At 40.0% G+C, this 60948-nt stretch overlaps 1 protein-coding gene across 1 annotated transcript; it reads left to right on the plus strand.

Annotated features, from left to right (window-relative positions):
- Positions 1-33794: 33794 nt before the first annotated feature.
- Positions 33795-60634, plus strand: LOC104372947 (vasoactive intestinal polypeptide receptor 1). Its single transcript, XM_086614887.1, has 14 exons — positions 33795-33818; positions 37406-37417; positions 39757-39856; positions 43574-43681; positions 44532-44641; positions 47639-47736; positions 48804-48936; positions 49372-49525; positions 51452-51512; positions 52646-52715; positions 53602-53693; positions 55303-55432; positions 57254-57295; positions 60446-60634. The coding sequence occupies exons 1-14, from the start codon at positions 33795-33797 to the stop codon at positions 60632-60634; spliced, it is 1323 nt and encodes a 440-aa protein (XP_086471013.1).
- Positions 60635-60948: the final 314 nt, after the last annotated feature.

The raw sequence follows: 60948 nt of genomic DNA on the forward strand, positions 1-60948 counted from the left end.
CCCTTCCCTCCAGCGTGTCCACCACACCACCCAGCTTGGAGTCATCAGGAAACGTGCTGAGGGTGCACTCGATCATGTAGATTTCATTAGGTAGATGCAGACTTGCATACACACCTAATGTTTGGCTCCCACTGATTCCCAGAATGCTTAGGCACCTCAATCCTTTAGGTTTTGTAAAAATATCTTGCGTTGTTAAATGTGTGTCAGATTTGAACTGTGATTCTGTGCAGACCAGCAGATAAAGATTGGCGTTGACACAATCCAATTTTGCACCCTTGTGCGGATCACTCAAGACAGATCAATGCTTCAAACAAAAAAAAATCAGTATCTGATTATTAAAATGTTAAAATCCTGCAGATTTCAACACTAATGAAGCATAGGGAATAATTGCTTTGACTGCCTCAAGTGGAAACCACTGGAGAAGGGCAAAGAAGGAGTAAGCACTTGTTATAATTGTTTTTTAAGCACATTGTACATCACTCCACTGAACTCTCTTCATCTCCTTTCTCCCTCCTTCCATGCAACACGCCACAGATTAAGAACTCTGCCCATCATCTTGTTCGAATTTGTGTGCATCTTGTTTGTATTTGGACAAGGGTGAAAGCAGTCTGAAGGAACATTACCACAGAATAGTGAGCACTCAATTCTATTGCCATATTCATTGTTAATTATTATGTTTTCTGTCAACATTTGATTTCCAGTGTAGTAAAACAGCCCATCAAGCTACAAGTAGACGCAACAATTGTTTTCAACCTGTGGTCCCCATATCTGTGAAAATCTTAAAACTAAAGGCTGTGTGAGAAGCCAAGCATATTGTAAGCTAGCTCAAATTAGCTAATTAAAGTGAGTGCTAAGGGTCAGCAAATCAGAAGCAAACAGAAAAAAAAAAACTTGAACAGGGACTTGTAGCCCTTTCCCAAGCGGTTCACCATCTCAGAAGAGGAAACAAAATTATAGAATAAAACTCGGTTAAATAATAATAATGATAATAATAATCATAAAAAAAAACCCCAAACAACTCCACAAAAATATAAAGAAACAAAATAAACCCCAGATGAGCTGTTTAAGAGGCAAGCCACAAAGACTAGCAGGACAACTGAGGTCCTCACTTAGAGGCCAAATTAGAATGCAAGGAAAGTCATTTAATGTGCCAATGGGCAGGGAAATGTGCCTATGGTGCCAGCGAATTTAGTGCTAGCTCTATATCCTTATTAATTGGTCTCAGCTTCAGAAAAGCTTGCTTCAGGCTTGTTTTTCTCTACAGAAGCTGACAAGACAACGCAATTTGCTGAAAATAGCACATTGCTCATTCTTTCTTCTGTGTGTGCCCTATGACACTGGCTAGAACGCTTCATCTGGAATACTTTTCATTACCAACATTTGAGTCCTGCAGTTACCATCATTTTTATGACAGAAAAGTAAGTACTCTTCTCCAAGGGGAGAAAAAAATCTTGGATATGGTAACTTAACATCGTGCTGTGAACTTACCAGATACCTGGTCCAAGAAAAGTCCTTTAAGAGCAATGCCAAAGTTAAGTCAAAGCCCTAGACTGGTTCCTCTTACTTTTACATGGCCAAGCTCAGAGTCCTCTGTATCATTAGAGATCTTCCTGAGACTCACATAGGGTTTTGCCCTCATATTCAGTATTCATAATAGCAGATACTCCAGGGGGAGAAAGAAAAAAAAAAGAGCAGCAAACACCAAAAAGCCTGACTGCAGCAAATGTTTGCCTATAAACAAGTACTTCATATCTTTATGTTAGTCTTCAAGAAGTAAAGGGGGAAAATACAATAATTAATTCATTATTGTGTCTGCAATGTGCTAACTAGCTATGAACCATATCCAGATCTGGAAGGAAACTAGCTCAACCTCTGGCTAGGGCAGAATATCAAATTTTGAGATCAAAAGGAGAGCTGAAAGTGGAAGACTCCTGGGCCAGAAACACAAATACAACTTGTAACTGAGGGGAAAAAAAATCATAAAGATCTAGAAATGGAGCAAGTTAATAATAACATTAAACAAAAAAGAGCAGATATTAAATGTTATTAAGGTCCCCTGGACAGCAAAGACCACTAGATTGGCTAAATGAACTAGATAAGGAGATCATTATTATGACAATATGTAGCTGATGGGTCTTTCTTCTCTCCTCCCCATCATAAAACCCTCAGGGAAGATTTTGTATGTCAATAGCCATAATTAGAGCTGTCTCCTAACTCAGCGTGTGTCTCCTCTCCCTAAAATATTGAGTGCCTTAAACCAGTATGACCAAAAGCCTGGAGACAATTCACTAAATAGAGCAGATCCTGTAGCTGAGGAAGCTTTACTAAGAGAAGCCTAATGACCAGATAAATCACCCCTCTCTCCCCTCATAGCCAAAACTCCCATTGGCATCTGGGAGAGGATAGTCAGTAGGTGGCAAGAAGAATGGTGGAGTTAGAGAAATATTAATGGCAGAACACAGCAGGAGCAGGCTGGGATCTAAATGCCAGAGACGGATGTGGGAGGCTCAGATTTAGCACACAATGGAGTAGTGGACTTCTGCTTAAGTCTGTTTGTTTTGAAGCCATCTACTGAATTAAAGAGTCTCTGCATTGCAATGGTAGGGTGTAAATCATTACTTGTCCTTCCTCAGTCTCAGTAGGAGACAAGCACAAACTATCAGGCCTAACGATTGCTTAATATCATTATTTATATTCTAAAGCACTGTGGACATTAGTACCAAACACTTTTCCTGCCCTGACATACTGCAAGGAGCCTCAACCTGTCCTGGTAACCCTTTATTTCTCTCTTCAGTGGTTCCTCTATAGGATTCCTTATTGATTTTGTCTCAGAGACCGTTAGGCTCTAAAAGTAGTCACAAGTTGACCATGCTGTTTCTTTTCTTGTGTGTCCCTGACAGCTCCCAAGCAACCTGTGCTAGAGGGCTGGCTTTGCTAACACATCCCTGGACCCAGGGATTCAGAGTCCCATGGGCATCCTCTTACAGTGCCAGTAGGTTAACAGACTATTAGAAGTCATTAACAGTTTCTTTCATGCTGCTTTTTTGATCTCGAGGGAAACATTTAGCTTCTAGTATAAATTCAGCCAGTGACCCAGCTGAGACAGATCCATGTGGTTTTTTACACCTGCACCGAATGTAAATGAAGTGGTGCAGGACTATAGAGTCTTCTTGTAGCAGCTGCGTCCCTGATGGTTATTCCTCATTTTTTACTGCCCCTGGTTAGGTAGAAAGGATTATTCTTAAACAAGTTGATGGATTTAATCTGGGGAAAAAAACACATGACTAATCCTAGAAAGTTACCACAGCCCTCAGCAAAAGCCTACTCTCAGTGTTTGGAAGAAGAGAGGATGCCTTCAGCATAAGTGGATATTTTAGGCAAGTGAGGCAGAAGCCAGATAAACCTGGGAGAAAGCCAGCTAATCTGGGTCACCAGATGGGATACTGTAAAGCAAAAGGCACAGTAGCAGGAACTACACGAATGACAGTGAAACAAAAGGACACAGCCATTATCAGTAGCTCTAATGTTTTTTAACTAGTGGGGTTGGCAGCAGAAAAATCTGTAGTAGGCTTGTGTGTGCTTATAAAGCAACAGACGTTTAAGAGAACATTGTACAAAGCAGGAACAATGTAGGCTATTTATTATCAAGGCAACAGTTACAAGACCAGAATATTTATTTATTAGGAGTTGTAAGCCAAAATAAACAGCCTCTACTTTTTAAAGGATCTTGTAATTTCTCCTACGTGTCCCTTTTGACACTAAGGCCAAGCTGACATATGTCCACCTCTGCAACTCTGGGGGTAGTGAGCAAAATCCCCACTGTGGATTTCTGAGCAGGCACACAGCATGAGGACTCCAACAAATCTGAACATCTGTTCCGGTCCAAAATGTTCTTATTCAACTTTGTCTTCAAAATGAGGTTTTTTGAAGGCATACATTTAACCAATTCTGCTCTCATCTCATAAACAGATGATGGGCTTGGGACTTTCTGACGTCCTTCTAAGATGCTTCAAATTCATGCTCAGTCTGAGCTGTTGGAAGCCTGTCTGAGACTTTGGGAATAATGAGGAAGATCCCTCTGTGATAGCTACCAAGCAGTCACAGGATACACCCAGTTCTGATGTGTTGAGTTACTGGGCTTGGCTGGTGAAGTGTGCTTTCTGGGCTGGTGCAAGAGGAAATTAACACTCAGGTTTTACTGAATAGTTATATAGATTTGATACATATGGACCTCGCCATCCTCCAGCAACGACAGAACGACTGTTACATCAATCCTCTCCAGACACTTGTGCTTGGGTTTGACATAGCAATGAGAAGGATTTCAACGCCTAGTTGCAAAATTGAGATACGCAAATGTGTTTAGCATATGGTAGAATCGGAGTTTATTGGAAACACACTGGTCTAACTGGTTATCTTAGACATACGTGTGCTTTCAAGGATGCCTGGATTTGTCCTTCTGCATATATAGAGTAAGAAGTGCAAGGAGGACCTCAAGAACATAAATGTTCAGACCAAGTGTTCATTTTACACAGTAGCCTGTTCCCAATACTTAGAGAAAAATGCACAAGAATTAAACAAGATTCCTTCCAGCATTCAGTATCTGCAGCTGATACAGCTGGAAAAAATGGACAAGCTTCCATCTATCTTCCTCACAGCTGGGATAATAAATAAATATTACTACTTCTCCCTGAAGACCTTGCATCCAGATATTATCCTTCCTACAAAACTGTTATTGCTGTGTAAAACAAAAAGCTGAAATATGTCCTTCAATATTCCTCATTCATTCCATTCATGTGAGAGGATGACATTTATCCCTGGTGATTTTTGGATGGAAAACATCTATTTTTTCTCCATCTCTATTTTTAAAAAATAACATGTAAATGGAACAAAATCTTCCAAAAATATTTACAAAAGAGACATCGTTTTGGCCTGATTTACCCCACATTTGCCCAGTTTTACTGTGTGGGACATATCTGTGTTATTTTAATACCAAATTTGATGCAACTTTCTGTCTTTCTTTGACAGAATTCACATCTTGGTTTGGAAGAGTAGCTAAAAGCTGCTTGATGGTCACTTCACATGATGGACTCGAGGTCTGCTAACATCTGAATCATGTTCTGCTGAGATACAATAAGTGTTGACAATAGAGACAGCACGTATGGAAACAGCATCAAAGCACTGAGAAAGACAAATACACTGCCTGGGGCTAAGAAGAAGATGAACCCCCATGCCTGCCAGTAAGGGCTGCCATATATATTAATTCTGCTCTTCCATTCTACTACTCAAAATCCAAAAATGCGTAGGCTTGTTTTAGAAAAAAAGAAACAAATCCTCAATTATGGGCTGGTTGGATAGATTTAAGTTTCTTTGGCTTCAGTTCAGTGAGAAATAAAGATGTGAAAGACAATGTAGAAGACAAATCTGGACTCAGGATTCTCCTTTAAATGTCAATACGAACTTAAGGTCTGACAATATATAGGTAACACTTTGAAGGGGACTTTGCTAAGGAAGGAAATATCTGTGACAATCCATTTTTGAAGGTGTTGAGATATGACAGAAGGGCTTTTTTCCTTCTGTATCAACATATACAGTAAAAAATGTTACATCACCATAAAAATATTAACTTCCTGAAAACACAGGGCAGATGCGAAGGGAAAAAAGAATTAGCAAGATTGCAAAATTGCTTGCACTTAAAAAAATTAATGAGGATTATAAGGGATGAATAGAAACATTTCATAGCAAGTTCTACAAAATTAAAAAAGAAAAAAAAATCTGTCCTCAAAGCCTTGTTTTAATGAACAGTGCTAGTTTGTGGAGTTAGCTCATAAGCCTGATCTCTCTCTCTGTCCCTTCTTCTGCCAACCTGCCCTTAATCACTAGTAGGCTAGCTGAAAAAATAAATGATCTCTGAGAGATTTGCTTGCAAGCAAAATCAGTGCCTGCCACAGCATGGGATTCTTGTAATTAGGGCCTTAATTCCACTCCTTCTGCCTTCAGTGGTCATCCCAGATTAAAGCATAAATGACTTTATATTGCAAGGAAAGACTCTTAAAACAAGATATTTTCCTTATAAACCTTTAAAAGACAGTCAGTTTACACAGCACGCAGGGCAGAGTTATAAGAAACCAAGATGTTCCCTGATGCGTAACTTCTTTGATGGACTCTTCTCCCCAAAGCCTCTAGCATCCTTGTATTTTGAGCATATCTTGTGTAAGTTTGTTAAATCATTCTAATTAACTTGATAGCATGGACTCAAGTCAAGGTGGACTTACTGGTCAGAGTTGGATTTTGTTGTTTAATGTTCAGATGGTTACAATAAAAAAAAAACTGCTCACGGGGTAAAAAAGATCCCTGATGTTTAAGGAAGATCAAACAGTCTCCAAACGTTGGCCAAGCTCATTACATGAAAGGAATAGGTGAAACAAGAAAGAGAAACAACATTCCCATACACACAGACAGAGACACAAAATAAAACCTAAGGCTCTGCTCTCTGCTTAGACCCAAAAGGGCAGAAATTGGAGGCACAGGACCAGCCCTGCTGCAGGGAGGCAACACATTTCAGTAGCCCTTGCTATATCACCCCAGAAGCACCTTTTCTATTCTCCAGGAGCAACAGGAATACTAAAACTTTCTTTTCTGACTCCATCACCTGATTTCTTGAGCATCTCATGCCATGTTCCCTTTGAAGGTGTTATCATGCTTCACTACTTCAGGAATAGGACAAACCACTCAATTCTGGTTGTACTGCTGAGGTGTCTCCAGCAATGCATGTGGCTTTTTAATGATGGGCTGGGGCACTGGAGAAGTTAAAGACAGTAAAGCAGCCTCGTAGCTTGTTAGAGTCCCTGCTAAAAGACAACTGCCTCTTTCCTTTTTCTTTTTTTTTTTTTTCCTTTCCATTCCCTTTTTCTACAGGAACTTTGTTTCTGTGACTCATTATTTCCTTGTCCAAAGGATTTTACATAATGGAAAGGTAAATATGGCTTGGGTTGGTGCAAACCTGGCCTGGAGACTGAAGTTGGATTGATTGAAAAAGATTAATGAAGTCATCTTTTCCAAATAGAAAATAAAACCAGCACACTTTAGGAAAGAAACTCTTCAGGCATCTAATTTACCAGCAAGTGAATAAAGAAATGCCTACAGATATACACATAGAATCATGATTTTTGTCTTTTTCAAGGGCTTATTTCTGCTTATGTTAAGGTTGACTAGCACAACTAAGTTAAACACAGAACAATTGTCCCTGAGGTCTGTTTAGGCTGAACATCATTGCTTTTGCTGTTTCAGAATTGAAGAAAAGACCTCAAAACCTTCGCTTTTTCTTGTTGTGTTTGCCATTCTAATAAAAGATAACAGCTCCTTTTCCAGACTATGCTTCATTAGAGCTGGAAGCAATCTTGCTGTTGAACAAGGTCAGATTTTTGATGTTGCCATCATACACGAAGCAGATAATGGCCATGTGAGTCAAAGTTACTCACAAAAATGCCCTTTTCAAAGTGAGGCCTATTGGGTCTCGTTAGTTAAGGCAGAGACTTGTTGCATACAAAGTCAGTGGGGAAAAAAATGTCCTGAATGCTACAAAAGGAAGATTCCTACCCATTATTCAAAAAATAAAATTGGAATCATAGAGCAATCATGAACAAAGGAAAAAAACAAAGGTCTTCCCCAACAGCTGTCATATTTGCCTAGCTTTGTTATTGTGCTAGAGAAGTAGAGAGTCAGTTAATTCTCTTCCAGAAACATACTCTCTAATTAGTGACTGCTGTTTCTAGACTGAATAGGCTGTAAACATGACAAAGTTTGTCTTCTCTGGAAGGTAAATAGATAGAAACATGTGTATATGCTTGTATAAAATCAGAGACATATATTTTATATAGCTTATATACCGGATAACAATTTACACAAAGTGTATGGCTTACCAGGTTCATCTGCCAGTAAATCTTTTCACAGTGTTTTTGTCCTCTGATAAGGAGAAAGTACATCTATCTAATTAACTTTGGAAATGGGAAATAAACTTTAATCATGGCCGTAGAACTGCCATTCTGTGTATTGTTATAATCATGCAGGATGTTATTAGGACAGTATCTGGAAACTTTGACCGCCTTGTGGTTCCGTTGTTGAAGCTGCTCTTTTATCAAAGAGTCTTTTATCAAACTCCCTTAAGTACCTGTTAGGAAGACGAGAAATGGAGCTGAGAGATAAGCAGCCACAGTAAGGTAAATACATCTGCTTTTGGAAACTGAGCAGCTCTGGGATGGCTTAGTGTTCGGGTAGGAGAGCACCCGGGATTTCTGGAGACCTTAGGCATAGGTGAAGTAGCTGAGGGTGAACATTAGACCACAGAGTTGTATGAGTTGGTTCTGTAGTTTGGTGTGAAGTGACAAAAGAGAGAGGATAGGAACATCAGAGGCATCACGATGGCAATTCAGGACACTCCTCCAGCCATGCTGGTGGTAGGAAGCAAGAAGGAGGAATCCGTCTGCCTCCTGTGCTTCTGCAAGATGCATTTTCTCAAAAGCCCTGTTTTTAGCAATCTTGTTTTTGCTTTCCCATCATGCATTCTTAAGCTTTGGAAAGCATCCTAAAACAATGCTTCTCACAAATACAATACATTCACAAAACCTGTTAAGCACCTTGTTGACTGTTCCTATCTCTGCCTACTTCCAAAAGTCTAGATTGCTCAGGATTTAAAAATTTAAAAAATTCCCCCACGGCCGTCGTCATTCAGAGGGATGCAATGTGCCCTGGCAGCCCAGAAAGCCAACCATATCCTGGGCTGCATCAAGAGAAGCGTGGCCAGGATTCTGCCCCTCTGCTCTGGACTCCCCTCGGGAGTCCCCAGCACAAGAAGGACATGGAGCTGCTGGAGAGACTCCAGAGGAGGCCATGAAGATGATCAGAGGGCTGAAGCACCTCTGCTATGGAGACAGGCTGAGAGAGTTGGGGCTGTTCAGCCTGGAGAAGAGAAGGCTCCGGGGTGATCTTACAGCAACCTTCCAGTACTTAAAGGGGGCCTACAGGAAAGCTGGAGAGGGACTTTTTACAAGGGCATGTAGTGATAGGACAAGGGGCAATGGCTTTAAACTGAAAGAGGGGAGATTTAGATTGGATCTAAGGAAGAAAATCTTCACTCAGAGGCTGGTGAGGCACTGGCACAGGTTGCCCAGAGAACTTGTGGATGCCCCATCCCTGGAAGTGTTCAAGGCCAGGTTGGATGAGGCTTTGGGCAACCTGGTGTAGTGGAGGGTGTCCCTGCCCACGGCAGGGGGGTTAGAACTAGATGATCTTTGAGGTCCCTTCCAACCCAAACCATTCTATGATTCTATGATTTATCCAAACTGTCCGACTGCTCTAAATCCCTGACTAGTGTTCCACAGATCTGAATTCACCTTTCCTACATTTCCCGGCAGGATCGGAGGACCGAACCTGCGAAGACCTCGGGTGCCCTCTGCGGGCAGAAGTAGAGATGGACTCGCGAGGCCTTCAGCAGATCCGCAGCTCCATCTAGTGTCACATTGCCAAGCAGCAACGGAGTGAGAAAACGCCCAGGAACCAAAGGAAATGCTATAAGGAGACTCTTTGGAGTGTGAAGCACGTCTTAGCAAGACTAGAAAGGGATTCACACTTTCGAAAAGGGTTGTCTTGTTAAGGTGTTTTGTGGTGGGTTTTTTTTCTCCACAACTTTGCAAGGGATGATTGATGGCTCCAGGAACTGGATATACCAAGCAGCTCGCAGGAGCACTGTACTGTTGAGGCCGAGCTTTCTGCACTGAGGACAGAGCTTTGGTCCTTTAGTGGAAAACACAACATGAGAACTCAACAGGAGCAAGGTCGAGTGCTTGGATTTCCCTCTCCAAAGTTGAATATATTGGGTATGCTCCATAAAGTTACATTTCAAAGAAAAATTATAAAAATGAAAGTACTAAAACCCAAATTATAGTTCTAAAAATCTCTGCACAGAATGGGCTAGAACTCCATGAACACACGTTTATTATTTCCCCCCATCCCCCTACGGCTTTTGATTATTCTTCTGGTTCCTAGGACCTTCTTATGTTGAGGGAGTTTTAACCCTCTTCACAATAATGTCCAATCCAGACCCCAAACTTAATACTACTTTGACATTGGAATTCCTTTGACAGCCTTCTCAGAGTCTTCTAATGGGTTTGAAAATGTTCTCTGAGGCCATCTAATAATGCGGGATGCAGGGGGCTTGTGGAGGTGCAGTTGTGCCTCCAAGGAAGTAGATCTATATTTAAAGCATTTACACATCTTGGGAAATCACCCAGCATAGCATCTCCTCAGCCTGTCTGGATTCAAATTGACCTTTCCTGGTGAAGCAGGTTTGCCCCTGGCTGTGTGCTGCCCTGCACTGGGGGCACTTGCCCTCCATTATTCTCTGAAGTGGTGGCATTACGCAGAGAAGAACAAGACACTGCACTCAACGTGAGCTGAGTCATGCCCAAAGCTGTGGTTACTGTCGATGATCACAAAGATCACTCCTTCACAAAGGAGAAGGACTTGGGAGTACTGGTGGACAAGAAGCTCAATATGAGCCGGCAATGTGCTCTTGCGGCCCAGAAGGCCAACCGCATCCTGGGCTGCATCAAGAGGAACGTGGCCAGCAGGTCGAGAGAGGTGATTCTCCCCCTCTACTCTGCCCTCGTGAGACCTCACCTGGAGTACTGCGTCCAGTTCTGGAGCCCCCAACACAAGAAGGACATGGACCAGTTGGAGAGGGTCCAGAGGAGGGCCACGAAGATGATAAGAGGGCTGGAGCACCTTTCCTATGAGGACAGGCTGAAAGAGTTGGGGCTGTTCAGCCTGGAGAAGAGGAGACTCCGGGGTGACCTTATAGCGGTCTTCCAGTACCTCAAGGGGGCCTACAGGAAAGATGGGGAGAGGCTGTTCAGGAGGGCCTGTTGTGATAGGACAAGGGGTAATGGTTTTAAAATAGAGGGAGGTAGATTCAGGTTGGATATTAGGAAAAAATTTTTTACCATGAGAGTTGTAGAACACTGGAACAGGTTGCCCAGAGAGGTGGTGGATGCTCCATCCCTGGAGACGTTCAAGGCCAGGTTGGACGAGGCCTTGAGCAACCTGATCTAGTTGGAGATATCCCTGTTCCTTGCAGGGGGGTTGGACTAGATGACCTTTGAAGGTCCCTTCCAGCCCTAACCATTCTATGATTCTAAGATGTACAAGCATTTCTGAGAGCCACGTAGGCAGGCAGAGGTCAGCTTCACTCTACTGAGGACTCGAGAAGCTAAATCGATTTTATTCCAAGTGCTATTTGTTCGGTGTGTGCAAATACAGCCATGTAAATAACTGGCTTGGTGTTTAGTTTTCATTACTGAGAAATTAGGGAAAGGGTTTGCTTTAAAGTCAAAGTCAAATGTGACTGTACCTGATATTTTATTTCACATTCGAAAAGTTATATAATGTTTCATTTCGATTTGAAGCTCTTAGTCTCTTCAAATTTAAAGGTTTGAAAGGCCTCGAAGATTACAAAACGCAAAGCAAAAAAAAAAAAAAATTCTTGGAGCAATTACTTAAATTTTTTTTTTTTAAAAAAAACACTTTCTGATTTTAGAATGTCAGCGCCTTCTATTCTTTACTTTAAATTTGTATGTTTATTCAGCTGAAAGAAAACGATAAAATTAGCATTATTTCAGCAGATACTTCTGTCAATCCAAACGTTCATTTTTCAAACAATGACCATTCATCTCAAAGAATATCACACATTAGTGTAAAGACAGAATTACTCCCCCCCCCAATTAATGGGTTAAAAATTATTTACTTGGTTTATTCCATTATTCTCTCCCCAAACATCCCCAACAAACTGGGCAGAGGAAACAACAGTTCCTCAGTGTAAACACAAATAAAATACCTTCCACCATGTTCAAATAACCAAGTATTTCATGAATAATTTTTACGGACCAAGCTTTATTTACTGACATGTATGATACTGCTGTGTGATCTTTTCCTACGCCAGCAGTGCTTCCTGGCCAAAAGAAATCACCCTTTACTCAGTGTTTAGATCTTTTAGATCCTAAATAACACAGGTAGTTCTGTGACTGGTGGAAACAGTGAAGGATTTATATATATATATTTTTTTTTTTAATGAAAATGAGCCTGAAAATTAGAACTTTAACGTGATTTGTGCGATTCCTAAGTTTTGGGTTCGTGCACTGATCTTTCCCTCAATAAGGAGGAACCCCCAACACAAGAAGGACATGGAGCTGCTGGAGCGGGTCCAGAGGAGGCCACGAAGATGATCCAAGGGCTGGAGCACCTCTGCTATGGAGACAGGCTGAGAGAGTTGGGGCTGTTCAGCCTGGAGAAGAGAAGGCTTCAAGGAAACCTAATAGCAGCTTTCCAGTACCTAAAGGGGGCCTACAAGAAAGCTGGAGAGGGACTTTTCCAAGGGTGCGTAGTGATAGGACAAGGGGCAATGGATTTAAACGGAAAGAGGGGAGATTTAGATTAGATCCAAGGAAGAAATTTTTCCCTCTGAGGGTGGTGAGGCAGTGGAACAGGTTGCCCAGAGAAGCTGTGGATGCCCCATCCCTGGAAGTGTTCAAGGCCAGGTTGGATGGGGCTTTGGGCAACCTCTTGTAGTGGAGGGTGTCCCTGCCCATGGCAGGGGGGTTGGAACTGGATGATCTTTGAGGTCCCTTCCAATACAAAATATTCTATGATTCTATGAAGGAGTGATAAGGACGTCATGTTCCACTGTATAATTCCTTGTTTTCATTAAACTGGAGAGAAAGTAATGCTAGTCAGCCACTATTTCTTTGTCAAAAGTGGCTGGAATAGGACACTGGATTTCGAGATTTTTTGCAGAAAACAGGTAAGAGCACACTAGCAAACTGGGACCATTTCATCTTCTGTGAAACCACTGAGGCAGCCACAGAGTGATTTCATTTTAAGATGCTCCATATCACTAATTTCAGTACTGTATTTGGCTGTCATCTCATGGATTTTGTTCCAGTGCCTGGAAGTTATTAGAAGACCTGATTTCTATTCCCTAAAGATAGATTATTTTTTTTTCTTGATTATTGTTAATCAAAACTATTTGTCTTGACATTTCTTTTCACAGTATGGGAGCAGTTCAAGCATGAAAAAGTGGACATCTCATCACATTGCCAATGTCCTGGGGTATCTCAGAGGTCTCCACGGGGCAGAAGAGTACAGCACTGCAGTTAAGAGATTGTGCTGGGGAAGGAGGAAGAGAGGGACGTTCAGAGTGATGGCATTTGTCTTCCCAATTAATCATTATGTGTGATGGAGCTCTGCTTTCCTGGAGATGGCTGAACATCTGCCTGTCAATGGGAAGTAATGAATGAATTCCTTGGTTTGCTTTGCTCACATGCATGGCTTTTCCTTTCCCTATTAAACTACCTTTATCTCAAGCCATGAGTTTCTGTACTTTTACTCTTCCAATTCTCTTACCCATTCCACTGGGGGTATGTCAGGGGGGATGTCAGTGAGCAGTTGTGTGTGACCGAGCTCCCTACTGGGGTTAAACCTCAGCAGAGATTCTGTGTCCTTCTGGAGTGGCAGCTGGGTGCCAGGCATAATGTCCTAGAGTATCTCAAATGGGGCCAGATGTCCATCCTTAGGAACTTTAAGCTCTTTAAGTAGTCGCCTGAGAGAAAAAATAATTATTTTCTCAGATTTGTTGTGGGAATACTTCCTTCTTGTTTTGACTTGGAGGGTTTCTGTGAAGCATTTAAACTTTTTTCCTAAGAAAAAACGTCACAAAAACCACACGCACAAAAATGTTACAGTACTTTGGGGAGAAAAAAAAAAAAAGAAAATAAAAGTTATATCTAATCGGAAAATTTATAATCTAATTTTAAAGCGCAGTTCTTGGATTGGGGACTTTTTGGAAATGGAGTGAGGATGAAAAGACACTTAATTTTATGTTATAGGCTACCCTCCTTTTGTGGCATTCTGCTGGATTCAGTGAAAAAATAACCAATTTCCAGTGCCTTCAGATCTCCTTTTAGATACTACACTAGAATAAAGTTCATACTTTGACGTATGGTTATGAGCAAGACATAGTCCATAGAGTGTTTCTCCAAATATCAGCTTGTTGGTCTGGTTGCAAATGCAGGATTCAAAGTGTGAGTGAACACTTTCCATGAATGACATACCTACACTCTTTCTCAAAAGCCCAGACAACAATAAAATCTGATTATTATTTTTTGTTGTCAGGCTGATTGGTTCTGCTCCAAAAAAAAACCCCATTGTCTAGGATTATTTTACCTATACCTTCATTTTGTCTGTTTTTTGTCCCTTTGTCACAGGATTGTCATAAATATTTATGCACCAGCAGATGGTTAAAGAATTGGCTTCCTTCAAACATTTACCAAGTTTATAAATGTGTGTTACACAAGTGTTTCTTGGTGTACCTAAATTTCAGTAATGGGTTCCATAACAAAGATCATTGCTTAGCAGTTTTAAAATTAGACCACGTGGCTTCTGTTAACAAGCATATGCTAATAAATCATCTAGCTATCTTCTTGCACCTTTGTGAGCTCAAAACATCTTTCCAAATGCTTGAGTTGTCGCAGTTTTGTACACGCTTGTAGCATTTACCTTCTAATACTTCGCAGTATTTGGCTCCTACTTTCTTGTTCTAGCTTAGCAGAGATATGAGGAGATAGACTCAGGTGATAAATATGTTAAGTAGGATTTTTGTATGGTTTTTCATTTACAGAATGTTGATAGGTTAGATTTAGATTAGAAATAAGAAAAACATTTTTCACTCTGAGGGTGGTGAGACACTGGAACAGGTTGCCCAGAGAACTTGTGGCTGCCCCATCCCTGGAAGTGTTCAAGGCCAGGTTGGATGGGGCTTTGAGCAACCTGGTGTAGTGGAAGGTGTCCCTGCCCATGGCAGGGGGGTTGGAACTAGATGATCTTTAAGATCCCTTCCAACCCAAACCATTCTATGATTCTATACCTATCATGTAACATTTGGCATGCTGTGATTTTCCATGAACTTTGCTTTAAAAATAGGGAATTAATAAAGCCTAAGTAAACTATTCCTACTTGTTATGACTTGTTTGGTTTTTTTTTTCATTCACTGGTATACTTGAAGGGGTAAAAACAACCAGGTCAGCCTGAACATCTTTTCCATTTATAAGAATTAACAGCAAGCTGAAAAATCAATTATTCCTGCTCCTCTACTTCAAGAATCTCAGTTCTGTAGTGCCCTAACTTGCACACTCTTTTTCTTTTCCTTCCTAACCAACTGTACTTGCTCACTTCTAGCATGAAACTCAGGTGTCAGCTCCCTGGTGGAGGTCAGACCTTGTCTCTGCACAGGCAGATGGGTGAAAAACAGCACAAAGCTGTTAATGAGAGGTGATGCCAACCCACCTGCCCGCCAGGTCTCGCTGCAGAAGACAATGTACGGGGGAGAAAGTACATTGAGAAGCATCAAGGGAATCTGCATGGCTTGCTTGTATTACCAGCATCATTAAAGGTCACCAGCTGTGTTCACCACCTTTTTCTCACTAGATCCTTCAATCCTCTGCTGTATAAATCTCTTTTTGTTTAATTCACCATCGCAGCTGGTACACCACCACAAACAACACTTGAGCACATACTATCAGCCCCTCAGACTCTTCAGGCCACTAAGTAGTTTCACATTGAACCAACACAAAAGACGACAGTCTTCCTGTTTCTGCTTCGTGTTTCATGAAATGTCTTTTTAATTATGGTGATTCTACCTCAGCAGCTTTTCCACTATAATAAGCCCTCCACTGTCAGGAGGAGAAACAATAATAGCAACAAACCCTGCATTAGGAGGAAACATTTAAGTCCTTGATACAAAGCTCATTGCCATCTATTAATTAACAGAGGCCACAGGAGCTGTTTTTGTCGTTCTCAGAAGAGAATTGCATTTGCAACTGACAGTTATATCCTTTGTAATGGGAAGCTGCAGAAATAACCTACTAATCACCTGATCATTTCAACCTGAATTAAGGTGGTGATGTTTCCAAGAAAAGATCTGAGGATGTGTACCCAGGCCAGACCCGTACTCAAGAATGTAATCATATAACTTTTCAAGATTCATATGCCTGCCTGAAAAGCAGTTCTAAGAATAAACTAACAACATAGAAAAGCCTGTGTTGCTTTATGCATTCACCTTCACCTACCTTCTGCTTCTATTTAATTTGATTTGCTGGTTAATATCTATATCAAGAGTTTCAGATTTAGTAGCAAACATAATTGGAAGTGTTGTTGGTTTACAATTTCCTTAATAAAATCTTAGAGAAAAACTTCAGGGTCTCTTAATGGCAAACATTATGATACAATATTGCTCAAAGAGCTTTTATTCAAATAGTGGAATCAACCTTCCAGTCCTGAAATATTTAAAATAAGAAAATACATTGGCTTGTGGTTTGGGGTTTTTTTGTTTATTTGTGTTTTGTGTGGGGTTTTTTTTAAGCTTAAGCATGAAAAACAGAGATACAGTTCAGTGCAATGGCATCAATAGCTGATTCTTTTCTCTGTCAGTGACTGTCGCAGAAAGCTGAAGAGCACAGCAACTGTGCAGTGATTCTTCCAAGAACACCTGGTGGACTTCCAGCAATCTGCAGCTCAACAACTTCTGAAAGGTTGAGCTTTCAGAAAGTGAGCTCTGAGCTTTGAGAAAGGTGTTGTGGGCCAAACTGACTAATGGCTTAACCATTTGTTACACAAGTCAATCACTTTAAACACAATGTATTAAGCTCAGCTGGTCACAGTTGAATGCCTGTTGATCCATTTGGCCCTATAAATTGACTGCTATTAAAAGCAGGTATTTGTTAAGGTGTGTGGTTTCAGGGTTCCCCCTCATCTGTTTGCATCATCATCTTCATCATCTCCTCTGGTATTTTAGAGGGCCTGTGTGTAAATCTTGACACTCCTTACAGAGTTGTAGAACACTGGAACAGGTTGCCCAGAGAGGTGGTGGATGCTCCATCCCTGGAGACGTTCAAGGCCAGGTTGGATGAGGCCCTGAGCAACCTGATCCAGTTGGAGATATCCCTGTTCCTTGCAGGGGGGTTGGACTAGATGACCTTTGAAGGTCCCTTCCAGCCCTAACCATTCTATGATTCTATCTATGATTCCATGATTCTATGATTAGATCAACATTAGAGAATTTTTTCACCAATGTTTTTGGGTTTCATGATTTTGTGATGAACTTGTTTTCTATTTCTATTTTTCACAGTTATTTTCCCTTGGAGAGAAAGAAAATGTAGGGGAACAACCACTTTCATGATCTCTTCAGGTGAGTATCACATATTACAGACACACCAAAAAAAAACCCCAAATATTGAAATAATCACTGTAATTTCTACATTAGAAAGCTAAGACTAGAAGCTAAATGTATGTGATCAGAGAATGCAAAGGTACCATGTGCCTCAAGCTTCAAATCTAAGTTATTTCATCAGTATGCAAGAATTATTCACCAGTTTTTCAAGTAATTAATCTGGGATAATTAAAATCTGATTATAAAAAGTTAAGTAACAGGAAGAGGAGTTCAGAGAATATATATAAATGATGAACTGTTCACCATGGTCAGCACAGAAAACCAGCTGCTATAAATATAAATAGAATTATCCATGTTTAAGAGGAACTTCATGATTTTATGTTCTCTGGCCTGACTACCCTAAGTCTGGAGGTATTTTATTAGTTTCAAAATATTATTGGAGAAAGCAGAGGAAGAAAATCACAACTGATTTTAAAAGAAAGCTCCCTGGAAGTGTTTAAGGACAGGCTGGATAAAGCTTTGAGCAGCCTGGTGTAGTGGAGGGTGTCCCTGCCCATGGCAGGGGGGGTTGGAACTAGATGATCTTTGAGGTCCCTTCCAACCCAAACCATTCTATGAAAGGAAGTTTCGGACAAGCAAGTGAGTGTATACAATAGGATCTTTAGAAAGGTAAAACCTCAAATCCCAAACTGTAAGTTTGTCCCCTTTCTGTGCTTTGTAGCAGACTTATGCTGCTTCTTACTCCTGCTTTCCTGAGTGTTATTCAATTGTAATGCTGAGTTAGCTTTTATGTAGTTTCTATTCATGAGTTCCTGGATATAAATCAATCCTAATGCTGACTTGGTTTTCATGCAGCTATTTTTCATGGATATTTACAATAAGAATTTTCTTGCATTATTCAACTAATGCTGTAGGAAATACCTTAATTCTCTGAATATAATTGTGCAATACACTCACTATGGCACAATTCTCTCTCTCAAAAAAAAAAGACCCAAACCGTCTTATGGTTGAATTACATTATTTTCTTAATGGAAAGAAAATGGTTTTGATGCCTTTTCTCACACAGCTTTATTTTTCTTATTTATAATGGCCCCTAGAAAAATAAAAGTAACAATGGGAAAGCTCTAAGCATAAAAATAACTAGAAAACAGCATCTTCCCACATACTTACGATAAAAAAGATGCAATTAGCTTTTGATCATCGAGAATTACTAAATCAAGCAATGGCTGATTTGCTAGACAGGATTCAAATAATGTCACTTGAGTTGCAGGATTAGATTGTGAGGCATTCTGCTTCCACTCTGACTCTTTCCTTAAAATATGAATTTTTCAGTAGCACTCAGAATTGCATCCACTTACCCTTAATACATCATATTATTGATTTACTATAAAAATGTTTAATGAAAAAAAAAAGTAGCAGATACAGCAACAAAAGATACAATCTATTCTTCTGAAATGCTGTTTGTTCAAAACAGGATCTTACTTAAGCATTGACTACAGCCTTAATTTTGATCCCAAATGGTGTTTTGACTTACTGATTTGCCAAAAGTTTAAACAATATGCTCACTTTGGGTGAAATTGAAATTATAATTACTTTCTAATTTCCTTGTGAATGCCATGATATTGACAAATGTAATTTTTTACAGTTTTCCTGCAGATCAGTTCAACTGTTGCAAGTTCACAAATTTTGCAGGATAAAAACTCTTCCTTGTTTCATTGGTCTATTCGTGGGAGAGATTCATGGATTTTTCCTCCTGCACTCACATATCAGAGGGTAAGGTGATAATTATCTGGTGCCACCACACCAGTGTTAACATGAAATAACAGCCTAGCTCTAAAACAAAATAAGATTCCATATTATTTTTGTCATGGATTTTTCAAGAAGAAATGTTCTGCCACTAACAAATGGTTCATTGATTATTATTTTGGATCGTGATTTTAGGTATATAAGATGTTTGAAATGTGGTTTTCATCAAATCTAAAAGTAGTTATTTGAAAACCTTTTGACAGCTATAGGTGTGGGGTTTTTTTTAAATGTATTTAATCACTTCGGGGTGTGGGGTGGGAGGAATTATACTAGACAAGGAAAGAGAAAGAAAATGAGAGAGGGAAGTGGGAGTAAAGAATCACAGAATGGTTTGGGTTGGAAGGGACCTCAAAGATCATCTAGTTCCAACCCCCCTGCCATGGCCAGGGAAACTCTCCCTACACCAGGTTGTCCAAAGCCTCATCCAAGAAAAGAAAGAGAATAAATGAGAAGTTTTCCCTGTAGTAGTTTTCACAGCCAAAGTTAAGAGTGGTTTTTAAAATATATTTCATATTTGATCCTTTCTCATTATTAGTCTGTCAAATACTATTTGTGAAACAGGAAACACTCCAGCTCCTAAGAATCTGAAGGGATTGCTGTTTCTGAGATGCGTGGTAGCATATATTGTGCAGTTACTTAGACGTGCTCCTCAGGGTATCATTTAGGAAATATGCTTTGCAGCATCCACTTTTCAAACTTTAGGCGTGTTACATAAGGGGAAGGTCTCTCTTAAGTACCCCATAGTCAGTAGAAAAGGAGAGAGGTTCAGAGCAGAAGCCTAACTTCAGCATTTCTGAGTACTGAGTCTCTTTAGATGAAACTAATATAAGGGTTTCATCCAAGATTAATGTAAATGGAAGCATTCCACAGTTCTTCCATAGGCCAAATATGTATGTTGAAGGGAGTAGGCTGGTGTTTATGTGTTTTACATAGATTCCAGAAGAATTCTCTGTTGAATCCTAGAGATCGATGTCCCTCCTGTTTTCCTGAGGTAGTTACTTTTTAGGGCAAATATTGGTGCTCTGAGGACTACAACTTTAGCTGGAAGACATACAAGAAAGTTTTATTGCTATAAGACTTGATTCTGTCCCATTTGAGGGTTGTGACTCAGAAATCTTTAACTATAGTGTTTTACACTTCCAGAAGTTGAACCATCTAATTTCCCCCTATGCATAGCTTGCAGTGCTTGACCTTGTTCACACAAAGTTTCCCTCACAGGAAAGCTTTTGGTTCCTGTTATGATTTCATTTTCCTTTAGTAGTTCTTTTCCAAAATGTGAGCACTCAGAATGGTGAGTCTCCAGGGAGTAAGACATATAAAGGATTTATGTGTTGGATTCTTTTAATCGGTATAGCCAAGGGCATACAGGATCCGATTGGTCTAATGTTAAAATAAAAATGTAAGAAAAAAATCAGAAAAAAAGACACATGTCTGCTTTTTGTCTTTCATTATGAATAAAGCTATGGTTCAAGAAGCTCAGCTGTACATATCTACAACACAGAAACTTAAAGAAGGTGAGAAGAACCTCATGCTTTCTAGGATCAGGGATGAATTAATCATCTAGGAATGCTGACTGAATATATATCAGAGTTGTGTCTTTGTATTTATTGCTATTTAGATATTTTGCATTATTTTTCTAATAACCAGTCATTATAAAAACCAAAAACACAACGTGTTTACATACTGCATTCTTGTTCTGTGTGTAATTCTTAGCTAATCAAAAGATGATCAATTCTTCACTAATCATCCTCCTGGATGACTCTTCTTTACACAGTCCTATGACTATTAACAAATTGGTCAGCTCATCAAACTCATACACAAGGTGTTTGCATCACACTCATGTGTCACCTTCTTTACACTGTTTCTCCCAGGATTGATGTTTCTTCCAGACACTAAAAACTTCTGTGAATGTATTTACACCCTGATCATCTGAAAACACATGGATGTGTTTATCTGAATCAATTGGCTGGGTAGTAGCAGCACACACATCTGCTGTAATGCTCACTGTGTTCCTTTGTCTTCACCAACGGGCTTTGAAGGATGTAATAATTCTGCATCTGGTTCAGTCTCACTTTATTGATCCTTTGCCCTCACTTCTGCCAATGTCAGATTAGGAAGGCAATTTCTTCAGGGCAGGGCTATCTGCATGGTGTGAAAACAAGAAAATAGGGAGGGCCAGCGATAGACAGAAGCATTGGCCTGTTTGTGGCATTTATGTTGTTTCATTGTTGGCATACTACCTGGCGTGGTTTGACCTAGTATTCTTTCAGATCATGCCTGGGCACAACTCAGGTGATAGTACAGTCCAGATACTATTTCTAATGGATGGTAAAGATGAAACTTGGCTCTCTCTGGGGGAAAGAGAAGCTAGTCATATGGACAGGAACCATCTCTAACACTTGCTCTTGCAGTCATGGAATGAGTCTTTGCCCATTTTGATGTGCTAGGGCAGAAGTAAGCTTTAGACCTGATCCAGCTCTCAGAAAGCCCTTCCAATTGGTTGGAGTTTTGGGTTGAATTGAGTGAGATATGATATTTCCACAAAGCTGAGAGACTAGAAAGAGACACTAAGAAAATCATGTTGAATGACAGGAAGAACTGGAACACATCAAGAACTTTTTTGTTGTTTAGAAAAAGTGGTGGAAAGGGTCTTCTACTCATTGTTCAGAGAAACGTTTGTCTCTTGGTGTATATCCATAACGGAGCGGACCACATTTCCTTATGTTTAATGTGAAGAATAACACAGGAAGGCACACCAACAACTGTTCTATCCTAATTTTTGACAGATGAGCACTCTGTCTTGTCGTTGCCAGAAAAGTTCTGTAAATCAGATCTCCTGATATAGCTCTTGTGACAGGTTTGCTCTTCTTATCATCTGCCCTTCCAAAGCTTGTTTCAAATAGCCTTAATGCATTGTGCTAGCACTGAGATTGTTGGAAATATGCAGTAATATCTTTCATTGAAAGAACAGAAAGGAATGACATCAACAATACTTATTTCACTGCAAGTGTTTGTATTAACATCCAACATAAGAAGGACATGGACCAGTTGGAGAGGGTCCAGAGGAGGGCCACGAAGATGATAAGAGGGCTGGAGCACCTTTCCTATGAGGACAGGCTGAAAGAGTTGGGGCTGTTCAACCTGAGGAAGAGGAGGCTCCGGGGTGACCTTATAGCAGTCTTCCAGTACCTCAAGGGGGCCTACAAGAAAGATGGGGAGAGGCTGTTCAGGAGGGCCTGTTGTGATAGGACAAGGGGTAATGGCTTTAAAATAGAGGGAGGTAGATTCAGGTTGGATATTAGGAAAAAATTTTTTACCATGAGAATTGTAGAACACTGGAACAGGTTGCCCAGAGAGGTGGTGGATGCTCCATCCCTGGAGACGTTCAAGGCCCGGTTGGATGAGGCCCTGAGCAACCTGATCTAGTTGGAGATATCCCTGTTCCTTGCAGGGGGGTTGGACTAGATGACCTTTGAAGGTCCCTTCCAGCCCTAACCATTCTATGATTCTATGACACTACCATGTAAGAAGCTTAGCATCCTAAAGAGAAACAATCTGTGATGGCATGAAAAACATATTTAGGTAAAGAAGTGCCTCCAGGCCTTGTTGTAATTTAAATAATCTTTGAGAAACACATAGCATGAGATCCATCTTACTGAAAATGAACGTTAAAAGTCAACCTGAATCAAATGTCTGGTCTAGCTGGGATTTATCCTATTTGATTTCAGGGCTTAACTCATTTGCTCACACAAAGGAACCTAGTTCCATTTACCCAGGTAGCCTCAACTTACCATGCCTTCAGTGCCCATGTTTTGTATCTGCCAGTCTCCTGTGAGTGTTAAATATAGTAAGGCATCTCAGTTGGCACTGATCTCCTATTACTGGGCAACTTAACTGAGGCTTGAACTGAATAAAGTTATATGGGATCTTAGCCAATTCAGTCAATGGAGTCCAGAGAACTATTTAATGGACTAAACGAAGGTGCCATTTTAGATGCTTATTGACCCCAAAGGAAGCTTAAACATCCAATCTGCAGCTAGATGCCTACAAGTTGCTATTGAGATTTCTCAATGTCTTTAACAAATTCCATCTCTCATCTCCCTTTGAAGTCACTTAAAAGAGACAGAATGGCTTAGGAGTCAGTACCTCCCACAGCAATACAGTACAAAGGAGTTTCTAACAGTAACTTTCTGTGCCATTCCATAACTGTAAAGGAAGCTTACCTAATTAGTTTAGACTGGCTATTAACCACAGCTGGAGCTCACTTTTCCAGCTTACCCATCCAGATAGATGCTTACATTAGGTATGCATACCAGTGTGTAAACATCTACATCTAAGCGATCACTCTATCCCCTTTTTAGAGATGGTGGAGAGGAGTAAGCCCTGAGGAGCTGATTATCTGGTCCTCTGTAAACATCTAAATTATGTCAGGCAAATTGCCTTCAACTGTGTCTGTGACTGTGAAAATAACCTGGAATAATCAGTTAACATTTGCACTCTTAATGCCCGAGATTAGATAAGACAAGTGTTACTATTAGAGTGTGAGATGAGCAAGCTGTCTGAGCCCCCTCTACTGTCAGTGGAGAAATTGGCATAATGAAAAAGAAAAGTCTGGACAAAAGATGCCTTTCTCTATGTTAAGCACAAAAGAAGTAGAAATCGGTACAAACTAGTAACTGAACTTCTATGTTGTTAAAAATTCGTCACTCATGTTTACCTATCTTCTTCTTCACCTATTCGTAGGCTCAACCTATACCTAAGAGAATAATGGATCTTTCCTTGGCCATTATAAAGGGAACCAGCTTAGTCTTAAAACCACATTTTAGTGAATAAAAGTCAATGTTGTTCTGCTCATCTTGAAAAACAAACAGAAATGAATTTGAGTTGAAACGGCCAGAGGAAAGCAAGAAAACAAATGAATAATATAATGCATAAAACTATTTCTGAGGACAGGAACAGCTGGTTTGTCTACTCTTCAGAGACTGTTAATAGGAATGAAGATTGCATTGTGTGTCACTGGGAAAAGTAACTTCCCTCAGGTTTGTAAAAATTACTTTCTTATTCAACAAATAAGATACAATAGAAATAGAGATTACTGACATTGATTTTTTTTTTTTAAAGCAGAAATACCAAAAAGATTAAAAGACTTTATATTTTAAAGAATCTAAATAGTATATTTGTGGTAGATACGTACAGATAGGATATATTTTTCAAATTCAGAAGGCATCTTAGATGCTTGAATGGAATTAAATTTACAGATTAAAACAGGTGGGACAGAATCCACATGAGCCAAGTTTTTATGATTGTGTGACAAAACTCTATATTTCTGTGGTGTCCCTGGAGTCAGGCCAGGTAACAGTAACAGAAATATGGGCACATATGGAGTCAGAACCCCAGGACAGAGAAGGAGTCAATTTTACCCCCAAAAAATAATAAGTAGATAACACAGATAGTGTATACAAATAAAATTAATTGGACAAACTATCCTCATGCAGCTCTAAGTACTTGTTTTCTCATATTTAGTGCCTTACCTCTTTAGTATCTCAAAACCAATCCATTTATTCAGTTGTTTTCTCTTCCTGCTTTCACCCCACTCTCTTAAACATCACACAGAGATCACCCTTAGGAATAAAGCTTCCATCCTTTTTATATACCCACCATTTTTTAAATACAGTGAAATTTTCTTTTAATTATAGTTGCAATCTGTTTCTCAGTAATGTCATTTTCTATCTAACCACTGGATTACGAGCTTTCAGTAATTGCACCCTTCTTCCTATACTCCCAGGGCTTTTTGTTCTGCATTTTTAGTCACATTCATCAAGATTGTTTAGAAATGTCAATAGATTCACCTTTATTCTCTGGTTGATGGCTCATATTGCAATGAGGTGCTGGTGCACTGTATTTTGTTGTCTAAAGAGGTGATTTTATATGCATTCAGAGGAAATGCAGTTGCATCTCAAACATTTTTGTTATGGAAAAGCCTTACTGAGGTAGCATATGGTATCAAAAAAACATTCTCCAGCTTCTACAAAGGTTCTAAGCAGCTCGGTAAATGTCAAGTAATTTTCATTAAATGGCATCAATTGATTTAGAATATCCATGATGAGGATTAGGGAGAATCTCAGGTCTATTGCTTCATTGATTAAGTTTCATGCTGTCACGATGGCTAGATTGCTTGTCGATGCTAACAAGAGGACATTTTTAAGCACATCAGGGTTATATTCTAAGCCCAGGTTGATGTGGCAGGGCAGTAGGAAAACAGACCTGGTCCTTAGATTAGATTAGTTATCCTATAATTGCCGAAGAAAAAAAAAAAATCCTTAGTTATAGCCAACTTAGTAGTCAAGGAAATATTTTGTGATAAAAAGTAGCAAAATGCATCAGAGCATACAAGAGATTATGAGAAGTATGGTTACTTTCCTGTGTTATTTCATTATTGGATCTTCTTTGGGTACTTACAGAGAAATAACAGAGAGTAGAATGAATAAAGTAAATGAATACGATAAGCAGAAATTAGGTTTTAGTCTAAATAAGGTTTTAGCCTACAAAAGGATCTGTTTAAAATAATGAAGGGGTATGAGTTGACTAAGGAACTCAGAGACTTTAATATAGGTGAGGTTTATAACATTAACTACAGTGAGGTGCTACAAAAACCTAAGAGCAGGCTTCATTTTCTTTATCAACATGGACAAAAACTCTTACGAGAAGAGTTTCCAGCTAATTAATTTAAAGTTCAAGGATTGGAATGTGGCCTGGTTTTTAGATCATCTGGAGATCACATGGGAAAAGTATATGGAGGAGAGAAAATATATAAAGGAGGAAGCACTGAGAGACCATATCTGCTCGAAGAAGCAAAGTCTTCTCCTAAGGACCACTTATGAACCCCCATGTCAAGAAGCTACACAAAAACAACACCCAAAATAAAGGTTGTCACTTGGTTTTGCTTGAAACTGGGAGACTGGTTATGATGACTTAAAAGACTTCATCAAAGTCAATTAATTACTTTTTTTTGTGGATGCTCCATCCCTGGAGACGTTCAAGGCCAGGTTGGACGAGGCCCTGAGCAACCTGATCTAGTTGGAGATGTCCCTGTTCCTTGCAGGGGGGTTGGACTAGATGACCTTTGAAGGTCCCTTCCAGCCCTAACCATTCTATGATTCTATGAAAGTGACCTGAGAGGCCTTAAATGATGGAATCCAATTGAAATATTGCAGACTGGAATGTCATGCTGATATTAATTTAATTGCATGTTTGTGTTTACAGTGTGACTGCTGAGAGCAATTTTTTTTGAAACACAGCAACCAAATCCCTGAGCAACATGATCTGACTTTGAAATTTGACCTGTTTTGAGGGGAGGACATGGTTGGGGCCAGATCTCCATAGGTCTCTTCTGACCTAAATTATTCTGTTAGTCTATGACCCTGTATACTCACATTGGTTGAATACTGTTCAGCAGAAATTATAATCTGTTCCTATCCTGGAGGTATTTGATAGGTTTCTACTTTGCATTCTCCTTTGCATTAGAATTAGGAACTGCCTGATATCGTGTGGTGCCTGCCTTGTAGTGGTATCCTAAAAATTATTGCAGCGTGATGAGAAGCACTTTATTGACTGGTGAGATTTGGCCACAGCTTTAACTCATCCATTATAGATGGGCAAAAATAGTAAAAATCAGACTTCGAATTATTTTTTTAGGTTTTAACCTTGTTATTTTATAACAGACTTGATTTTTGGAGCATTTGAACTTATCTGTGCAGGTAAGTGATCAGATGCCATTATCTTCATTCTGCACAGGTTGTAGAACTGACTGTCTCTCTACCATGAACCTGAGAATATTATTTGATTTTAGACCCAAATTCCTTTAATCTGCAAGATGAAGGCGGAGTACATCCTGATACAAATCACTCACATTTCAGCACTTTAGTACAGCTGTCCACACATGTACAAGTTGTCTAGATTCCCATGACAATAGAGTAATTTGGTCAGAACTATGAGTGTGCAAAGAGAGAAATTAATAGATACCACAGACATGACTCTGCTTCTTAAATGTAAGGAATGCCACTCAGGGTGCCCTTGTATGTCTGAAATATCCAGGTGGAGCTAGCAAACACGATATAGGACTTACAGGAGAGCTATACACTATTGAAGAAAGCTGCAAAAATATGTATTTTTTCAAATGGCAATAGGTGCCTATTCTGGGAAAACTTAGGTGAGCCGTGGATCTCCTCTGACTATACTGAACTTTTGTGTTTAACACCATTGGGAAATAATAAACAGGATATGAAATAGCACTTAAATCTTATCAAGAAAAAATACCTTTGTCAGGTCCACAATGCCTGCTCTCCCAGGCCCTGGAAATAACTTGGTGCAATATTTACTGTAGCAGAACCCGAAACTAGTGCCTAGGTCATATGCACCTGGACATTTAAAAAATTACTACCATTTTTTTGCCTTTTCATTTTCCCCCACACAAAATGCAAGCAGTAGGCAAGAATGGCTGTAGCTTTTACCTATTGCAGCAAGAATTAAAGCTACGTTTGAGGCATCTTTGTAACACAAGAGCCAGAAAGACCTTTTGCAGCTTGTGGAGGTAATTTTCTGTTTCTGCTCAAAAATTTTCCATCCAGGAGGAGGGGGATGCCAAAACCCAGAAACTCCATCTCTGAGAGTCCCTAGGGAATACCACGCTGTCAGACCCACTGAAAACCCAGATCCTTCGAATACCCACAAACACGGGCCCATAGCAGAAGAAGGGGTGAATCCATCAACTTTTCTTGCACAAAAAGCATCTGTCTCCAAAAAAAGCCCTAAAGGACCAGTCGGTGCTCCAACTTACCACAGTTTTACAGGTGGGTGACCAAAGGACAGGTTCATGGAGGTGGATCCAAAATCCCACAGGAGATGCTGGAGCATCTCCTTCCCTCTGCTGCAAGCCTGGTCCTGGGGAGCACGAAGGTACGGGTCTTCCCCAGGAGGGACCCGGGTGTCCGGAAAGGGAGGTGCAAGGCTCTCCGGGGCGGGTCTTGGGGAGGTGGGGGCGGGCTGAACCTCGGCTTTTGGCAGCTTCACAACAGGCAGAGGGAGCGGGGAGGATCCGGCGGCTGCTGCGGAGGATGCGAAGTTTGTGCTGGCTGCTGCTCCCGCTGGTGAGTGCTCGGTGGTGGTCCCTCTGCGTTGGGGGAAGGAAGAGGGGGGGGGGGAGGGGGATGTGGTTGAGCACCGCACATCTGGCTCCTGACACTGATGACCACAGCTGGATGGTTCTGCAGCTGCCCCGTCTGGGAGTGGGGAGGGGGAGATGCCTGCAGAGGCAGGGTAACTTTTCTCGTAACAGGGAGCAGGTAGAAAGAAAGAAAAATAAGGAAAGCATTAAAAAAAGGGCATGGGAATGTAGGAGGGGAGGAAAGAAAAAAATATTCTTGAGTTAGAGGTTTGACCCAGCTCCTTTCTTTAAAATTTTCCAGCCCTAAGATGCTATTAATAAATGTCTTTTCGTTTCAATTCATTAGAATTGAGGTTTCTAAAGGACAGAAAAGCATCCCTAAATCAGAATAGGTGTAGCATGGCTTTAGAGGGATAGAAGGGAGCAGCTTGCTGTCCCAGTTGTCCCGAGAAAGGTAACTGCCAAAAAAGGAGGATAACTGGAAAGGAATAGTTCCTCCTGATGGATTTGAGATGTTTACCACTTTGAGAGAACACTGTTGTTTTCGCTGCTGAAGACATTTGCTTATAATATCATAAAGTAGGAGCATGAACTGTCTTATGTCTGCTGTGCACTGGAGGCAGCAGGTGAGACTGTGACATTAACCATCAGGGAGGATGTATGAGCACAGAGACACAATCCAAGCACGTACATCTCTCCCTAAGCCCCGTGCTCTGCTGCTGACATTGCCTGGGCTGGTTAGTAAAAGCTACTGTAAGTACCAGTACAGTCATATATCTTCTTTCCCCTCAATCTTCAGCCTCAGAGAAGTGTTTGGAAACCTTCCTATGGGTGTAATTCCCAGGAACTCGTTAATTCTAACTTTAGCCATTTCGCAGTTAAACGTTTAGCGTAGGCTGGGATTCAGGCTCCAGCTGTAGTCAAGAGGGAAACAGTCACCTTACTGGGAGGCATTTCATCTTGTCCTGAGAAAGACAGATGTGGTGAATGTTCCTCTAGGGCCCGTTTTCTTCCACTGATCATAGTGAGAGCCTAGGTGTTTAAGACTGGTTTTGACTCTTCAGTTTTAAAAGGTGAAAGATGGGATGTAAATTTTCACACTCCACCTCACATCCTGTGGAACTGGCTTTTCCCTCTGTATTTACACAGCTTTATGTACAAGTGACAGCATACACCCCCTTGCTGCGTAAAGCTTGTCACAAATAGTTATTATTATGTGTGATACCCTTTTTTCAGGGACAAGTATTCAGCCTACAGTGTTACACTGCTACTTTGGTGATCTTTGGCATCCGGACTAGCCCTTTTACACATAATAGAGACACAACTTATTCTTGCAGCTCTCAGCAGAGTGGAGCTAACCTGAAGTGATGTATCATGCACATCTGTGGGCTGCCAGGCATCATTTCAATGTTTTAGCATATTGCAGCAGACTGTGCCTGTAATAAAAGGGATCGTACAAACTGCATGTTTTATGTAGCTTTTGGCCTCAAACTATTGCTTATATACAGACCCAGACTACATGTTGGTAAGAGTCGCTGCTCTAAATATCAGTGGTTTTCATACCTCAAATTAGGTCTCGTGGGAAGCTTTGCACCCTAAGTTAGACAGTCAGGGAAAGCCAGAGACCCATAGAATGTATTGAGTTGAACAGTCCTTTCATATTTCAAAGGATCATGTCAGAGCAGAGAAATAATTCCAGTGTGGATTTGACAAATAATTTGTTATTCAGATATCAAAATAAGCCAGAAGGCTAATCCTGAAAACCTCATCTGTGAAACTGGATATTTTTACCTCCTATCAGCTCCGCCAGGAGCTGTATGCTCCAGGATATACTTCATGCCTTGCAGGATAGAGTCCATGACGTTAAAACTTATCATTTGCTTATAAGAGGGAAGGAACAGAGAGCAGTGGGTGCTTCCCTGTCTTAAAGAGTTCAGAGTCTCAGGAAACGGAGGATGGGGAACAGAAAAGACTCTGCATTCACTGTCCCTCCTGCTGAGCTAAACTGCTTTGTGCTTTGAACATGTAACAGCTTTTCACATTTCTGGGGAAGGATTTCAGTCTGATCGAATGAATGGAGGTGAGAATGGAAACACAGATGGGTTATCGTTGAGCTATGCATTTGCTTTAACAAAGTGTTTCTTGTGGTAAAAGGCGTATGGATCCAAATCTGTGGCAAGGTGCTGAGCTCCCAGTCAGACAGAGCTGGGTGCCTAAATCTCTGATATAGCTACTGCTGGCTAGTTTGTGTTGGAGGGACATACATGCTGCTTGTGCGGTTCTGATTCCTGCAGACCTTAAATTCCCCTCCACAGGGAACTGGAGGTGTGGAAGAATCAGTCTGTTTAGGCATTTCGTTAGCCTGGCGGGAGTTAATGGAGGGAGACAGGCTCCTGTACAGTGAGTCACTCTGTCCTCAAATAAATGTTTGAGAGAGGTAGGAGGAATCCTTCCCTGGAACGGCTTGTCTGCCTTCATTGATCATTAAGGTAAGTTTGATAGGAGGAGTTTAGATTAGTCACCTAAAATTGTCTGTCTAAAATTAGGCATCTTTTTGAAACTTGAGCAGTTGCTCATTTAGCCTCTTTCAGTACTACTGGGAAGAGGTGGAAACACCCCGGGAACAATGGCTGTGACTTCAGTTCAGTGAACTTACTGATGGACTTTGACATCTAGGTTTCAGTTCTTTGGGATCGGGTGGCATGAATCCCATCTTTAGGCAAACATGCTACACATGGAGAAAGGGAGAAATTTCTCTTTAATTTGGAGGAATACTTGCAATAGCAGAAAACAAGGACCCTCAGTTATTAGTGCTCTGTTATTCTTTAAGTGTTAGTAATAATTCAATGCTCTACCAAATTTATCATAAAGCTAATATATTAATTTTAGTTTTTCTCAAGATAATACTAATTACATAAGGTTTATAAACAAAATAAATTAGTGTGGCTGTATTGTCACATACAGAATATCTATGAGTAAATACATATGGTGATATACCTTGATATGTATGTATAGCAAGTACTGTTCTGTGTAAGGCTATGCAGTTAAACACAGTCAGATAAATAGGATCCAATACACAGAGGAGCATTCAAGCATTGCTCCAAAGTCGTAAAAACAATCTTGAAAAGATATTCTTCTAAATGACTGCAAGGCAATCAGTGTCTCAGCTTCTCTTGTTTCATAGGTAATTGAGTTAGAAAGAGAAAACAAACACAGAAAGTGTCCTCTGGGTAGTCATTTTCAGCCCAAAAGACTCCTGAAATAATCTTTTTAGCTGCTGAAGAGAAAGATTGGAAATAGGCCTTTACCTTTGGGGTTGAAAGCTTCTGAGATCAAGACTGTGTCAGAGCTTGCGAGTTGAGGGCAGGACTTTCTACGACAACTAAGTACGTTGCTGGTGACTGGAGTCATGTCACTGTTTTGGTGACCTCATGCTTTACAGTCAGTCAAAATAAGGAGTGGTAAGCATGGCTTGGATATGGTAGAGACTCGATGTTCATCTATTTTTACGAGCATATTTGAGCAGTGAACTTCTATGCTGCGTAAGAACTTTTAGTAATTTTTTTATAGTTTCTTGTAGATTTCTGACAGAGCATGATACTACATATATTACATTATAAATATCCCAGAATTACTTATTGGGCACAGTGGATAAGACGACCCTTGCTATGGTGATTGTGAATGTAGTTGTACTGGAATAGACAAGAGCTTGAGGTTGGTCCCAGCTCCCTTCAAAGCACGTATGAAAATTGAACCTGAGTTCAGTGACCTGTGCTTCCCAGTCTCAAACCTTTCTAATTAGCACTTGGCTTTTTGAGAAAGGAATTAAACAGGTGGAAAGAGACAGACCTCATGGAAGATTTTGGTGAGATATAGCGAACAGTCTGAGAAGCCTATGAAAAAGGCTGAGTATTTCTTTGTCGTCTTCAATTATTTGACCCGTGTTCAACATTTTTCATGTCTCCTTACATCCTATAAGCCTTTCCTTTTCATCAAAATTCCAATTGAAAAAAATGTACGTATTTCAAAGCATATCCCAGTTCTCCAGACTGTCTTTGGCATCACTAGCTGACTTTCAGGAGTGACTGAACACTTCATTCCACAGTTAAAAAAGGGCAGGTGATGCAGAGGCTTTGAATGCCTTTGCTGTGCTTTTCTGTATCCTAAAATACCAGGTGAGTTTTAATCCTCCAAGCTGGGAGTCAGTGAGTGACGTGAAAGACAGACAGCTCTGGTTTTGTATAGAGAGCACTAAAATATTCAGACATCAGAGTCATATCAGAAAAACTGAACGGAGGAAGCACAGACAGGGAGAACAGGGAGTACAGAGATGATTTCAGAGGAGATCTGAGATGAGATCTGAGAAGAGATCTGAGACATGAATGCAAGCTCTAGAGACGGAGGCAAAAAGAACAGTGATGAATATTCTTAGGAAATGATTTATGCATTTGACACAACCTATTTGTGAGGTTTAAGGTTTGCACTGCATTGGAAACTAAACTGGATCACTGGAAAGACCCTTCAAGTTCTTGAAATCTTCCCATCTGGCTAATGAACTCAGCCATTTCTTTGATTTTTGATTAATTTTTAAAAAGATTAAATGTTACCAATTTATTTCTGGCTCTTTGATCCCATTGAATGGCTTTTTCAAAAGTGGCTAATATATTCAGTGCCCAGCTTTGAAGCACTACCCTGGTTTTCAGAAACCATAGAAAATGTCCCTGCTTTTCCCCAAGTGTGCTAATGGACTTCTTAATGAGTGAAGGTCTGTCTTTTATGTGACATCTAAATTACAGGTTTTCTGTCGCCATGAGTCTAGGGGCACCATCTTTGGATGGGCTCTCAGGAAAGGTTGCTTTTAACTAAGTTGCACTGAATATGGCAAGAGGATGTTGCTAGAAAAACTCTCTTCCAACTGCTTGCTAAGTCTGATGTCGTCCAACAAGAACAAATCACGTTCAAATGATTTTTCTGCTCAGATTTGGGCAAATAAATAAATAAATTATCATGTAACAGGTGAAATACAAAACATTAACACTTACTGTCAGTGAGTATACCACTTACGATTTCAATGCAATAACCATACAGAGGTGAAGAAAAGGAAGTCCAAAAGCAAGTGCAAGCCCGAAATCTGGCTCTCTAAACTGCCTTAGGTTGTTAGCATGCCCATGCCTGTCATAGATAACTTGTTATTGTTCACCATGTGATTACTCTGTTCCAGGCAAGAATGTTTCAGTGGTTAAGGACTTGGAATTAAGATGCCTCTGTGAGTTTTGGCCAGTCACTAATGTTCAAGCCAGCAAAAAGGTCTTTGTGTTGTGATGCTCAACACCACAAAACCCTGTTCCTTGAGCGGTGTCTGCAACACTGCGCGAAACCTCTAAATTTCTGTATAAGCCTTGGGGTAAAGGCATCCCACTGTGATTTTCAGTCAAGTTCATGCCAGGTTACTGCCTAGCTACTAGGAACTGTTGATCCAAAAAGTAGCGTTTTAAATCAGTCTCTTACACTTATTAGTGGCAAGGAAGATGGTGTCAGATTAGTTATCTCTGCATGAGAAATCTCTGCTTTGTTTTGGTTCCTAAATTATCCTTTTCTAAGGTGAACAGGAGCTACTTTTTTCCTACAAGAGCTCAGTCCTTACAGCAGATGCCTCCCAAATTGCACTGTGTCCCTGCAACAAATGCAGAGCCCCTGCTTTCTAGAAAGGCTCATCACCAAAGCATTGTAGGCAGATTAGAGCAACAGCATACACTTTTCTCCCAAGGCATTGTGAGATTAATAACAAAAAATAAATAAGTCATATCCAACAAATCACAGGTAATGTTCTGCCCAGAAGGCTTTTCTTTAACTGTAAAATGGTTTAATGTCTTCATTTTTCTCAAAGCCTGAGGAAAACCAACAAATTGAAGCATCATCACTGTTCTCAATTTCTTGTATATGTGTAATTTTTTCTTTTTTTCTTTTTTTCTTTTTTTTTCTTTTTGTAACAGTGGGATTACTTCCAGTAAGCCCACAAGATTATTAGTAGCATCGCCAGCCTCATTTTTGCTTTTTACAGGATGATCTCTAGCTTACACCTGCAATTGCACTTGATGTTGATTTTCAAACACTGAAGTGTCAGTAGTGTTTAACCTATGCACTGATCTATAACAAAAACTTTGGGTTTTTTTGTGGCTATAGCCACCTCCACCCCAAATCCGGTGACCCAGAAGCAAACAAAACATGAGCATGCTGAGTAATTGCTTAGCTACCAGTGATAGTGGGGTTGACTACAATCACGCCCCTGGCGAGTATCACCAGCAGTAGGTCAGGATTTCTAGAAGAAATCGTAATATCCTGTTTTCTGGTGATTCATCACTGCTTTCAGAGGCAGGAGTCTGGAACACAGGAACTAGGGATCTGATCTGTTCTGGCGATTCCTCTGCTGTGTGTAAAGCCAATGCAGTACAATTTCCCTGCGGGTAGGCTATGGGCTTTCCCAGCCACTGTGAATGAAGAGCACTCGACTGATTTCAGTGCAGCTCTGTTGAATTATGGTGACGAAGGTCTGGTTCAACAGGTGTAGATTTACCAAAGGAGGGAATAAAAAAGATGCAGCCTACTTGGATCAGCAGGCAGTCTGGCACACATATTCAATGTTCAGCATACCATTTGGGAGAGCTCAGCTGCTTAAGTCCCTTTTTTATGTTCCACCTGCATGTGTTGGCTAAGTGGGCCTTTGGAGAAAGATAATTCTTCCTCCTCTGAAACTTTTCATAGAATCATAGAATCATAGAATCGTTAGGGCTGGAAGGGACCTTCAAAGGTCATCTAGTCCAACCCCCCTGCAAGGAACAGGGATATCTCCAACTAGATCAGGTTGCTCAGGGCCTCATCCAACCGGGCCTTGAACGTCTCCAGGGATGGAGCATCCACCACCTCCCTGGGCAACCTGTTCCAGTGTTCTACAACTCTCATGGTAAAAAATTTTTTCCTAATATCCAACCTGAATCTACCTCCCTCTATTTTAAAACCATTACCCCTTGTCCTATCACAACATGCCCTCCTGAACAGCCTCTCCCCATCTTTCTTGTAGGCCCCCTTGAGGTACTGGAAGACTGCTATAAGGTCACCCCGGAGCCTCCTCTTCTCCAGGCTGAACAGCCCCAACTCTTTCAGCCTGTCCTCATAGGAAAGGTGCTCCAGCCCTCTTATCATCTTCGTGGCCCTCCTCTGGACCCTCTCCAACTGGTCCATGTCCTTCTTATGTTGGGGACTCCAGAACTGGACGCAATACTCCAAGTGAGGTCTCACGAGGGCAGAGTAGAGGGGGAGAATCACCTCCCTTGACCTGCTGGCCACGCTCCTCTTAATGCAGCCCAGGATGCGGTTGGCCTTCTGGGCCGCAAGAGCACATTGCCGGCTCATATTGAGCTTCTCGTCCACCAGTACTCCCAAGTCCTTCTCCTCAGGGCTGCTCACGATCCATCACTAATTACACGTCTGTTGCCACCATTCCCAGCAACTCTGTCATGAGAAGGGAGATAAGTTAACCCATGTCTCCCAAGTGCTTGCTTCTCAAAGGCATTTCAAATCTCCTTTCATGGTTTTGATTTCATTTTGGGTTATGACTGGCCACTGCTTTCAAGACTTTTGCCAAAGGACTCAATATAAATGAGTTGTATAGCATAACAACAATAAGTTGTATAGCACCACGTCAATTTGTCATGACTTCTAAACATCAAGCCCAAGAATAATCCAAATACAAAGTTTCTCAGCAGTAGCAGAGTCCAGAAGTGTTCAAGGCCAGGTTGGATGAGGCTTTGGGCAACCTGGTGTAGTGGAGGATGTCCCTGCCCACGGCAGGGGAGTTGGAAGTAGATGATCTTTGAGGTCCCTTCCAACCCAAACCATTCTATGATTCTAAATGTCAAGAAATGTCTTCTTTCCTGTCCAGTTGAATCCATCTTTATAAACTGAAATAGTGAAGGATTTATGTAGGAATCATTTTGTTACTACTACTCAAACAATTAGTTTGTTGTGTAGGACAAATGCAAAGTGAAATGTGTGTTAAAAGATAAAGCAATGAGCAGGGAACCTATTAATACCTGAAAAAATGCATTCCAGAATTGTGTTACTATAGTTGAACAGCAAGAAGTACTATTTTAAGAGTCACTCATGCTGATTTATAAAACGTATTTTGAATTACCCACTCAAGGAATATAATGCATGAAGAAAGCTATGTCTTAATTTTCTTTTCAGACAATGTCCTTAATCCTTTTTCTGTTCTAATATTAGGATGTATGAACCATCTCTAGGGCCTCATAATTAAAAGTAATTTGGCTCATAATTAAAAGTAAATTGGCTGTGCTAGTTTAAAACCTAAATGTAGGTAGAATTTTTAAAGGTTTTTAAAGATAAAATTGTGTTCTAATTTTTTCCCCTAGACAGATTTTTTTGCTAAGACATAACAGTCTACATGACTTTCAGTAAAGTTTCTGTGGAGGCTAAAAGAAGTCCTGGTTGCACTGCTCACTGAAAGCATTCTGAAGGTCGATAAATCAACTTTCTGAGACTGAACAGGCAATATAGCAGTGATGTTTTCATCTGTACTGTGTTTTCAAATTCTTTAGAGGTTTAGAATGGCCTACAGTCTTCCTCAGAGATGTTGATGAAAGCCTTCAATCCATCATTTCCATTAAAATCTCTACCCGCTGAGCCTCTGGCTTTGCCTTGGATAGTGTAGCTTGCAAAGGAATTCCATGTAGGTGTCGAGGTTTTTTTTGTCTGAGGGTCGAGACAAGAACCGAGAGGGAGCACCCACCAACCATAGTCCCGGGCAAAACATGACTCAGGCTTTCTTCATAAACCAAAACAATTCATTAACAGTTACTAAACAAAAGACAAAAGGGAACGAAAACCGGTTACTTGAGAGGAGAAAGAGAAAACAAGGCCAGATCTTAAAACAACAACCTCCCCACCCCCTATTTTCTTTCCTTCCTGGCTCTACCTCCCTTAAAGGAGGAGGAGTCTTTACACCATTTTTCCCTTGCTTCGGTGGATCCCCTACTCACGAAGAAAAAGTCCCCAAACTTTTCCAGTATGAGTCCTGCCCTCAGGATTGCAATCCTCCCCATGGATCGCACCAGTTTGGGCTTTACCAGTCTCGGCCTCTTAGGGAGCTGCTGCCACTCGTGTCGGCCGTCCCACGGATTCCAGATGCCTCCACGACCTCGTCGTGCATTCCATGCCCCATTATTAACAGTACCTGGTCGCGCATCCCCTGCTCCACGACCTCTCCCGGGCTCAGGCATCTCCTTCCCGATGTGGGTTTCTCCACGGGCCACGAGCAGGTTTCTGCTCCGCCGAGTGCACCCTGGCTGCAGGGGGGCCGCCTGCCATCTCACACCGATTGCAAGGGAAACCTCAGCTCCAGCACACCTCCTCCTGCTCCATCTTGGCTGACCCGGTCGTTGTGGTTGTTTTCTCTTAGATATTAATCCTCTCTGGGGGAGCTCGGCCCAGCGGGCACCCCGGGAGCGGGGCGCTTACCGAGTCCCCCATGCGGCTCCCCGGCGCCATCTTGAGCACATGGCGCCGGCCCGGGCCCGAGCGGCCGCTCGGCCGGGAGCCGGGAGCGAGGGCAGCGCCCTCCTGCTCTCTCCTCGCTCCTGAGCAAAGAGCCCCTTCCCGCCCCTTTGTCCCAACTTAAATAGGGCAATTCGCAGAGGAGCCAATTTGGCTCAACCTCCCCCGGGGGGGATGGGACTCAGATCTGGTGGCACAGGGAGCAAATCCCCTCCCCTGCCACCAGAACACCCCCCCCATCAAACTATCACAGTAGGAATCCCTATGTCTTTGTCCTGGTTTGGGTTTAGCCCTAAATTGGCCAATGAATTATTCCATATCATGCAATGTCATGCCCAGCATATAGATGAAAGTTGACTGGAAAGAAGGGCCTTTGCCCTTGTGGGAACCCTCTTCTTTGGAGGGCTCTGTCTGGGACTCTTGGAGTGTTATTTCTCTCTTGTTCTCTTTTGGGGCCTCTTGCTCATCCGGGATTGCAGTGTCAGGACTTAATCTGTTTCAGAATAATTTGCTGGGATGGGACAGGCATTGGTCACTGAGTGGTGAGCAATTGCACTGTGCATCACTTGTTTGTATATATTAATATCCTTACATATATATACATTCATTTATTATTATTATTATTATTTATTATTATATTGTTCTTATCTCAACCCATAGGTCCCTTTCCCTTTTCCCCTTTAATTCTCTTCCTCATTGCCCAGGGGTGGGAGAGGTGAGTGAGCAGCTGTGTGGTGTTTAGTTGCTGACTGGGCTAAACCATGACAGTCTTGAAGATCCAAATATCCCAACGGATGCTTTGGTGCAGTACTTATTTGTCTCACAGTTCAGCTGCTTTCTAGATTTTTTTGACTCTATTGACTTTATTGACTCTGTCAATTCTGGGTTTCATTCTGTTACCCACACATGGGTGTGTACAATTATTTGAGACATCAAATAATGTGCTTGAGACTTCTATGTAGGGCTGACAAAAACACAGAATCTGCACAAGAGTGCTGAGATACCCTACAGCATCCCAAATGGCACTAACCATTCCTGGGTGAGTGAGACATCCTTTAAATTTCCATAGACTGCAAAGAAGCTCAGACAACAAGGTCACAAGTAGGCACTGACATTGTAGATACTTTCTCAGAATTTAACTGTACCAACTGCATTCAGAAGGGAAGACTTTACACTGTGCTCTCTCAGTAGAGTGATTTTTATAGCACTATAATGTCAAGGTCTCAAAGAAGACCAGGAACTCATTCTATCAGTATTAGCATCAAAGCAGAGTAGCCACACCCTCCTGAAGAGTAATTAAGACTTAATTGTCACACTTAGGACTAATTCCTCCAAGAAAGGAATTCTTGGGAGCTCCCAATAAACAAAACAGGAATATTTTCCCAATAGGTCTTTCTGAACAACCAAAATAATTAACTGAAATAACCCCCCCAAATGTATATTTAAAGAAATTTGTATATTTTACTTTGGTTTATGGAGAAGAAATATGCATAGGGTCAGACTGCATGTATGTTTGGGAGATTCAGTGTGAATATTCCCATAGCTCATGGATTAATTCAATTTTGTCCAGTTGGCAAAGAGGTGGAGATCCAAAGATTGTGAAATACATTTAAGTTTTGTGAAAAACATAGGTGTAAACGAGAGGTGGTATAAATGCCCAGATTGGAGAAGAGATGCTACATAAACTTGGCTATTATGATACACAGAAGAAACTGTACAAGTATACTATCCAGACATGTACAGAAGTTGATAAACATAAGATCACAGCCTTCTTTTCTCTTTTGCCATGTATATCTTCTATTTTCAGAAAAATCTTCAGCTGGAGTTTTCACATTCTTGGATCCAAAAAGTATCATCCATGAGGTACAAACTGAAAAGAAATCTGACTCTTCTCGTTCTGATAATCACAGAACTTAGGGGTTTGTTTTGTCTTTCTCTCACCAAGGTTGAGGGAATCCACCCAGAATGCCAGATATTCCAGCAGGTGGTGAAAGAGGAGGCTCTTTGCTTAGAAAAGAATGAATCTGTTTCACCTGATCTTAAAGGTAATGATCCTGATTGTCTAGCTCTGATATGAATACCTCTTGTATTACTCCAGGAGCATGATGTGAAGACACTATTTGTTTTCCTGAATCAAGATTTGATTTCCTATTTGTATTTGATTTCTTAATAGCTTAAAGTGCTTCTCCTTCTTTAAAGTGCTTCTCCTTCTATAGGCTGGGGCTTTATGTGATTTGATTTTAGACATCTTTAAAAACTCAATATCTGAATCAGAACTTGTCATCTTAGATTCCCTTAATGTAGATGGAGAAAGATAATCGTCCCTAGAACTTGTTTCATAGTCCCTGGTTTAGATGCTTACTTTAGGATGAGATGAATCATTCTCTGGAGTCATATTTCTCTTTACTAACTACAGAAAAGAGACTAAGATGATTAGTTCAGACACTGACAAGTTTAGATGTACAGTTAGGGCAGGAAAACTTTACTTGGAGTGTCTTACACTGCTAAAGTGTTCGATGTCTTCTTTGCTTATATCCAAAACTCCAAAGAAGCTTCCACAGAAGACACTGAAAAACATGCTCAAATTATATTGTGTTAATATCATTCCAGTCTAGTGAAAGTATTTTTTGCCAATTATATTATCCCAACATATTCAAAAGATCTGTTTTGTTTTGGAGGTTCTCTGTTTCTTTCTTTGTTTGAAAAGATTTATTGTGGTGACATTTTGAAATCCATTATATGCTCAATATAAATTTTGAAAATTAAAATGAACATTTCAGAGAGCCTGTAAAATATTTTTAAAATGCTGTGTAGGCAGTTCTCTTTGCTGCGGTTTTGGCATTGTGGAGACCTGCTTTGACTTTATACAAAGTGAAATTTCAAAATGTTCAAACTCTTTCAAAAGTTCAGTCACATTTTTTCTGTCCAATTTTGCTTAGAAAAGTATTAATCCACTTCATTGAGATTTTTCAGTTGGCATGAATTATCAAATGTTCATTTTCTTCAGAGGAGTTATGAGACCAAGATGCCTCATGCCCTTGGTATAAATAGAAGTATTGCAACCACTTGGAAGTCTGCCTTTAGCAGTCTATTAAAATGTAGAAATTTACTCCCAGGTCATTTCCTTCATCTTACTTATTTTTCTGCAACCTTTCTAGTCAATCAATGTCTGGTATCTTCCTTGAACTTGCCTACTTTATTTTAATTGTATTTTTCCTCCTCTTTAATCAAGTCTAGAATACCTCTTGGACACATTTTGCATGTGGAACACCTGGTAAGCCCCCAAAAAAGTTCTGGCAAAAATCAGATGTTTTCCATAATGAACTATCACACTCATTTTCTATTTGAAAAGTGCAGTATAATATTCGAAGTACTTTTCTCTCTACCAGAAAAATAATTACATGATTTGGGAGTCCTCTGTGTAGCAAAGGCTACTCAAAGAAATAAAAACTGCTCAAATGTCCGTTAAACTATTTAAAAATCTTGAACCTTGTCAACTATGATCTTCTCAAAGCTCCTCTTTCCACCTTTTATTCCCTGGAGATGGAAAAACAGTAATGGAAACACGTTCTAGTGTTTACAATGTTTCTCAATATAGTTTAAAATGAAACATTAAATTTGGAAAAACAATTAATCTCCAATATTTTATCTGGGATATTTTAAAACTAGGCTAAGATTGGTAAAAGTTCCTAGCTTACATTTCAGTTTTCAGGAATTGCACACAAGAAAACTGAAGGATCACACTTTGTACAGTTCCTTATCAGCACTCACAGAGAATCTGAGCTGGAGTTAGTCTATGTTGCAGACATTTTAGTCTAATGTAGTTCCACTTCATTCTTGTTGTACAAAGAGGTGTCTAATGAGTGTCATCAGTAGAGTCCAGGGATCAATTCCTCTCATCTTGAAGTAGATATGTAAAATAGGTCAATCGAACCAAGCTCTAAAAATGCTTATTTTTCTCAACTGTCTGAAAAAAAAAAGCAATTCCTGGGTTACTGAAAAAGACTTCGATATCTGTGATGTTAACATTACTTGATACAACTGCTACTGCAGTTGTCTTGATGGAGCCTCAGGTGACTTGGACAATCATTAGTCTCTTGAAAACCTTGGCGTGTAAAATGCTTTTGCTGCCTCTGTACTCAGCGGTTTCTGATACAAACTGTAGAAGTCACTGGAAATGAAACCAGACCTAAAACATGCAGGTTCCACTCCTACATAAGGTCACCTGATTCTTGTTTCTAACTCCACATTGCCAAATAAGATTTTTAGACCTAGGGTCTTCCAAGGTACTATAGTCCCTCTAAGAGGGACCTTTTAAGTCCCTAAGTCTAAGTGTGTGGGCCACTGCATGTCTAAGTGGGACTCATATTACCTGACTTCATTAATTTGGAAATTAGCAGCCTGGTTTAGGCAATAATCATCAGAGACACCCTGATGTTGGCAGAGAGTGACTCATCCTGTCCTCAGAAAGGAGCCGCCAGTCTATGGGGTGAATCACCCCTCGGAAGTCCCTGTCTCTTCCTACTGATTAGAGAGGGAACATAGCTAGAATTTGCTAACATATTTTAGACAATTAAAATTAGAGATAATGAATCAAGGCTTCTGTTTTCCCACCTGGCAAATTGGGGATACCAGGAATTTCATCCTCCCAAGGGTGACGTGAGGATAATGCTGTGGGAGATTCTCAGGACTATCCTTTCTGAAGCTGGAGAGTAACTTTGCTCAGCTACAGACAAGTAATATTGCTTCCACGTTTCAGCTCTTGACAATTTTAGATTTACCTTGTCACCAGTCACAGAGGAAATGAAAAAGAATCAGTGAAAGAAAATAACACCTCTCAAATGAAACTCATGCACTGTTTTATATCCACTTGACAACTATCTGAAGATTAGTTTTGGTTACAACGTGGTGCTTTTTTTATTGGTTCAGGCACCTTTACAAGCTGATCATTTTTCTGTGCTGCACCCACACCTACTTGCCAACAGACACTGTGTTGACTGTCAAGACCACAGCTTGAGTCTCAACGTGATGCATCTGTGGCAAAGCTGGGATTGACTTTAACTTCTGAAAATCCTTTTTATTGGACTCATACTAGCATGGCCTGCATCATCAGCTAGCAACCTCTGGTTTAGGGAACCTTGTGAATGCCAACCAGTCAGACCTACTGCTGATTGTGTTTATTTTATATGATACTGGGAGACATTCTTCTAGTTTGGGATGAATCTAATCCCTGTTGAAATCCACTGTAAAATTATTATCGATTCCTGAAGACCAGGACTTCAGCCTCTGTATCGTTTCCTTTAAGTCATATGAAATTTGTGGACTTTAAATGTGGAATCAAGAGACTAAGGCTGAATTTTTAAATCTGTTGCTTTTCAGTTAGACTCTGAAATCAGTAATGAGAAATTTTAAGTGCTAATAACTATTCAATATTTTGTTTTTAGATACATTTGTTTTTGGCAACAGAAAGAGCTCCTGATGGTTTGACTTTCAGATTGTGTTTGCTTGAGTTTCAGGTACATTCTCTCATGAGATGGGGTGGGGAAAGGTCCAGCTGGAATGCTAAGTGCATATATGAGCGATGATGCATTCTAGGAGAATATGAAAATAATATGATCCTTCATTTGCAGAGCTGTATATGCTGGTGTGGCTCTTCATGCATGTGAATTAGTGGGAAAGCCACAGACAGTTTCATTATGGAAGATCAACTGTGTGATATTCTCTGTGTGTTTCTTTATTTAGAGGTACATTATTTTTTTCAGGATGTGCCAGAGATTGGGATGGTCTAACCTGCTGGCCCAGAGCCACTTTTGGGGAAGTGGTTAAAGTTCCCTGTCCAAGATTTTTTGAAGAAATCACCAATATCCATGGCAAGATTTTTTTTTCCTATTCTTTTTATCCCTATGTATTTTTAAAATAAATTCTAATAGGTAAAGATTCAGTAATTTTCATTTTTTCCAGATTCACATGGCTACCTTATGTCAGTTGACATACAGTAGTTATCCAGATCTTGAGTTATAGTCAATGTTTGACACTCTTTTATTTTGTGTTATGCCATACTGAATTGTCTATTATCTTTCATGATCTAAAAATATATGGGTAATTGCACCATGTTGCTGATGTTACAAAGGAGTATAAGTATGTCATAGAATCACTGATTTATAGAGTCATAGAATAATTAATGTTAGAAAGGACCTCTTGAGGTCATCTTTTCCGATCCTCCAGTCAGAGCAGGACTGAGCTAAAAAGTTTCATTTAACTTCAAAGACAGACCAAGTGGCTCAGGGTTTTGTCCACAAGCACAAATTATTCTGTAAATGCAAGAGAGACTGTATAATTTGATTCCCTTTGTGTAAAGACTGAATTTGCAAAAGGAATTTCCTATATGAAATGTAGAAGTTCCACTGCATCTTCAAATGAATGGGAACATCTGTCTCAAGTTTTCAAATGATAGATATATAGAATATTATAGCTTTATAGCTGATCTTGCTGAACATGACTAGACCTGTAAGAGTCTAACTTAAAAATCAAAGCAGGAATAAAAATTTGTTGTTTCTTGTTGAAACTTAAAAAACACTCTCCCCCTATAATTCATAGATTTCATAGATTTTCTAGGTTGGAAAAGACCTTAGAGATCATCCAGTCCAACCATCCCTAATCTCCCATTAAACCATATCCCCAAGTAGTTCATTTATTCTTGGATATATTTTACTGTCACAGGCTTCCTTCAGAGAAACTGTACACAGGAGGCATATTGGTCAGAACCATTCCCACCATACACTGTTGCCTGTGGATTTGATGAAGGTTCCAGTAAAGGGCCTGAAGATCAGGTGAGTATTTTATTTCCTGCTTGTGGACATCCCCAGAGCATCCTCTTCTGAGTGTGATGAGTAGTTGGATGCTCCCACACATCTGAGCCTTGTCAGAACCCAGTAAGCATTCATCTTCAGTGCTAAGCTCAAACCTTTTCAGTATATTAAGAGCCTGTTTAACAAATTAGGCTTAATATAAAGCAAGAGAGTAGCAGGTAGAACTTTCTTCGCCACCTAATTGTCTCCTCTTGGTGTTAATGAGTAGACTCATGATTAGCTCTCTTGTACTGCCTAACAAAGACTTTGATTCTCTGATAGAGGAGGTTTGAATCCTCATCATGTACACATCTCCCAAGGAAACCCCACCAACCTGCCTGGGGGGAATTTTTCAGGGAAAATTCCTTTGGATCCCCGGGGTTGATTTTTTCCAAATTTTCTTTGAGTCAGAGAAAGATTCCATGAATTTATAACATGGTGGTCAATGCACATCTTTAGGAGGGAACTCTTGGATGCCATTGAGTATTTCCACACTTCATCTTAGGTGTTTAGTGGAGTAGGAAGTGAACATCTATTTTGCCTATCTATCGATCATCATTGGTACTCAATTAGGCTTCAGCAGCATTTCTTTCTCACCCACATCTTCAGATGATTTAAATTTCCATATTCCTCATCATTGTACTTGGCCTCAGGATAGGAATGCCTCACATTCCACTGATGGTGGTAGTGCCTCAGTGGCCAACTTTGCCTCATGGCTGAAGGTTGTTGATTATCAGAGACATGCTCACTGCCTCTGCCTTTGAGTTCTGACCTTTGTTAAATGGAACAGTTCCAGCAAGAGAGAATAGGAGTGTCTCCATCCCCTTATCTCCAGTTGGTATTGGACAAGGCTCATATGTCTTGCACAAATGCAAAATGGGCTACATCACTGCTTCCTCCTACTGTGGTATTTTGATAGAAGCAATAAACTCCTACCAACCCATGAAAGAAAAGACTAACTCATATAGCTTGTTGTGAGTTTGTAGTCATGACTCAACAGTGGGAAAAGGTCATTTCTCACAGGTCAAACCAAGACACATAAAGGTGAAGAAGATTGTCATAACTAACACTCTGGAAATTATCTGGAGTAAATTATCTGGAGTAAATCATCTGGTTCTCCAGGAGTGTAAGCTCAAGCACAGAAGTATTAGTTCAGGTACTTGAATCTTTAGGAAGTATAGGCACAATTGTCTTCAGCCATTTAGCTCCACGAATGTAGAAACTCAGGCACAGCTGTAACAGACAGTATAGATATCTGGAGCTCAATTCCCCACCTGTAAACTAAGAATATTTGTACTTGTTTACATTATGGGGAAGTTAGAAAGATAAATGCTTAAAAAACTTCTATAAAGATGCTTGGAACCCTGTAAACAGTTCAGAAGGAATGTAAGACTCATAAGGTGGCATGTATTCTGGAGCACAGCTCTCCAGCTCTGGGGCCAGCTTCCATGGCATGGCTCTCACTCACAGAGCTAGACTCTCTTAGTTGCCAGGGTGGCATTTTCCAAGCAGTCCCTGGCTTGTTTGTTATATGTAATATAATATATGTAATGTAATATATCATATATCATATATATCATATATCATATATCTGTTTGTTTGTAGCCAGGCGTAGTTTGTAGCTGGTCTAGGCTGAAATCAAGCAAGGGACTATATCTACATTTTAAAGTTTTGGAAGATTTCGGGGTAGAGCTCATGCTTGTGCTGTGGCTGTGTTTGGTTTGTTATTCCAGTCAAATCCGCAAGGTCTACAAAAGATAAGATCAGTAAGCTCTACTGCATTGTAAATGTAGTGAAGTAAGTAAGAAGAATCCCACTTATTTTCTAAAAGAGAACCACTCGTTTTGTGTTTTGTACCTGCAGTGAGGACTTAAAATGTCTTCTGCATATGGTGTTGGCTTTTTTAGCTACCCTACAAAACCAGATAAAACGCATCAAAATACTTCATTGTTCAATTGAAGAACCTATTTTCTAATTTTCACCTGTGTTTTGAAAATACTGTGTAAAAGATTAGGACTATTTCAGAAACATCAAGATGATTCCTAGGTTGTCAGGGTTGCATGATTTATTTATGGGTCTACTTAAAATTGCTAATCAGTTGTTTAAACCTAGAATTACTGCCTTTTGGATAAACAGAGTTTGGATCGATTAGAGAACAAAGTGTCCATTGCATTTGCAAGGAGGAAATTTGCCTGGATTCAGAGAATTTAGTTTCTTGGGATTTGAATAATTAGATGATCTTGTAGTGAATCAGAATAAAATTTGCATAGCTAAAGGTATGTAAACATGCCTCATTTTTCTTGGGAAATAGGATATTTGAATGCAAAACAAACAAACATATGAACTATAAAGAATTTACAGTGTTACAGTATGCAGGTACTGAATAAATATTTATCCAAAGAATTAAAGGCTGTGAGGTTATTTTCTTGGATTTAACTTTCCTACCTCCACAGTGTGATGCGATGATTTCCCAATGTTTCAGTTTCCTCACCTGCAAAATGTAACTTTTATTTCTAACTATGGCTGTTTATGAAAATTAACACTTATCAAATCAGTGGGGAACATCCTTTGAGCTAAACAGAGTAGAATCTGGCCCAAGTCTAAAGTGATGAATTCACAAATCACCCATCAGCAAGCTTCAGTGCCCTGGAGTCTTTATGTACCTATAGGAGAAAAGGTTGTTACTTAATAAAAGTAGCACTTTCCTGTTGAATGTGCTGAAAAGGGTTACTAATTCAGATGAGTCTGTGGGCCGTGGAATAAGGTTACGTAGGATTCAAAAGAAAAGAGTTAAGTTGGTGATGGAGGGGAAAAACCTGAATCAGATCTTAAATGTGCAAAGCAGCACATAGGTGATGGGACTGACTACTAAGGTGATGGGACTGACTACTAAGGGCAGATGTATCTTGGTGAAATAAGCACACCAGCATCCATGCTGCATAACCACCAGCATTGGTCTGTGTTCTCTTTTTCTCATAGAAATCATATTATTCTGCATTTTGGCGTGTCTACACTGCTGGCTATGCAGCATCAGTGACTTCACTCATTACAGCTCTAATTGTCTTTGCTGCCTTCAGGTAAAAAAAGAAATGATCTCTTTTCAGGATGTGTCAAGACAGCCTCATCCTAACGCATCTCAAACCCTCTCTGTTTTCGTTTTGTGAGTTTTTTACTATTATATTTAAACTCTTCTCAGATATTACAATGTTGATGGCAATGGGTCCTTCTTTATTAATATTGTGGTGTTTTCCTGCAAATGTTAAAAAGTAAAGCTGGCTGGGCAGTATGTCTTAGTGTCTTTAAACTTACCACACAGTGGAAATGCTCCAACCTGTTGTCACTATGAATGTAAAATAACTGTTTCTTCAGTGCATAGCAGGACCTGCTCTGCAGAAACTGAACCTGTAGTCATTCTAAGCTGTCCATTCCCTCTGTGAAAGACCATTGCTTTCATAATTGGGAGCTATAGAAGAAAATTAAAGAAAATTAAATATCATGTTTGATGATGCTGAACATTAGGAAATGGATCTGGTTTTGATTGGTTCCAATGCACTTGGACAAAAGCCTTAAGCTTACTCCGTAGCCAAGAGTGCAGGGCACAGAAGCAGCTTCCCAGCTGAGATGGATTTGCAGTTTCAAACGTCATATCACTTTTAGAGAGACCCAGGACCAAGAGGCTGATATTTCCAAACCTTGAAGGAGATTCCTTCAGCTCAAGGTAAAACTGTGGACAGGAAACGCAGTCTGGGGTAAGGCAGCTACATGTGACTGACACCCACTCACTATTCTCTTCTCCTCTGGACAGAAAGAGGCTGAAGAGCCTGTTGCAAGCTTTTTTAAAAAAATGGTAATTAGAATAATTAAAAGGCATTACTACAATACAGCCCAAAATTCCCAGTTACTCTGCTTCTGGCATCTCCTTTAAATGTGTGGTGATTCAAGGACAATTATACTAGCACTTTTATTAGCTTAAGCAGATAATAAGCGTTCTGCTCCCTTGTGTCTAGCTCCCTCTCAAATAGTGACAGATTGTTTATTTACTTGGGAAGGTGTCTGAAGTCACCTTGTATTCCTGTCTGAGTTTTGATGAGACCATGAGATATTCCTCTCAAAGAACAATTTTTATTTTCTCTTTCTATGTCAGAAAATTCCACTGTACACGAAACTACATCCATATGCACCTGTTTGTCTCCTTTATCCTGAGAGCACTTGCTGTTTTCACCAAAGATGCTGTTTTGTTTGCAGATGAAACTATGGACCACTGCCTAATGTCAACGGTACTAAACTTCCCCTCTCTCTTATCCTTGATTTAACATTTAATTCTTGACCTGAAGAGAACACGGAGATTTCTTAATCTCTTTTCTATTTAGTTTTCTAGAACAGAAATCTTAAACCAAACAATACTACATAAACCCAAAGACCAAGCGCTATGGCTACATTGAGCTTTGATACATAAGGCAGAAGTCTGTTGACTCTAATGAAGCTGTAAAAATTTCTGTTAGTAAAGAATTTCATCTATAAGAGAGGGCCAATGTTTCCCTTTCAAAAAACTGAAGTAAAGTCAATTGAAATGATAGAATTCAAAACATACTGAAATCTTGTAATAATTTATTCGTTCCTGTGTGGTATTATTGAATTTTGCCTATGCTTGTAGAGAAACCAAACACAATGGACAGTAGACCTAATAGTTTTTTCTTCCTCTGCATTTCCAGGTTGCTTGTAAGGCTGCTGTGGCGTTCTTCCAGTTCAGTATTCTAGCAAATTTCTTCTGGCTTCTCATAGAAGGGATATACCTACAGACGCTGCTTTTGCTGACCTTTGTTTCAGACAAGCAGTATGTGTGGTGGTTCATATTTACTGGCTGGGGTTAGTACTCTTTTCCTCTTTGTGTTATTTGGTATTTCCATTTACTTTCAGAACTAGATAAAATATTTGCTCTGAGATAAATGGTGCCTATCAAAGGTGCCACCTTTCTGATGAAAGTTACCCATTCGCCCAGTGCTACTACATCAGAACTATACCATTATACTGTCTTTCTTCTTATTTTGTTTGATAGTTATACTGTTCAAAACTTGGAATGAGAGGAAAGGATGGATTACTGGAAGCACTACAATATTCCTACTCGAAAGACTGAAACACTCATCTTTATGATTGGAATTAGTTTCATGCAACTATAGCAATTTAAAAGTTAGCCATCTAATCTAAACTATCTCTCCAGGCTTCTCCTGTGGTCAGAAGAGTGAGGTATGCATGCCATGGTGATGATTAATCCAGTCCTCAAGAAGATGAGTAATGTGGCTGGATAACATAGTGGAAACAGGTTGCCTTCCTCCACTGTTTAAAGAACTCTGGGTGACAGCACTTTTAGTAGGCAGAATTAGATAGATCAATCTTAAATCATGTGAGTTCAGGCCTAGGAATCAAAAAATTCTGTTGTTTTTTTTTTTTTAAAGACCTTCTGGCTTTTAAGGAATCTTTTGAGTTTATACAACAATTAAAATTATCTCTGATTGTCAGAATATGTGCACGTAATACATAAAATTTCTTTCACTGCAGAGAATTGTTTATTGTGACTTTCAGATATTCTTGTGCCTCATCTTGACTATTCTAAAACAGAGGCACCCAAATTGAATGTTTACATTGAAATTTTTGGCTTGCGAGTGAAATCCAAATTATCCAGATGTAAATAGTAATGTATCTTTCATCTTTAGATTCTCAGACTTTTTTTAGTGTAATGAAATTTAAAAAGTCTGAATTCTATAAAGAGGATGTTGATTTGGAGCTATTCCAGTTATGATTGCCTGAAACTAGATTCTTAGACCTTGATTAATCACAGCTAATTTGAGATAACAAAAGAAACACCTCAATTAATAATGTAGTAATCCTTATCTCCTTCTATAATCAATGGAAAGTGAGAGACATCTCATGGATAACTCAGATCTCAGGTAACATGGATGTAAATATTTCTGTTCATTAACTGAAAAGACAGCTTGAACTGAATATGGTCCCAGCTTAAAGGCCTTGAACAAAGGTCTAAAATTGGACAGGACAAGTTCTGGGCATTTCCTACAGATCTCAAATGAACCTTAGAAAGATATTACTTACATTTCTATAGATTTATCAGTGAAAACGTCACCTGTTTCAGATTAGAGTCCGTTTTATGGCAACTTTGAAAGTCACTTAGTCTTTAGAAATTCAATCCCACAGAAGGAGAGCAAAAGAAATTACTAGTTTATAGGTCTGCTTGGGGGAAAAAAAAAAAAGGAAATAACTATTCAGTCATAAATGTAGAAGGATAAGCAGTGACAAAGCGAGGCTAGAAATCACTAGTTCCTGGATTTAGCTAAATTTTCATGGAATGCTCATCAATTGATGACTCCTCAGGCCAAAAATGTGAACTCTTCCAGCTAGTTTTGCAAAGAATTTTATTCTGGCCACAATTCATAAGATGAAAGACCTCTAGCTAAATAAGTGATTCCTCCAACTTCACAAGTGCTCATAATTCATATCCAAACCTCCAAGTTATTCTTAGCTGTTATTTTTGAAAACATAGTTTCACAACATCTTCTATTCTCCTTTTTGACTTTGTTCTCCTGCCTTATTTTGCATTTTTTTTTTCTTTCCATGAACTGCAAATTAAGTTCTTTCATAAGCCTATTTAAAACTTTCTGGCCCCTTGTCTGAACTTTAATGTGCATCCAATCTACTGCACTGCGAACTTTCTTTTAATAAAGTTTCTGTGGGACGTGTTATTCAAAACAATTATATTATGTTCTGTGTTATTTTTTCCAGGGGCTCCCACTGCTGTGACGTTTACTTGGGTCCTCACAAGAATCCATCGACAAAATACAGGGTAAGTCAGAGCCTGGGTAAGGAAATCAAGGACGTCCTATTTTGTATCGTATTTTGATATTCTGATAGGGAAAAATAGAGATTGAAAACACATCAGAAAAAAAAATTTGTTCCAAAGTTATGTCTTTAACCCTTAAACCTCATATACAAGTAAGTGAGAAAATAATTTTTAGTCTTCTGACTGTGATGGAGTAATAAAAACTGAAAATATCCTAATAAGTACTAAAATTTCATTTAATATCCTAATGCTCAGTCCTTGAAATAATTATAAGAAAATCATCATTTATGTTTAAAATCAATCATAAATTACTAATGCTAATCTCTTAAAATAAGTACTTCCTAACCAAAAGCATTTTTGTGTCCTGATAAGTAGTTTCTTCTTTCATTTCCATTCAGCTCTTTGGTCTTTTATTTTTTTATTTTTTATTTTTATTTTTTAGTATGGGAGCCAAGTATAAAGCAGATGATTGTTTACTAAGTGCTGCCCTGAAGGCCTTCAGGTCATTTCACATGGATGAAAGTTATTACTTGACACCTTACTGCTCAGGACTCGAATTAATAATGTAAATTCCATGGTCCACCACATGCCACACATCCTGTTTTCCTTGCTTCTTCTTTCAGGAACAGGGAACATGATATAACTTGAGTGGAGGGAGCTAAAACTGGGCTGATTTTGATGTTAAATACATTCACAGCCTCAAAACAAGTACCAAAAGCCCACTCGGCTTTCTCCATTCAGGGTACCTTTACTAGGAGTCTGGATTTTTGTTGCCTACTTTCCTCATGACTCCAAAGTCATTACATTGGTGGATGCACTGTAGTCTGGTCTCTGATCTGCACCCTATAAACCAGTCACTTTTTCAACAGAAGAGCAGGAATGAAGTCTGAAAATATAAATATACGTCTCTTGACTTCACTTTGGTTCTTTAACCCTTGCCTCTTACTGAATAAACTTCCTTTGGATGGGGCTACAGAGAATCTTTTAGGGAGATATCAGTACTGGGAAAGACCTTTAAACAGTGTTTTGAAACTTTGTGTCCCATCATTTTCCTATTCTGTGACAGACATATTTTCATGTGTTGTGAAAAGCTCACATAGGGTAGATAACATGACTGGTTTTGTTTGCTGTTTCAGATGTTGGGATGATGATGAAAATGGAGTGGTGTTATGGATCATCAAAGGCCCCATTGTGCTAACTGTATTAGTATGTTTTTTCATTTTGTCTTGAGTGTCTTTTGAAACGTGAAAGCGAAGTTAGGGTCTCAGTAAGCTGGGAGGAAAGCACTAGCACGTGCTATGGTACTGGATTTCAAACAGCTGGAAATTATTGCATAGCATGTGGTTTTGCCATTGTAGTTTTTGCTGGTTTTATTGATTTTTCTTCCTCCCAAAACATCCTAAATTATAACTTAAAGGGTAAATGCTATATTTTCTAGAGTCATGTTAGGACATAATGGAATCACCCTGACACCTCCATCACACATGCTACAGTTGTGTCTATGTCTCTGTAAGTCATTTCTGAAGAATGGCAATCCATACTGGCAAGATTCTTAGAATATGGAGCTAGTTTAATACAAGAAATACGTATAAATCATTTTATCTAGTATATGTTTAAAATTAGTTCTTTGGATGTAAACTTATGACAAAAAATCTCCCTTATGCACACATTTATTCCATCTAAATTTTGGGAGGAAACAGTACACCATTTAAGACTGTATCTTTTAGAGACCCATCATAAACAATGAAGGGAACAGGAAGGACTATTTAGACCATGTAAGATCTGCTAGTTGCTGACAATAAGTACAAGGATTTAATATCAGACATTAAAAGATATTGAGATATGTAGGTCTATATTAATTCAACACAACTTTCAACATATCTTGATGTATAACTGTATATTGATGGGGAAAATTAATAATATTTCTAATACTATTGAATTGATCTGAGACCAGATCTGCACTGTTTTATAGTAGTGCAATTCTTATGACTGGGGATTGTTAGTTAATTTATATCAACTGAAGATATGTCCTGATTTGTATTTTTTTACAGATTTTGTTGTACAGTTTACAGATTTTGTCTTGTCTTTTCAGATTAACTTTGTTATATTTATTAATGTGATCAGAACTCTAGTCCATAAATTGAAATCTCAGGAGGGAGGAGGGAGCCATTCAAGCCACTTTGTGTAAGTATTTCTGGGTCACTTTATGTTGACTTGTTCTAGCTGCTGTAAGAGGTGTTTTATGCGCAGGAGCACAAAATATTTTACTCCTTACTAATAGAAAGAGAAATGCCCAGATGAAATAACAATGTAAACTTTCCTTTTCATCCCAAATATCAATCACATCTCTTTTTCTTCAGCGGAAAGAGGGTGGGGTGGATGTGTTGGGCATAATGAGAAAATGGCATCCTGGGGTGTATTAGAAGGGGTGTGGTTAGTAGGTTGAGAGAGGTTCTCCTCCCCCTCTACTCTGCCCTGCTGAGGCCACATCTGGAATATTGTGTCCAGTTCTGGGCCCCTCAGTTCAAGAAGGACAAGGAACTGCTGGAGAGAGTCCAGCACAGGGCCACAAAGATGATGAAAGGAGTGGAGCATCTCCCTTATGAGGAAAGGCTGAGGGAGCTGGGTCTCTTTAGCTTGGAGAAGAGGAGACTGAGGGGGGACCTCATTAATGTTTATAAATATGTAGAGGGTGACTGTCATGAGGATGGAGCCAGGCTCTTCTCAGTGGCATCCAATGATAGGACAAGGGGAAATGGATATAAGGTGGAACATAGGAGGTTCCGCTTAGACATGAGGAAGAACTTCTTCCCAGTAAGGGTAACAGAACACTGGAACAGGCTGCCCAGAGAGGTTGTGGAGTCTCCTTCTCTGGAGATGTCCCAAACCCGCCTGGACGTGTTCTTGTGTGATCTGATCTAGGTGGTCCTGCTCCGGCAGGGAGATTGAACTAGATGATCCTTTGAGGTCCCTTCCAATCCCTAACATTCTGTGATTCTGTGAAAAGTAAAATATAAAGTATTACTATTCCAACAGGACCCAGCTTGGAAGTGTAAACATTAAATGCCAGGTAATGCATCCATCTTGCTTCCAGTCCTTTCCACACAAATGGCCACATTGAGAAAGATGCAAATAATTTCCTTTAAATTCTTAGCAGTAACACAATGCTGGTGTTCTGGTAACAGAACCCAGTCCTTCCTGTTTATGATCCCCTTCACAATCAATGGGGGTCTCATCAATGCAGTCAGAGGACTCTAGCGAGCTATTTGATTCAACCTGAGATATGTAGGTACAGCTGTTAGTTACGGCACGGGACCGCGCGTAAACCTGTGCCTTTCTGGAGTGAGCTGAAGGCCCTGCAGAATACCTTAGGATATCATCAGTGGCTCTCACACCACTGTTTAAGCAACCGAAGCAAGTCCTATGGACAGTGATGATCAGATCTCCACTGACAGGTTTGGAAGTCGAGGCTTTTATATGGGGGATGTCTACACGTGATTGAGATTAGCCTCAGGAGGGTAAATCAGAGTATTTAGTTTGGTGTCCCTGTTTTTGTATGGCAGCGACAAGAACCCTTAAAGGTCGATCCAGAAAACTTGTATGCTGATTTGTTCATCTTTGTTCACCATATCTTGACAGTGGGACTGGCAGAAAGTAATCTTTCCATAACTTTGTCGGATGTAGCTGCCTCCATTATGGAGCTGTCCTCTGTACTCAAATATTTTCCGATAAATGATTGCTATCACTAATTCCGTATTTCTGACAGTGCATTGTTTAATTCTTGGTTTGCCAGGAGACTTGCTAAATCCACGTTACTCTTGATCCCCCTCTTTGGAGTGCACTACATTGTATTTGCATTTTTCCCAGAAAGCACTGGTCTGGAAGCTCGCCTTTATATTGAGTTGGGCTTAGGTTCTTTTCAGGTAAGCTGGACAAAATGTTTATCAGTCCTAGGAGGTTTGGGCTGAAACACCACACTCTCAAGAATTTTACATTTTAGGTTTGTTATTAGAGCAGATGTCAGTAATGTGTCTAAATTCAACACACACATTCCATTTTAATCCTTTGCAAGCTCTTTCTGTTGCTTCTTGCTTTATCTTGTTATTTGAAATCTCATGCTAGTTTTGACTCAGACTTCATATTAATAATCACACACAAAAAAATACATCTACCTTTATTCAATAACAGTGACTGAGTACCAGGAAGACCAGTCTATGGATTAAGGTGAACTGATTGAAACTAATTCCATATATAATGAGGGTGATGATAAGAGGACTGAAAAAAAAATAAATGTGTAACAATCTGCTCTGCCCTTAGGCTTTCGCTGTAATGAATCCATCAAGTTAATATTTCTTCATTTCTTTTATTTTACTATACCACTGTTCAGAACAATGTCCTGGATTTGAGAGGACCAGAGCCTGAGTATGGTACACATTGTAATAAATAGCTGAGGTCTTTTTCCTTCCCCTTTCCCTTGTACCCCACAACAGCTTGTCCAAGTCGATATTTGTTGAAAATGATCCCTCTTCTATGCTTGCATCTCAACTATAGCCAGAGTCTGTTTGGGAAAATACTTGCTGGCCCAAGTGAAAGCTGTGTCACGGACCATGTTGACATTTTAACGACATTAAGAAGCAAAGACCAGTATTCAGGGCTGTGACTTGTTGGGTTTACTAACACAGCTGTAGCCTAGCACTGTCCAGTGTTTGCCCATGTTAGCACAGTGTGTGTAATGACTGGGCTCCTGGCTGACAAACACTCTCCTAAACAATGCCTGACTATAGCTCTGGGTGAATACGAACCCAAGAGCTTTCCCAGTAGGTTCTTAGAACACAGTCATGGTCATGTGGGTGAAAGAATGTGGGTGAAAGCTTTTCAGGGATAACTGCTTCTGGAGCAGATTTGCCACTCATTACAGCTTGGCAGTGAATCCTTCCTGCATGTTATGGCTCCCTGAAATCACAAAAAATAATTAATATTTTATGTGCACGTGTTTCTTCAGTGTCAAGTATCTGCAACAATGTGAGAGACCGTGCTGCTGCCGAGCAGGGTGGTATCTGTATGGGATGAAACTGAGGGTTGGTATTGCATGTCCTGGTTTTTGGAATAAGGTACACAGGAGTGTTGAAGGGCCTTGAGCATGTTGGGATAGTACTAGAGTAGTGGCTTGGTGGAGGAAGTCTCCTTTTGTTTATTAGAGTCTTGAAAGCTCCAGAAGGCATGTTCTGCCCATACTTGAAGTTGCACACAGGGGTTGGCATGTCTGTGTGGTTAACAGAGAGAATAAAGGCAGAATAACAGACACCTCAGAGGTAAACATTGACAGTGACTTTCAAGGAGCCCTGATGTCCAAGATTGTAGTTTAGCAGTAAAGATGTAAAACAAGAACAGGTCCTCACCCAGTTTATTCACTACTGTAGAAATAGACTAGAATAAGACAGAGATCCCTACCACCTTATCTGAGGAAGGACTTGTTTGTAGGATACAGTAAATTGTAAGTTAGTCCTTAGTGTCTCCGTACAAGGACAATAATATACATCTAGTGTTGCCAGCTCATTGAGGAATTTAATCCTATTATGAAAACACAATAAATAGCACCACATTAGCTAAATTCCAGTGGAACAATGGAAAATATGTATTTTTGCTGTCTTATTCAAATTTTGAATGAAACTTTATGTCGTTCTCAGATTCTATGCTTTAAATCCTGATGGTTGACTTTTTTCTCCCTACCTTCCCTGTCCTAGGGTTTTGTTGTCGCTCTTCTATATTGCTTCTCAAACGCAGAGGTGAGTAGCACATACATAAGATTATCAAAACCTTTTAAACTCATGGGCCTCTCTTGTTTTTTTTCTATTTTTTTCCTTATTTCCAGAACAGATCCGTGCTTTAATTTGCTCCTGAAAGCATGAAATACCTGCATCTTTTTTTCCCTTGGTACTTTTGTTGACTTTATTTGTATTCATAAAGTTCTGATACAAGGACACAAACTAAGCTTTGAAGCAACGACTCGCTACTAATGGTTGGCGATTTTCCTATCAGAGGATTTTTTTTCCCTGCTTTATGTCTGATAGTTATCATGATAATAATGTCTCAATGGAGATCTTGTAACACTTCATTTTCTTTAGGTTTATTTTCTCTTAGTGAGTTTCATCCCTTGCACTTTCCTTTTCCCTTTCCCTTTCTCTTTCCTTTTCCCTCTCCCTCTCCCTTTTCCTCTCCTTCCCCCTCTCCCTCTCCCTCTCCCTTTCCTTTTTCCAGGGCAGCCTGTACATTTTCAGTTGTTTTGTTCAAACACTTTCTTTCTTGTTTGGTTTTTTTTTTTTTAACATTGTTAGAATTTTAATAAAATCCCTGTAGTATATTTTAGAGAGCCTAACACTATAAAAACTAACTAAATTTGCTTATTCTTTCCCCAAAAGAGCAGAATGAAACAAAAGCCATGAGAAAATGTAAAAACACATCTCGTCCTCAGAAAAGTGGGTAGGTTAGATGAGAAGAATGACCCACTAACAGTGTCTCAGTCTTTCCACTGGCTTAGACCAGACACTTCTCATAGAGGTGGCTAAATGTAGGTGAAATTAATCCTACCCAAGGATGAATGATGCCTGAAATACATTTGCTACTTATGAAAATAATTTATAATGGCCATTCTGATGCTGCTCTGAGAGAGTGCCTTCAAGACTAACTGCAAATACAGAATGCTCTACTTCCCACCTGCCTTCTGTCTGAATAGCATCCTTGCCAACAGCTTTTAAATAGCTTGCAGATTGTATCTATCAACACACAAATCTACTAGGTGTTAAAAAACAAACAGACAGAGAGTGATCTGTGGCCCCAAGATTAGGTGTTATGCATTGGCTTGTATCCATGCTTTTCAGGGATAACTGCTTCTGGAGCAGATTTGCCACTCATTACAGCTTGGCAGTGGATCCTTCCTGCATGTTATGGCTCCCTGAAATCACAAAAAATAATTAATATTTTATGTGCACGTGTTTCTTCAGTGTCAAGTATCTGCAACAATGTGAGAGACTGTGCTGCTGCCGAGCAGGGTGGTATCTCTATGGGATGAAACTGAGGGCTGGTATTGCAAGTCCTGGTTTTTGGAATAAGGTACACAGGAGTGTTGAAGGGCCTTGAGCTTGTTGGGATAGTACTAGAGTAGTGGCTTGGTGGAGGAAGTCTCCTTTTGTTTATTAGAGTCTTGAAAGCTCCAGAAGGCATGTTCTGCCCATACTTGAAGTTGCACACAGGGGTTGGCATGTCTGTGTGGTTAACAGAGAGAATAAAGACAGAATAACAGACACCTCAGAGGTAAACATTGCCAGTGACTTTCAGGGAGCCCTGATGTCCAGGATGTACTTCTGCATGTCCCACCCTTCTTTCTGTATGTTGCTGTAGAGCCTGTACCTGGTAGAGGATTAGATAACAGAATTACTAGATGAATTAGGTTGAGAGAGTCAGGGCTGTTCAGCCTGGAGAAGAGAAGGCTCCGGGGTGATCTTATAGCAGCCTTACAGTACCTAAAGGGGGCCTACAGGAAAGCTGGAGAGGGACTTCTTAGAAGGGTGTGTAGTGATAGGACAAAGGGCAATGGATTTAAACTGAAAGAGAGGAGATTTAGATTGGATATAAGGAAGAAATTTTTCACTCAGAGGGTGGTGAGACATTGGAACAGGTTGCCCAGAGAAGCTGTGGCTGCCCCATCCCTGGAAGTGTTCAAGGCCAGGTTGGATGAGGCTTTGGGCAACCTGGTGTAGTGGAGGGTGTCCCTATCCATGGCAGGGGGTTTGGAACTAGATGATCTTTGTGTTCCCTTCCAACCCAAACCATTCTATGATTCTAATTCCTAAGTTCAAAGTACTTAAATCACATTTGTTCCTACGTATATCCTTTGTAAGAATTAATAGTTTTGTCCATACATGTATCGCCTGTAAGTATTAATAGTTTCATGTAGCAGTTTCTTTCTAAGTTTAATTTGGAGTGGGCTTCTGTTAATGGTGTTACAACTATGGCACTGTCACAGATTTTCAGGGCTAATAACAGCCACAGCAGATGGCAGCTATGTGGTTAGAAGCATTTGACATATCTTAGTTTAGGATGGCATTTGTAAATTACTTTGCAGACATTCAGGAGAGCCACCCCTTTGCAGGAGAACCAGATGGAGATGAAGCTGAACATGAACAGAGGTAACAGGGCACAGTGAGCAATTAATCCACAGGAGCAAACTGCTCATGTGAACGGTGGCAAGGACTGAGTGTTTCCTGCACCTACTTGCTCTCCCTCTGCTACGTCTTTGAGTGTGAGCTGCTTTATGTAGGGAAGCAGAACCTATTTTCTCACTGTCCCCTCACCCAGGTCCCAGTAGTGTCAATAGCAGGCCATAGACATGCAGAGTTGTTCAACCTACCTGTTAGTTGTGTGTCAGATGGTAAAAAAATCAGCTTCTGCCTATGCTTTTGAGGATCTCGAGACCTCTCTCAAATGTAATATGTGTTCAAGTTGATTCAATATCTTTCAGAGTCAGTAAAGGATCTTTAAGAGGGATTTCCTTCTGGATAAACTGAAAGCCTGGAGAAGGACCCTTATTGTACATGGCAGGTCACAGCAAGGAGGCGCAGAAGATTATGAGGAAAAATAGAAATTATACAAAAAGGTAGAAATACTTATGAAGCAGACCTACAACAATCAACAAAGAAACTGCAGTCAAAAAAAATCCCGTCATCCTCTGAATTTTGGAAATTAAGTCTGTTTATTTTCAAAAGTGAATAGGGACATAGTTTAAGCTCTAAAAATATGTTAAGGTTTAATCCTGATAGATTTGAGTGCCCTTGTGCATATGGGCTAAGTAGTCAGGCAGACATTTTGGCATATTTTACCTTCAGTGCCCACTAAGTCTTAATTTTCTGATTCTTTGTTTTTAAATTTCTTTTCTACAGGTTCAAAGTGAACTGAAGAAACAACTGTGCAAACGGCGGTATCAAGAATACCTGAACTTCACACACAAACATGGGACTTTGTCCAGAGAAAACAGTCCAGTCAACTACGTCACTCAGTTATCACTGCTTGAAAAAATCAGTCCCAAAAGGAAAACGTCGGTGTGTCAGAATGGTGTAACTTCTGTCTGAGCTTTTCTAGCAGGATGAGTTGCTACTTAAGAGATGACCAGCTTGGATCCTTCATGACTTTCCATAGTGTCAAGAGCCTTCTGCTAATTTCTTCTCCTGAATGTGAGCTGCTTTTCTCACCTGGTAGAGATCAGTCTCACAACCCTGGTTCTCTCTCTCCTGAACCATATAAAATCTGCTTGTTTTATTGTGAAAAGCCATACCATGAGCTAGCATGAATCAACAGGTTAGCACCATAAAAAGGGAACTACGCTAATTCCTCTCAGGCTCAGCATATTTGTCACTTTAGTGTTTCCCAAAATTTCTGGTGTTCA

Source organism: Tauraco erythrolophus, chromosome 7 (genome assembly GCF_009769465.1).
Source record: "Tauraco erythrolophus isolate bTauEry1 chromosome 7, bTauEry1.pri, whole genome shotgun sequence".
NCBI classification, from domain to species: Eukaryota; Metazoa; Chordata; class Aves; order Musophagiformes; family Musophagidae; genus Tauraco; species Tauraco erythrolophus.

What these genes read in the sequence shown, in the direction of transcription:
- LOC104372947 (XM_086614887.1), top strand. Translation starts at nt 33,795, where the DNA reads ATGAGAAATCTCTGCTTTGTTTTG. An exon ending in ACCACTGCCTAATGTCAACG is followed by an intron (nt 48,937 to 49,371) that starts GTACTAAACTTC and finishes CTGCATTTCCAG; the next exon opens with GTTGCTTGTAAGGCTGCTGT. An exon ending in TGGGCTTAGGTTCTTTTCAG is followed by an intron (nt 55,433 to 57,253) that starts GTAAGCTGGACA and finishes TCCCTGTCCTAG; the next exon opens with GGTTTTGTTGTCGCTCTTCT.